Here is a 72,089-nt window from a genome sequence, read left to right as displayed (position 1 = left end):
CTTTTGCTGTTATTACCTTTATTGAAGGTTCCATTCATTTGCCACAAAATATAGGAACTCCACCCACTTTCCCACATCCCCATCATCCAGTAGTAAAATATAAAGTGATCTAACAGCTACAAGCCTTGTCCGAAAAATGAAGTAAGGTTAATCAGAAGAAGCTTTGTCCAAAACAGACTATTCCAGACTATGTTCTTTTTTTCTCTCTAGGATTCCTACCTGTAATCCCTGCTTCCTTTTCTAAATGGTTAATAATCAAACCCTTAATAACATATTATAGAACTTTGCCAGGAATTGAAGTCAAACTCAGTTACCTATAGTTCTTAAGCTTATTCTCCTCCCTCTATAGACACAGGAAAAAATAAAGACAAAAGGCACATGATGTCTGGGGGAAATGAAAGGAAGGGTGATATAAAAAGGGAAGGAAAGAGCGCTTGGATGAGATATGGTAGGAATAGAGTAGGAAAGGGAGAGAAGAGAGGACATTTAAATGAACCACCTATTTCATACTTTTCCCAAGACTAAATTGGCCCTGTGTGTCAGTTGACAAACATTTATCCATTAATATTAGATTTAAGACACTGTTCCAGATACTACTGGGAGAAGGGGGGAGGAAGATTCAGTTAAGACACAGTTCCTAACCTCAAAGTGTTTATTGGCAGGAGATGAGTTGACAATAAGCATCACTCTATGAACAAGGATATGAAACATCATATGATAAAGGCAAAAATGTAGTTATGTGAGTTCTTATGAGACATTACTTACAATGGGGTGACCAGGGAAGGCTTCAAGAAGGGGGTTGTATTTGAGAAAAACCTGAAATGACAGATAGGATTTTGAAAAGCAGAGTTTTAGGAGAGGGTAAATACATTTGTTCTTGCACCCACTGATCTCCACTCTTTTTTGATTCTGTCCTATCAGCAAAATATTTTTTAGCATTTCCAGTATATTTATAAATTTATTCATATTAATTAATTAATTAAGTTGCCGAAGCAAGAAAATATAACGCAGATTTGGGGAATGACAAGTATTTATATTTGAAAACACTTTTGTGGAAACTTTCTATCATCTCATTAGATTCCCTGGCAGTTAGTATTATCCTGACTTATTTTGCAGGTTAAGTAGCATATTTAAGGTTATATAGTAAGCAATGGAATTGGAACCCTGGTTAAATGATTCTCCCGGTTCTGTGGCTTTGGGTCATTGTTAGTCATGAACAAGTGGGCAAGGGGAGTGCAGAGGATAGAAATCCAAGGAAAATCCTGGATCTTCATCTTAGCCACAACTTTTAGGTCCTTTTCATACCAAACATAGAGTGGCTGCTCGCAGGTCCCAAAGAGTCTGAATTTTACTTCTGTCTCTGATTGCATACTCTGGTAGCAGTGAAATAGTTCAAATGGAAGCTCTAGAGAGGAAGACAGAAATGAAAGTGTTTAGATAATGGAGAACTGCCTGTAAATACATTCATCCTTCAACCCAGTGACCTCCACACTTTTAAAATTCTGTCCAATCAAAAAAATATTTCTTAGCGCCCCAAAGTGTTTACAAATTTATTCTTGTCTAGTTATAAATTATATGCTTATACTCATATTACATGAATTATAAAATGTACACAAAAGATAACTTTAAAAGAAATAAAGATTGAATAAATAGTAATTTTTAATTCTGTTATTAACAATGTAAAACCCGTTTCAGCCTCACTCAAATATACATATGTATATTTTAATGAGTAGTATGAGATTGTTAGATTATTTTTGAAAATGTCAGTTTAATATCCATTTTGAGATCTGATTCTAAGATCAGTTTAGTTTGATAACTTGGTTTCAAACGGCTTTCATAGCTGAAGAAAATACCTCATAAAAATATGTAGATTCAAATGGAAGAAGTACTTCATTGGCCATGCTTACTAAATCACCATATTCATTTTTCATTTCCTTCCTCCAATTATGCAAAAGTTGTTTTTTTGTTGGTAGAATTCAGCTAGTCAATTTCCACCTTCCCTTACATGGGTATGTGAGGAGTGAAGATAATTTCTGGAGGTCAGGTCTCAGGTCTGAAAGGGGAGGCTGTTCCAGGTCAAGAGAAGGGAACAGAGGCTTGGAGACAGAATAATGGCAGCTCAGGTTGGCCTTGTGTTCCTGGTGATATATAGCTTTCTTCACGTAAGTCAATCTCCCATCTCTGTGCTTTTTGGACAAGCTGTCCCTCATAGTGTCTTCTCCTCATTTTGACCATTTGGAATCCTGCTTCCTTTAAATCTAGCTCCAGCAACATTTTCTACATGAAGTCTTTCCAAGCTTTGAGCGTTTTTCTTGTAGTAGTGTATTTATTTTGTATATTTTTGTATAGATTTATATACATACATTACCTCCTTCTTTGAAATATTAAGTTCTTTGAGAGAAAGGCTCTTTTATTTTTCTCTTTGTAATCAGAACTTAGCACTGTGCTTGGTTGTTAATTAATTGATTAAATGAGTGAATTTATTCACAGTCATGAGATTTAGAGTGCTCCTCCCAGTTAATGTTATATGTTAGCATGTGTGTGGAGACCAAGCCCCTTTCTTTGCTGTATAACCCAAAGGAGTGACTCCAGTGGGGGGATTTCAGACCAGATAGGGCAACACAACAACAGGGTGTGAGATGAAAATAGTTTGAGTCCAAGCAATGATCCTTTAGATTAAATTAATATTGGTAGCACTTTAGTTTACCTCTTCAGAGGACTGACTTCCACTCTTGGCTTCCTCTCCAGCTGAAGACAGCCCAGAGCTAAAAACAAAACAAAAAATAGCAATAGCTGTCACTTGCTGGAAAGTCATTCCTGATTTGTTCACTTAGTTAATATACATTTATGTGATGCCTACTGTGGTGATTGCTCTCCAACAGTAGTGACAAAGGATTTTTGGTCAGAGCTAGATCCCAAAGCCATAATGTGAAGTTAATGAAGTTATCTGCAGTGATCCTACTTCTAGAATTCTTAAGGACCTCATTCCCTAAGCAAAGTCTGCCACTCCCACCCCCGACACACACCCCATCTCTTTCATTGTACCACAGATAAAAGTCTGGCAAAGTCAGTCATTTGTCCTGAGGTTTACTGTATGATTTATTTTTATCTTATAGATTTATACACGTTTTTATTTTATATAATTATAGTATTATTTCTGTATTATCATGAGAGCTATGAGAAATTTAAGAGATTTCTTAGCCCATCCCTTTTACACTACACATGAGGAAACTGAGAACCAGGGAAGATAAGAGACATCCAAGGTCATCTAGATAGTAAATATTGGGGGTCGGGGTTTGACCTCTGGCTCCAGAACCTATAACCTTTTTAATTATGCTTTGTTGCTTCCCTAGGAACTTATTAATCCTCCCCAGGAGGAGAATTTGCATTTTTCAATGGATCTTGCAAAGAGCAATGCTTACCAGGTGTGGGGAACCTGCAGCCTATGTGACCTCTAGGTCCTTAAGTGTGTCCCTTTGACTGAATCAGATTGAATCAGGGCCACACTTGAGGGTCTAGAGGGCCACATATGGCCCCGAGGCCACAGGTTCCTCATCCCTGGGTCTTAACTCCCTAATAAGAGCCTTGACACCTTGACAGTCCAGTGGAGGAGATGAGATAATTTATTTTGAGAGAATGGCTTTCTCAGAGTCCTTCGCATCACCTCTAGTAGTAGTTTGTCTGATCTGCCCACTTGGAATGCTGGCCTTACCCTAACATGAGAGTTGTAAAGGTAAAATATCTTTTGTCCTCCTAGCAAGAAATCAATATTAAGAATGAATATGCCTGCTCCAACGTAAAGGTCAATATGACAACTGATTTCTTAGCTGCTATCTTCTGACCTATACCCACCTTTGGAAGGAGGAATTTCAATCAGATTGGAGAGAAATATAGGAAGAGACTGTGTTTAGAGCATGGAGGTTATCACTAGGTTTGACATCTTGGATGGTTGGACCTGTGTGGGACCAACCCTGAAAGCTGGCTTTGAAGAAAACATGACCAGGACAGCAATGCTAAGTATGCCTCAGTCATAGGCTGGGGTAAAGATGGGTGTATCTGTGGGTATATGTGGAGGTAATGTGTGCACATCTGCATATGGAGGCAAGCATGAATCTCTACATCTGATTGTGTTCTTGCATGACGGATGTGCCCCTCCTGGTGTGTGTATGTGGATTTATATATGTGTGTGTGTGTATGTGTGTGTGTATTCATAATATGTATGTATATTCATAAATCCACACACATGTGTGTATATATGCATGACCATTCAGAGAGTCAGAGGATCATAGACTGAGGGCCAGAAGAGACCTCAGAGTCCATCTTATTTTTTTTATTTTAAATTAATTAATTTATTCTTAGTTTTCAGCATTCCCTTCCATACGATTTTGAATTTTTTTCCTCTCCTCTCCCCTCCACCAAGACAGTGTACAATCTGATATAGGCTCTACTTATGCATTCATATTAAACATACTTTCACATTAATCATGAGATCATTTCATGTTAAAGAAAGAGGTTAAAAACTAGAAAAACTAAGTAACTTTCCCAAGTAGTAAGCATCAGAGGCAGGATTTAAACTCAGGTCCTACAACTTTAGAGCCTGTGTTCTTTGCACTGTCTATGGATGTCTGTTTTGATGTGTGTACCTTTGCATAATACAGTCTTGCCTCTTGTACTTAGTAGCTGTGTGACCATAGGCAAGTCATTTCCAAACTTCAGTTTCCTCATCTGTAAAATAGAGATTATAATAACTGTAACATAAGTACATCTGTATTTGTGCATATGCATGTGTGTATATGTCTATAGACATATATATATGTATATATGTATCTGTGAATCTTTGGAATAGTGGGCTGGGAAGGAGTAGGGAGAGAGAGAGTTCTGCCTGTCTTCCTGAAAAACCCTCTATTCATCTTATGAGATTGCAATAATAACTGACAAATACAGAATGGCTTTTAAAGTTTGCCAAGCCCTTTATATATGTATCTGTATATGTAACATGTATATCAATATACATGTTGTATTGTATGTGTATATGGAATATAAAGCTATAATTATAAATATATGCATGCATAGTATACATATGTATTATATAGAATGTAGCATGTGTTATATGATATATACATCATATTGCATGCATGTATTGTACACATGACCATAAAATATAGTGTGTACACCCATATGATGTATATGTGCACTCATCTATACATGCATGTATTTTATTGTATAGACATGTGCAATATATGCATATGCACAAAATGTAGATAATATGCATGTATATGTATGTAATGTAGACCTTGCATATATGCATGTGCTTATACAGTTCTGGTCCTTTGACTTTAGAGCCTGTGTTCTTTGCACTATCTATGGATGATCTATGGATGTCATGTATACACATACACATATGCACGCACACACATATATGCACATATCATGCACACACACATACATATATGACTTTACAAACTTTAAAGCCTACTCTGGTCATCAGTCTTTATCACTATCACAGAAGCTGATGTTGGGTTTTGGTGGGAAGGCAGGCAGAACACTCTCTTGTCACCCCTTCCCTGTCCCCATTCCAGAGACCCCTTTCCATTCAGCCATGCATTCAATACACATTAAGTGTCTAGTGTGTGCCAGGTTCCGCCATCTAACTGACCTTCCCCAGAGAAGTGAGCTGAAGTGAGGTTGGGAAGGAGGGTTGAGCAATAGGGCTCTGTAGGATGGAGGAGCTGGCCAGCCTGCTAACTGTTCCTCAGTGTGTCTTCAGTGTGGCGTCACTACAGGCAAAGCCTCCTTTAAAAAAAAATGCAATATATCAAAATTCACACTTGTAAAACAATTATCTTTTTGGAAAGGGTGATGGGGGGTGGGGTGGGGAGAGGCCCAGTTTTGATGAAAAACAGACACATAAAACTGGAAGAAATCTGTAGCCCAACTTTGTACGATGGGCATTTCCCAGCACTCTGGGAAGGCTGAAGGGTCCTGCACCCACACACGTGTGCACCTGTTTCCTTTCTATGAATAGGGTACTGATCTCATGAGTCTGGCAGGCCCCATCTGTCCACTGCCAGGACTCAATTTGGTGCCCATTCACTCTCCTTTGTCTCCCTCCCTTTCTGATCAGCTCACATCTCTGTGTGCACGTGTGTGTGTATGTGTGTGTGTATGTGTGTGTGTGTGTGTGTGTGTGCTTATGCAAACACTTAATCTTCTCAGTCTTTCCAAAGATACTCCCTCTTTCCAGTCTTCCACTCACCATCTCCTTCAGGACCCTGCCTGACTGTGACCTTGGAGGAGTGGGGAGGGCTCCAGCATCTCTGAAGTCAAGGCCTGCAATTGTTCAGTGAAGGGAGGTCTGGGACCAGAGGCACAGATTCTGTCAGCAGCTAAGTTAGCTGGGGGCACACACTTTTTGGCCTTGTGCCCCCCTGGGGGACATTGGGAGAAAGAGAGGTAGAGGACCAGGAGGTTGCTTGTGTGCCTGCAAGGGGCTTGTCTCTGAGCTAGCCTCTAATGACCTTGTATTTATTTTTAATATTTTAAAATGTGTTGTGTTGTCTCCCCTGATGGAATGGAAGCTCCCTGAGAGCAGAGAGTGTTTCATTTTTATCTTTTTATCCCTAGTGCCCAATATGTGATTGACAATTAATAAATGCTTGTTGATTGATTGGCTAGAAGCTGTAGAAAAAAACAAAACAAAACTGTGAACCAGGAAGAACAGCATAGAATTCTGGACTGGGAGACAGGAGACCTGGATTTCATTCCTGCTTGGCACTAACTCTGTGATCTTGAGGAAGACAGGAGACTCTTACCCTCTCTGATTTCAATTTCTTCACCTGTAAAATGGAGGAGTTGGATGAAATCATCACCAAAGGTCCCATCCGTCTCTGAAGTGCTGTGATCTCAGGTGGGTATCCTTTATCAGGGTGGGGAATCTGCAGCTTTAAGGCCACATGTGGCCCTCTAGGTCCTCAAGTGCAGCCCTTTGACTGAATGGATTCAGTCCTGCTTTAGCTGCCTCTAAACAAAATGATCAAGTAGTCTTAAAACTCCTCAAGAGATCAATTGATCCAGTCCCCCAGCCTTCAGGATAGTAAGGAACTATTACCACCATGTTACAGATGAGACAACTGAGGCACAAAGATCAGGACAAGGTCACATAACAACTGAATTTCTAGGGTTAAGGTGGTCGATTAATAGTAACAACGTGTTATAGAAAAGCACCAGACTTTGAGTTAGAAAACATGACCTCAGGCAAGTTATCTTACCTCACCAGTCCTCAGTTTCCTTATCTCTAACAATAGCAATATATAATAAAATAACAATAACAAACATTTATATAGTGTTTTAAGGTGTACAAAGTACTTGATAAATATTATCTCATTTTGTCCTCACAACAACCCTCGGAGGTAGTTGCTATAATTTCTATAATAAAGGGGCTGAACTAAATGATGCCTAAAATGTCTTTCAGCTTCAACTTGTATAGCCCGTAACAACAAACATCTATTGATCCAAATTACCATGTGGCACCTAGGTGGTACAGTAGATAGAGCACTGTGCCTAAAGTCAGGAAGATCTGAATTCAAATCTGACCCCAGACACTTACTAGCTGTATGACCTTGGGCAAGTCACTTAACCCTATTTGCCTCAGTTTACTCACTTACAAAATGAACTGGAGAAGGAAATGGCAAACCACTCCAATATCTTTGCCAAGAAAACCCCAAATGGACTGACAAAGAGTCAGACAAAACTGTACAACAAGAAGAAACCATACGGCCAGTTCTTTGCTAGGTATTGTGGGGCATATCACAAATAAGGTGGAAGTGGGGAAAACAGGATATGCATGTAGAGAGAAAAACAACAATAAAGTATAATATATGCTAAATGGGAAATACAAATGGAAAGGAATGAGACACGATGGAAAGACTTCCTGTAAATGGAACTTGAGATGGACATTGAATGATGGATATAAATTTAGATTTGAAATTGAATCTAAATTTACTTTAATTCTGCAACCATTTATTAAATACCTAATATTCCCAAGGCATGATGCTAGGACTACAAAAGTGGGAAAATAAAGACACAGTTTCTGCTTTCAAGGGGCTTGCAATCAAATTAGGTGTGTGTATTTAATGGCTAGTACACAAATAAGTTTAATACAAGGCAGAATGCATAAGGGCAAAGAGGAGCTCTAAATCTAGTACTATAAGAACATTTGAGGACAGAAAAGTTGACATGTTGGGGATCAAAGAAGGGTTCATGAAGGAGGTCTTCCCTGAACTGACTCTGGAAGAAATAAGTTGAATTCATGGAGCAGGGAGATTAAACATTCCTCACATGGAAACAAAAGAGCACAACATGGGACTGGGGAACAGCTATGGGTCCAATCTGGTTGAAACATGGAGTATGTGAAGAAAAGAATGAAAAACAAGCAAACAAATCCTTTAAGCACAGACTGGAGCTATACTGCTAAGGGTATTTAATGTCAGGCCAAAGAGTTTGATATATAGGCAATGAGGAGCCAATAAAAGTTGGTGAGCCAGAAGTGACATGGGGAATTGTGCAGATTATATTGATAACTGTGTGTAGGAAGGATTGGAAAACAGAGAGACTGGAAGCAAGGAATTACTTAGGGGGCTCTTGTAAATAGTCCAGATGACAATGAATGAAGAGGTGAAACACAGTTGTGGAGAAGGAATGGAGAGGAGGAAATTTGGATGGTGATATTGATGGGACGTTGATCCAATCTGCAGATGACACAAAGCTGGGATCTCATACCTTGGATGGTAGATCCAAGATCTCCAAAAGATCCAACAGGCTAAAAAAACCCAGTTAAGATGAAAATGAATAGGAATACTTATAATGTACTGTATTAGTTTAAAAGAAAACTAAATGCAAGATGGATTAAGATGTGACTAGGAAACAGTCCATGCATGAGAAGTAGAGGGTTTTAGTAGAAAAGGAAGAACTAGTCCCATTCTCCTTGGCTACAGAAGGCAGAACTAGGACATAGGTGGGAGCTACAGAGAGGTGGATTTAGACTTGTGAACAATTAAAGTCAACTTTAATAAACACTGTTTTAAAAACCTCTCCACAAGAGAAGTTCACAGTTTGACAATGACACCCCCCCTTTTCCTCTTTGTATATTGAAATATTCATGTTTGTGCAGTTCATAATAAAATAGAAGTTAAAAAACCTGAAGTCTTCCAAGGAGAAGAATGGACTACTTCAAGGGGTAATGAACTCCCCATCACTAGAGGTCATGAAGTAGAGGCCAGATGGCCACTTACTGGAGATGTCATTGAGGGGATCCTTATGCAGGCATGGTCTAAACTAAGTAAATGAGGTCTTTGATTCTTCTCAGCACTGAGTTTCTCTAGTTCTGTAATGCCTTGAGATATTCTGGACTCAGGAGATTTTTGTTATTGTTGTTGGATTGTTTTTCAGTTGTGTGCAACTTTCCATGTTCCCATATGGGGTTTTCTTGGCAAAGATACTGGAATGGTTTTCCATCTCCTTCTCCATTTCACTTTACAGATGAGGAAACTGAGGCAAAAAGGGCTAATTTACTTGCCCAGGTGCACACAGCTAGTAAGTGTCTGAGGCTCAATATGAGCTCAGGAAGATGAGGCTTCCTAACTCCAGGTCCAGGGCTCTGTGCACTATCGCACCACCTAGTTGCCCATTCTGGAGGTAGAAGGTACAAATTAAAGGGAAAGGAAGGAATGGGTTAGGGATGACATTGTTTACGCAGAGTACTTGGCATAGGAGAGGAGGGGATCAGGGTGAAAGATGAGTCAAGAAGACGCCTTGCTTTTGAGCCTTGGTCCCTGGCACCTAGTTCTGGCATTAAGTATATGGCCTTGAGAAAATTGCTTTTCCTCCTTGGTCCTCAGTTTCCTCATCTATAGAAGGAGAGCTTTGAACTAGACAATCTCCAAGGTCCTCTCCATTATCACTGTGATTCTTTAATGGAATAACCACTGAAACAGCAGGAAAGTAATAGTTTCTGACATCCACCAGACACTTAGATGTAAAACCAGATAACATCAATAAAAATTAAATGCAGGGGACTCCACCTGGGCCAGACCAATGTTACCAGTCAGGAATTCATAAGTTAAGGGTCCCTGAGTGGCCTAAATAAACCCATGCTTTGCATCATTGTTTGGGCAGGTCATAGATAGGGTACTGTACTGTGAGAGTATCCAATTTTTAGGTGTGTATACTATATATTTCTATGAGTCACCGCACAGAGGCTGAAGATCTAAAAGGAAAACCAGCTAATATCAAGGGGAGAGAAGAACAATTATAAAACAATTTAATTTGACAAGTACATATTGACTGTCTGCTGTTCAATTTGCTTCAGTAAACACTTATTCAACACCTACTATGGGTTGTCCACTATTAGAGATGCTGGAGATAAGCAATCCCAAGCCCTGAGTAGCTTCATTCTTTTTTAAAAAATTGATTTAGTATTTTCTTTTTCTTCAGTTACATGGTATAACTTCATTCTAGTGGGGCTTAAAATCTCTTTGGGTTTACATGTTGCTTCCTATTTAATCAATTCAAACTCACATTTCCTGAGTGCTTACTATGTGCAAGGCCCTGTGCAAGGAGTAAGAGGGAGGATAGGGAAATACAAAGAGGTGTGTGACACCATCTTTGTCATCAAAGAACTTACCATGTATTTGGGGAGATAGAAAATGTGCACAAATAACTGCTAGCAAAAAATAAAGAATGTGTGAATGATATACAGGAGAGATGGGTCTATCAGCTGCCCACTATGTGCCCATCCTGTGATAAATGCTAGGTACTATGAGAATAATCAGCTTGAAACAGATAGAAATAATGGTGCATATGCTGAGGTACTCAGTAGGATATATATCATGAAGCACACAATTAGTTCAGTGACCTGTGATGAAGAAAACATTGTTGGATGGAGTTAGAGATGCTTCATAATTGAGTCATGACTGGAAATGGGCCTTGAAGCATGGCTAGGGTTTAGATAAGCAGGAATGTTGGGCAAAAGGACTTCTTAGTAGGGAGCAGAGCCTTAAAAAGAGGAGACATGGGAGTTTAAATTTTGATGGGCCTCTAAGTGTGGTTTATATTTGTGGAGGAGATGTAAAGAGGAACAGGGAGTATTCCAGAAAGGGGCAACTGTGCATAAAGGACCAACGGCAAGAATGAGCATGGGATATGCAAGGAAGTTAGTGTCGTAGAATCTCGGAACTGGAAGCCAAGTTACAATCCTTTAGCCTAACCACTAACTGAAGCAGTCATTCCCCCTATATATCCTTGATGCAGGACCATTCAGACTTTTTTGGAATACCTCCAGGTATGGGGATCTCACTACTATAGGAAGTGGCACATTCCATTTTTGTACAGCTTTATTCATTAGGAAGTTCTGTATATTAGGATAAAATCTATCTTTCTCAAACGTCTATCCATTGCTACTAGTTCTGTTCTCTTATTACCAACCATACTAAATCTAATCTCTCTTTAACACCACAGTCCTTCAGCAATCATGAAGTCAGTGACCATTGTCCCTCAAGAAAGAAAGCATTCTTTCTCATTCTCTCCTGAAGACTAACCATCTCCAGTTCCTTAAACTTTATAGTAATCTTCCACTGGACACCCTCCAGGATTTCAATTTGTTAAAAAATATGGTGCACAGCACCAAATATATTTCTGTAGACGTGGTCCTACCAGGGCAGGGTACAATGAGATTCACCTTGCTGATGTGAGATACTATATGAACATCCATGCAAAATAAAGGCATTTTAGTTATTTTGACAGCTGATCCCTCATACCATGAACTCTTCTAGAACTTGCCACTAAAAGTTCCAAGTTTTTTTTTTCACATGAACTACTGTGTGGTCATAGATCCATCTCACGCCAGCAGATTGGCTTTACTGTAACTAAGAGGCATGTTAGGAGGCTTAAGAGGAGAAACCACTTTGAAGGGAAAATGTTAAAAACTTCCCACATCCCTTAAATGAGGTCAAGACTAAAAGGGGTTTTACTCTGGAGGGTGCGGGTGGGTATTTCTGATACTCTAGCAGCAACTATGGGCTATCTCTGACTCATTAGGCCACACTGGAAAAAAAACAACATAACTCAGGCTTTCTCTTGATTTCTGCTACCCACAGTTCTCGGTGGTGTACACACAATTTTAAAACAATTAAAACAGCTGGTCGGAAACTTGAACAGCAGTAGAGGGCATATAAGTGGTGAGACTGTTATTTAAGTCTGCAAACCATTCATCCTGTCAGAGGCAAGTCCTGCCTCAGATAATCCTCCCAGACTATTATTTGTTGAACACTTTACACTTTGCAATGCTTATTTACACCCACTATCTCATGTGATTCTCCCAGAAGTCTTGTAAGGTAGAAAGGGTAGGCATCATTCAATTCAGTTTAATAAACAGTTATTAATCACTGACTGTGTGCAAAACTCTGATTTCTTCAGATACTTTCACCACTGATGCAAACTGCAACCCTCGTGTGACTTCTTATCCTTTGGGATTTGTCTATGTTTTCCCAATTAAAATCTATTAGAAAACACTTAATAAAGCCCTATTGTACATGAGGACTTCTGTTAGGCACTGGGAACTAAAAGACAAAAGTGGAATAAATTCCTGCCCTCGAGGAGCTCACCTTCTACTGGAGGGAAGAAAGGAGAAAGAGAGACAGCAGGGACTTTCTGTATGTAGACCTCTGATTTCAGGGGTATTAGAAACTCTCAGTGGTGAAGCTTCCTCTCCCAATGCAAACCAACATCTTCTCTGTCATTTACTATCTTAGAGGACTGTTTGGGTCACAGAGGTTAGATGATTTGCCCCAAGTCACACAATTAGTATGTGTCAGAGGTGGGTCTTGAACTCAGGTCTTCAGCGTGTAGTAGGTATTTAATGAATGCTCAATCACAAATAACTAGTCAAGTCAGTAAGCACTTATAAAATGCCTACTATGTGTTAGGCACTGTGCTAAGCACTAGGGATATAAAGGAAGAAAAAATATTCCTTTCCTTGATGTACAAAAGATAATCACAGAATAAATTGCACAAAATCAACAGAAGGAAGGCTACTAGCAATAAAGGGGGTTGGGAAAAGCTTCTTTAGAAGGTGGAAATTTAGCCAAGATTTGGTGGAAGTCAAGAAGCTAGAAGGAGGAGGAGGAGATGGGGAAGAGTAAGAGAGGCCCAGGCATGGAGGAAAGCTAGTATAAATACGTGGAATCAAAAGTTGGAGGAGGAATTTCTTGTTCAAGGATCAGGAGTGGCCTCGAGATTGCAAGTTCTCCACCCCTAAGCATGGCAGTGTTCCTGAATGGCAGAGTTCATGGAGGGGGCTGAGGTATATAGGAAGAATGGAAAAGTAGTAAAGAGCCGAGATGCAAAGATCTTTAAAAGTCGAACAGAGGACTTAATATATTTGATTTTCTGTTTGATCTTGGAGTTAACAGGGAGTCTCAGAAATTTATTGATTGGTGAGAGGGTGGCATGGTGAGATTTCTGTTTCAGGAAGGTAGCTGAGTGGAGAATATGGATTAGAGTGGGGAAATCCTTAGGCAGAGAGACCAACCAACAGGGTATTGAAATAATCTAAGTGTGAGGGGATAAGGTCCTGGATCACGATGGTTGTATGTCATGAGAGAAAAGAGCATGTATGTGAAAAATGTTGCAAAGTTAGAATCAAGAGAATTTGGCAAGGTTATGTGAGGAAGGAGAGAGTACTGAAAACTAGCTGACTTGGGGAAGATGCCTTCTTAAAGTTTGTGTGTGGGAGAGTAAAACTGAGCTAAGCTCTAGAGATTCAGGTAAACCCAAGCTGAACGGGGACCCAGGTAGCTGGGTAACTCAGCTTACTCTCTCCCTCTTCCTCTCCTTCTCCTCTCCAAAGGAAATTAAATTTTTATGGCCAGAAGCTGCCCAGTTAATTTGGGGTTTACTGGGTAGATCATTTTCTTTCTTCCTCCCTCCCTCCCTCCTTCCTTCCTTCCTTCCTTCCTTCTTTCCTTCCTTCCTTCCTTCCTTCCTTCCTTCTTTCCTTCCTTCCTTCCTTCCTTCCTTCCTTCCTTCCTTCCTTCCTTCCTTCCTTCCTTCCTTCCTTCCTTCCTTCCTTCCTTCCTTCCTTCCTTCCTTCCTTCTTTCCTTCCTCTCTCTCTCTCTTTCTTTCTCCCTCTCCTTCCAAAAAACAAACCCAGTTCACTCTGAAGCCCATAGATTGGACCACAATAGGTCCCTGCCTAAGCTCCACTTAATGGCTGTAATTTGGGCCCTCCTGGTTTAGAGTGAATGTCAATGGCAGCTCTTTCTCTTTGGAACAGAAACCCTGAGGGTCTTCCCCTCCCAGCTTGATTTTTTTGCTAATTAAAGGGGCCATTCCTTGACTCACTTTTTTGGGGGAGTTCTACACATACACATCTTATTAAACATATTTCACATTAGTCATGTTGCATAGAACAATTAAAAAGAATGGGAGAAACCATGAGAGTAACCAAAACGAAATGAAACATAAAACAAGACAAAATAGTCTGCTTCATTCTGCGTTCCAATTCCATAGTTTTTTCTCTGGATGTGGATGGCATTTTGCCTCAAGAGTCCTTTGGGAATGTTTCAGGTACTTATATTACTGTGAAAGGCTAAGTCTATCAGAAATAGTCCTCACACACTGTGACTGCTACTGTGTATGATGTTCTCCTGGTTCTGCTCAATTCACTCATTGTCAGTTCATATAAGTCTTTTCAGGCCTCTCTGAAGTCCTCCTGTTCATCATTTCTTATAGCACAATAGTATTCCATTACATCCATATACCATAGTTTATTCAGTCATTCCACAATTGATGGGCATTCCCTTGATTTCCAGTTCTTGGTCACCACAAAGAGAACTGCTATAAATATTTTTGTACATGTAGAACCTTTTCCCATTTTTATGATCTCTTTGGGATACAGTCCTAGAAGCAGTATTGTGGAGTCAAAGGGTATGAGCATTTTTGTAGCCCTTTTGGCATACTTCCAAACTGCTCTCCAGAATGGTTGTATCAGTTCACAGCTCCACCAACAATGAATTAGTGTTCCTACTCTCCCACATCGTCTCCAATATTTATCATCTTCCTGTTTTGTCATGTTAGCCAATCTGATAGGTGTGTGATGTGGTACCTCAGAGATATTTTGATTTGCATCTCTCTAATCAATAGTGATTTAGAACATTTTTTCATGACTATAGATAGCTTTAATTTCTTCCTCTGAAAACTGCCTTTTCATATACTTTGACCCATTTATCAATTGGGGAATGACTTGTATTCTTGTAAATTTGACTCAGCTCTCTATATATTTTAGAAATGAGGACTTTATCACAGACACTAGTCGCAAAAATTCTTTCCTAATTTTCTGTTTCCCTACTAATCTTGGTGGCATTGGGTTTCTTTGTGCAAAACCTTTTTAATTTAATGTAATCAAAATTATCTATTTTGCATTTCATAATGTTCTCTTGTTTGGTCTTAAATATCTCCATTCTCCACAAATCTGACAAATACACTATTCCTTGCTCCACCAATTTGTTTATAGTATCAGCCTTTGTACCTAAATCATGGATCCATTTGGACTTGATTCTTGTGTATGGTGTCAGGCATTGGTCTATGTCCAGTTTCCACCACACCGTTATCCAGTTTTCCCAACTGTTTTTGTGAAACAGTGAGTTCTTATTTCAGAGGTTGGGGTCCTTGGGTTTATCGAACAGTAGACTGCTATATTCATTGACTACTGTGTCTTGAGTACTTAACCTATTTCACTGGTCTACCCCTCTGTTTCTTAGCCAGTACCAAGTGGTTCTGATGATTATTGCTTTATAATACAATTTGAGATCTCGTAGGACTGGGTCACCTTCCCTTGTATTTCTTTTCATTGATATTCTGGACCTTTTGTTCTTCTGGGTGAATTTTATTTGTATGAAAAAGTGTTTTGTAATTGTGTTCATAAAGTCCCTGGGTTTGTTTTGGCAGATAGACTCCCAGATATTTTATAGTGTCTACCTTAGCTTTAAATGGGATTTCTCTTTCTATCTCTTACTGTTGGGCTTTGTTAGTAATATATAGAAATGCAGATGATTTATCTGGGTTTATTTTGTAACCAGCAACTTTGCCAAAGTTGTTTATTATTTCAAGTAGTATTTTATTTGATTCTCTGGGATTCTCTGAGTATATCATCATAGCATCTGCAAAGAAATTTAGTTTCTTCTTTGCCCGTTCTAATTCCTCCAATTTCTTTTTTTCTCTTATTGCTAAAGCTTACATTTCCAGTACCATATTGAATAACAGTGGTGATAATGGACATCCTTGTTTCACCCCTGATCTTATTGGAAATGCATCTAGCTTATCCTCATTGCATATAATGCTGGCTGAAGGTTTTAGGTAGCTACTGCTTATTGCTTTATGGAAAGTTCCATTTATTCCTATGTTCTCCAGTGTTTTCAATACTGAATCCAGATGACTCTGGAGGAGAAAGCGAGGCTGGTAACCTTGCACAGCCTTTCCTCACTCAAATCAAAGTCAACTGCAAGTCATGTCATCATTTCCCTGATGTCATGGTCCTCTTCAAAAATGAAGGACAAACACAAGTCGAAGTACATTTGAGGTGTTCAGAGGGGGATGAGAAACTGACGAATCTGGAGAACAGCCATTGAGTCCATTTGGCTGGAATGGAGAATGTATGAAGAGGAATATTACAAAACAAATCAGGAAAGGTCAGTGGGAACCCTTTAAATGCCAAGATAAGGCATTTGTATTTTATCCCAGAGGCACTAGGGGGACTACTGAAGAATTTTGAGCAGAAGAGTCTTATAGTCAGAGTTGTGTTTTGGGGATATAATTTTTCAATAGTGAGGAAGATGGATTAGTGAGAGGAGAGAATAGATATGGGAAGACCAATTAGGAAATAATTATAATAGTCTAGATGAGATGTGATGAGGGTCTAAGCCATGGTGGCAGCCCTGTGAATGGAGTGATAGATTCAGATCATTGAGTTGAGATAGAAAGCATAAGACTTGGCAACTGATTACATAAAGGGAGTGAAGAAGAGGGAAGGGTCAAGGATGATTTTTGAGGTTGTAAAACACAATAACTAGATAGGTAAAAGGCAGCTAGGTAGTGCAGTGGTTAAAGTGCCAGGCCTGGAGTCAGGGAGATGAGCTCAAATCCAGTTCAAATCTAGAAACTTACTAGCTGTGTGACCCTGAACAAGTTACTTAACCCTGTTGGACTCAGTTTTCTCATTCTATAATGGGCTGGAGAAAGAAATGGTAAATGACTCCAGTATCTTTGCCAAGAAAACCATAAATGGGATCACAGAAAGTTGTCCATGACTGAAATGATTCAGCTACAAGAACAACAGAAAGATAAAAGGTCCCTTTGATGAAAATTGGGAAGTTTGTGAGAGAGGTACACTTAGTTATGAAGATAATGAGTTCTGTTTGGGTCAGACACTGCTAGGGGTTACTCAAGAACTATCTCTAGTGCCACTGTCATAAAGGAACTCAATCTTGAACTCAAGTATTTTAGTTGATAAGAGATTTGCTCAAGAGTTACCTGATTCAACTTCACATCTTCTTGATAGTAACTACTATGTGCTTAGCTATCATGAGAGGCACTCAGGGAGATACAGAAGCATAGGACAAGTATTTGTTTACCCTGCCCCAACGAGTTTGACCTCCAAAGTCAATTAGAGTTCAATACAGTATAAATTATTATAAATATGTAACATTGACTACCCTGGCCCCCACTGCCTGGAGGCCAGGCATATTATATCTCATCCCTCCCTCCAGGGTTCTCCTGTACTCATAAAAATGTTTGGAGCAGTTTGATCTCCATTGACTCCAACCCCCACCAATCATGTTTAGCTAGGTTTAGGGATCTCTTGCAACCCAATTCCATTTAACCACTTTCCATTTCACTTTCTGTAAAGATGTAAGAATCCTCATCTAAAACATAGAATCATAGTATTTTCAATTTAGAGTTAGAAGGCATCTTTCTTGTATACATCCAATAATGGGGAGCTCACCACTTTATGAAAGGTCTGGAAACTGTTCCATGTGGATCAGTTGAAGAAACAGAATATACTTAGTCTGGAGAAGAAAAGACATAAGGGAACCCCAGTAGCTGTCTACAAACATGAAGTTCATTTTACTATTACATAAATATTATTTAAAAGTTGTTTCTTAGTTTTACATAGAGTCTGTCTTCCTATACCTTCTGCTCATGGATCTCAGCTATACCATTTGGAGCTACCCAGTCAGATAGACATTCTTGCAGGATAACCCTTTAAATATTCGAGGACAGAGCCACAGTGCGGAGAAGAAAATCTCCAGAATCTTCCCTCATTGTTAAGCAGAAAGCTTAGAACAACATGGAACTATGCGCAATTAGACATAACAGTGGCTTACTTCTTCACTGATACTGTGTCCTGTCATCTATATTGGTCCTGGGGTAGATTCCTTAAGAAAGAAGAGTAGAGTTTTCCTGACAGGTGAGGATTTTGGGTATAAAACCATTTTGTGGTTTTTTACTAGATTAAATAAAATTTGTCCTATATTTAATGTTTTATTATGAGTATTTACAGGGGAACTGAGGTCCTATCTTGGGAGAGCAAAATAAACTAGATAGTTATGTTCCCAAGGATTTTCCTTCAGTGGAGGCACAAGCCCCCATTTTAACTGTTCCCTAGATTCATCATTTTTGTTACTATTGTTCAGTCATTTTTTCAGTTGTGTTCAACTCTTTGTGAACCCATTTGGGGTTTTCTTGACAAAGATGCTGGAGTGGTTTACCATTTCTTTCTTTAGCTCATTTTACAAATGCAGAAACTGAGGCAAACAAGGTTAAATTACTTATCCAGAATCACCCAGCTAGTAAGTGTCTAAGGTCAGATTTGAACTCAAGAAGATGAGTCTTCCTGATTCCAGGCTTGGCAGTCTCCATCATGGCCCCCCTAGCTGCCCCCAGGTCCATTATATCAATGGCTAAATGATTCAGAAACTGTGTTGGCAAGAGGAGTGAGGGCCCAGCACAAAGGGGACGAATATACGTTTATGACTGGGTACGTGAATATGTGTGCATGTAAATCTGCTTATATGACTATGGGTGAGTATGAGTGTGTGAATGTGAGGATGTATATATGTGCATATGACAGCACTCTGAAGCTGAATACAAATGATTTTTGGATTATCCTTTGTTTTAAAGGATACCCTCCATTAGCACAGATAATGGTAGTTGACTATATTTGCAAATGAAGGTTTTTACTCCTGTGATAGATGTAGGTCCCAAGTACATTCAAAACTGTTCTCTTTGAACTCCTTTCCAGATAGTACTTTGCACTGATTAATTTCAATTCAATTTAACAAGTCTGTATTGAGTACCTACTATGTGCTTAGCTATCATGAGAGGCACTTGGGGAGATACAGAAGCATAGGACAAGTATTTGCTTACCCTGCCCAAACGAGTTTGACCTCCAAAGCCAATTAGAGTTCAGTCCAATACAGTATAAATTATTATAAATATGTAACATTGACTACCCTGGCCCCCACTGCCTGGAGATCAGGTATATTACATCTCATGCCTCCCTCCAGTATTCTCCTATACTCATAAAAATGTTTGGAGCAGTTTGATCTCCATTGACTCCAACCCCCACCAATCATGTTTAGCTAATTTTAGCGATCTCTTGTAACCCATCCCTCTTCTAAACTTCTCTATTTCCACTGAGTAAATCATGATTTTTGCGATCTCTTAGGTTCCTAACCTCCTTTTATCCTTGGTGTTTTACTCAACTGAAATTATACTCTCCAAAAATTAGTGTAATGATAATGGGATGTGTTGGGGGGATGCTAATTCATTACTAAAAAAACAAGAAAAATGTGAATGTCTGGGGGTCATGTAGCTTACTCATTACCAATGCCAGGAATACAGAAGCTACTGTAGCTGCTGTGGGTGTCTGGATCAGGTTAGGTTATATCCTTTCTTGAGAGGTCCACACATGGAGTATCCACAAAGAAGGCCAGTGGTGGAAGTGTCAGTGGGAGAATTTGGAAAGTAGTGCAATAGTTGTGTTGGATACAAACCCAGGATTGGCTGGGGAAAGAAGATGCCACCTGTCTTCCTACCTTTTAACTAGCTGATTATATTCTCCTGGAGGGTGATTTAATGATAATGAGATTTAAGATCTTCCCTGCCCATCTAATAGGTCTCATGTGGAGCCATTAAGGGAAGCTTGCTTAGGGGAGGCTTGCTTATAGGAAGGCTTTCACATCTTTTGCTAATTCCTAATTAGGCACTGAGTCACAAAGGTTGTGATGTCTTCTGTCTCTGAGAAGTGTATATATTCTCTGAGGTGAGGTTTTGCTTTGGGGGCTCACTTATGAGAAGGATCTTGTGATTTTCTGGTTATGACTCTGAGTAGTCCTATGTTCAGACTCCCCCTTCCTCTTCCTCCTCTCCCCAACCCCCCACCCCACCCCAACCACTACTCATGATGGAAAGGCTTTCTCTATCCAGGGATGTATGTAAAGTGTATAGCAATATTGCTTTGATTCAGGAAGTAGAATTCTATCTGTTGGTCTTTATTTCTCTATTTATATTTTCTGTTTGTATTTTCTCTGAAGTTCGGGGTGCTGTCTTTTCCCCTGAACTAATGAATGTGGTTAAAGAAGGTTGTCGACCCCTTAAACACCTATGTTTCTTAGTAAAACAGATCTAAGAACCTGTGCCAGCAGGTCATCCTGGGTATGCTAGGGTGCTTTCTGTTAGAATACCAGTGATTTTTAATGGCCATACCAGATGGTCTTTTCCCAATCTTCATCCTCCTCTACTTTTCTTGATAATCTGGCATGGCTGCTCCCCTTCTCCTCTCTGTGATGCCATGATATTTCTTTCTCTATTGGTGCTCCTCCTACTCATTTGGCCACATTTTTTTTCAGTCTCCTTTGCTAAAACATCATCAAATATCCCAGTGCTGGTGCTTCTTTCCTAATGTCTCTAAGGCCTCTCATTTAGTGATTTCCATAGCCCTTAGGGTTTAATGAGATGACTTCAATATCTATGACTCTATATCTAGCTTTAATCTCCCTCCCAAACTCTAGTTCTACACTGACAATTGCCTATTGGACATTTCAAGCTTGATGCCCCATATGGCATCTCAAAATCAATACATCCAAAACAGAATTCATTACCTTTCTCCCCAAACCTGCTCCTCTTCTGAACTTTTCATTATATCTTATGTACATCACTATCTTTCTAGTTATTTAGGATTGTAAACTTGCTGTTATCTTTGACTCACTCTTGCTCATACTCCCTCATCCCACATGGTCAATCAGTTGCCAAATATTATAGTTTCTACCTCTACAACATCTCTCACATCCATCCCCTTCTCATTACTCTCATAACTATCTCCCCCAGTTTATAACATCATTGCCTATTGCAGTAACTTCCCAATTGGTCTTTTTGTCTCGTGTCTCTCCCTTTTCCATTCTGTCTTCTATTGGTGTAGTTCAGTCCTCTAGCTGTGTACAACTCCATGTGACCCCATGAATGAGTCTGCAGGATTTTCTTGGCAAAGGTACTGGAATAGTTTGCCATTTCCTTCTCCATGTGTTCTCATTTTATAGATGAAGAACTGAGGCAGAGGTAAATAACTAATAAGTGCCCGAGGCTGGATTTGAACTTGGCTCTTCCTGACTCCAGGGTCAGGGTTCTATCCATTGTGCCATTCAGCTGCACCCTCCTCCTACCCATCCTCCATATAGCTGCCAATGTGTGATTTTCCTAAAGTAAAGATCTAACCCTGTCAGTCCCCTACTCAATAAATCTGAATGGACTGGGATCTAATGTTATTTTGTCTTTCATTTCTATTTTTACATCAGTTTTATAATACATGAAATTTCTAGTATGGTAATATTTTAATATAGTTAATAATTCATATATTATATTATTATATATTGTAATTTTAGTGTAATGTAGCTAATAATTTAATATAATTAAAATATAAGATTTTAATATTTACGGTCATTTTCAGTACATATGTCTACACATATGTAACATGTCAAAATTTGGATAGATAGACATTGAGGGCACATGCTAACTTTTTTTTACTTATAGGAGTGTAGGATCAAAAAAGTTTAGAGACTGCATCTCTAGAGAATCCAACAACAGCCCCTCAGCTTGTGGAAGGTGAAGGACAGAGGAGAGGTGTCTGACAGGCCTCAATATTCCCTTATTTCCAGGTTTCTAGGCCTCTTCACCCACCTGGGGTGATAAGAATCAGCTTCAGAACAGGAAGGGGCTGCTGACAGCTCTTTCTGACTTTTTTCACCTATCTTTTCAAGGCCCTGAAAGGGAAGAGGAGATTAAAAAAAAAATGAAGCAAAGAGGCTTCTTGCAAAACCCAAACTGTATGGCTCAGAAAAGGATAAATGACTTTTCCCTGCCAGGCCACCACTGTTACATAACTTGTCTGTGTTGGTTTGAGACCTAAGTGATCTCCCTCTAATTGAAATCACTTTACCTTGACCTCCCTGGTAAGCTGGGAGCTTATTGCTCTCCCTGCCAACAAAGGGGCAGTCATAGGTCGGAGGAAATCCCGATTGGAAACCTGAGCTGTATGTGGGCACCATTTATCTTCCCGTCAGCTGCCCAGGCCAGCCTTTTGTGACTGGTTCTGGTTTGCTTCAGTCAAGAAGAGGGGCATCTGGAGGACTGACTCATTAGTCCTGTTTTCATCACACTTCCCTACCAAGGCCTCGTTGTGTAAGCTAAAAGTCAAAGCCTCCCCATGGCTTAATTTGATAAGATCATGAGATTTAGAGTTAGAAGAGACCTTCAACCCCTTCATTTTATAGCTTAAGAAACTGAGGCCCAGAGAGAGGAACCAACCTGTTCAAGTCACATAGGTAGCAAATGTAAGGACCCTGAGGTAGACATCAAATTTAGGAAATAACAAGGAGGATAGCTTGGCCAAAATAAAAAACATGTAAAGGAAAAATGATATGAGTTAATTCTAGAAGGAGGCTAGAACCCAGTTGTGAAAGACTTTATATTCAAAGTTGAGAGGAATCTGCCTGGAGACAGGAGGGAGCCACTGAAGATTATAAAATGAAGAGGTGACATGGTCAGATCAAAAGAGTAACTTTAGAGGAAATTAGTTATAGGGCTGGGCAAGTCCCTTCCCCTTTGGTTATTAAAGAGTTTGAAGACTGAATGCCAAATGTGAAAATATGTTTTATATGAATGTATAGATAGAGCGTGTAAGATTACACGCTGTCTTGGGGAGGGGGAGAAAATTTAAAACTCAAAAGCTTGTGGAAGTGAATGATGAAAACTAAAAAGAAATAAATAAGTGAATGCCATCTTTTTTTTCTTTTTAAGTGAGAGATTGAAGTATCACAGGTGACTTAGTAAAAATGGTCTTCCTTTTCTTATCCCGTGCCTAGTGATTATTGGGCTAAAGTAGAGATCAACACATGTTGGCAACCAACTAAACGTAACTTTCGCCTTTCTCTGGTGTATTCATGTCATAATTCCTATTGAAACAGACTCCTCTTACCTCTTTAGCTTAGTCACATGCACCACAAAAATTCAAATGAGTACAGCTCTTTAAAGTAAAAAGTGAAACACTTTCCTAGTAGATTGTCAGCACAGACTCCTGTTGCTTAGGAGTCTGTATTGAAAGCTGTATTGAGGATGGGTTGGAAAGAGGATGCAATAATTATAATAGTCCAGATGAGGGATAATGACGTTCTGGACTAAGAAAGTTGTTTCACACCAGTCAAGTTCAAGTTCAGGACTAGAATACAATGACATGCAAGGAAGTTTTATTACTTATAATATAGAAAGGTTATTCAGTAAGATTATATCATTGATTCATTTGGGCACAGTTTCCCTCCCCTCTGAAATTGCCTTGATCATAGACAGGTGGGTGGAGCTCATGATTCAATTAGACTATTAGCCCCTTGAGGGCAGGGACTGTCTTTTGACTTTCTTTAAATGCCCACCACTTAGAACAGCGTCTGGCACACAGAAAGTGTTTAATAAATGCTTTTTAATTGAATGATTCCTTGTAGTTCAGTAATTACACCCTGAGAAGTCATAACAGTGTTTTGTCTTCTCCTCCCTGGTCAATTAAGTCTTGAGGATAGTTTCAATGCCTTTTAAAGAGAAAAGAAGCCTAGTCTACATGGAGCTGATGTTGCTTTTATGACATACCACCCTTTGGTGGCAAAGTCCGAAGGTCTTCTAGAAAACTTTTCACCACTTAAGTGCCCATAGAGGGATGTGCTGGAGCCATCTCATATGGGCTTCCGACATCCAATTACTAAATTTCTGGAATGAGTATTTGTACTTCAGATACCTAGTCTTAGGAGAATAAGTGACTAATTCTGACCCAAAGACTAAGAAGTCTGACACCCACAACCCCGTAGGAGAAAAGAAAGGCAAAAGTGGAAAGATAGCAAAAAGGCAACAAGGAATGTAATGCCCTCCTCCAAGGAGTGGCAGAATGTGGAAGCAAATGAAGACTAGAATCCCCAGGCTTTATCTCTCCCCTTGAGAATGATCAAGTCCTGGATTTTAAAGAACTGATTGTTGAGGTTGTCAAATCTTTCCAATTCTCTGTAGATCTCCTAATCTAAAGCAGTAACCATGAGCGAGACTGGCACCAGGAACATCAGGGCTACAGCAGATAGGGTCATCTGTACTAAGGTAGCTAAGAAGTCATTATCTTCCTGTATACAACCTGTCCTGATGCCAAGATCAATACCAGAACTCACCCCATACCATTCAATGTTCCTTGGCTTCTCTGACAGGGACACACATAAGCTTGCATTTAGTCTTCTAAAGGAAAGTGATTGCAACATGCTTTGGAGAAGAAAGAGGATGACCAATATGGCTTCTGAAGTTGAATTTCCTAAAAGAGGTGGGTGGTGGAGTGAATAGAGCACTGGGACCATAGTTAGGAATTCTTGACTTCTAATCCAGCCTCGGATGCTCAAAAGCTTGCGACCCTAGATGAGCCATTTAACTTGTCTGCCTCATTTTCCTCAACTGTAAAGTAGGGATCATAAGAGCACCTACTTCTAAAGGTTTCGATAATCAAATGAGAAAATATTTTTAAACTGTTAGGATAATGCTTGGTATCTGTTAGGTGTCCACTAACTGTGTGTTTCTTTCCTTCCCATGGGGTAAAATAAAGGCTGCCCATACCTGATTGAACATACTCTTTTGAGTATTTATAGGGGAACTGGAAATTCCTTTTTTCCATATTCCAAAGAAACCTAGAGTTGAACTATACCTGAGCTTTATTTTGCAGATTTCTTGGTGTAACTACAGGAGAGGGGCAATGAACCAAAGAGACAAACAGACCTGCTGTGATCATTATCCAGCTCTGGACTCCTGTATGCATGAGCCCAGTATGTGGACAGGTCCTGGAGCCATGTGGGTCAAAGAGCCAATCAGAAAAACAAAAGTTTGCCATGCAGCCCCAAGGGCCTAGCTGAGATCAGATAACATAAATCAGTGTTGGACCCAGGCAACCCAACTCAGGGACTTTCTCTAGTTGTATTTAGCAACAGGACTGGAAAAGATAAATGGTGTAGGACATCTAGGGTTGGGATCTGGGAGAGCATAGGACAAGGAGGCAAGAAATGTAAGAGTAGAGGACAATGTATACTTGAACTGGTTGGTGAATAGGGGGTCGAGACCCACAGTTTAAGAAGCACTTAAGGGGTAGAGAGTGAAAGAAATTTAAGAAACCCTGGATTAAAGGTTATCTGCAAAGGAAAGAAAGTGAAGCCAGAACAGGGGAAGGAAGAATGGAGAAGAGAATTAAGAACAGGTTTAAGAGGAGTCAGGAAGGAGGAAAAGGTGAAAGGATAGAAGGCTCTGAACTGAGAAAAGAAGTTCAAATTTCCACATTATGGAGGTAACAGTTATAGGTGAATTAGGGGGGAGATCAAGGGATTGGCATCCCTGTGTGTGGCCAAAGTAAAAGGAAAATGAAGGTCATGGAAGTTGAAGAAGCTGATGAAGTAGGAAGTTGTTTGAGAGGTATCAAACTGTATATCGAAGTCCCCAAGTATGAGGACAGTGAGAGAAATTATTATTAATAATCAATGATTTGGAAAGATCCAGAGTTGCCCCTTTTTCCATAGTCCTCATTTCAAAGTTCAGTTTCTTGGAAGGCATTGGATTAACTATCCTCAAATTCTAATCTAAGGTGAATTCCACTCAATCAGGTTTGGCTGGGTGGAGGTCTGGGTGTAGAAACAGGCTCTCTGTCTGAGAGTGACATAATGTTACTTCCAGCCCCTCATTGGAATGAGCTCACTTCTCTTTGTAAAGTCCACCTCTCACTAATTGTTAACCAGTCAGAGCTGATTGTCATCCTCAGGAACATCCTTCTTCCCAGGGCATATAAGCCATGTGCCCACTGCTATGAGGGTCTTTGGCATTTAAGAGAGCCACTGACCTCTTTTTATTAAAGTATTGGTGATAAAGTATTCTTTCCCAAAAGAATTCCCTTGGACAGTCTCCAAGTTAAGGACAGGCATTTATTGGGGTGGTGGGTCCTGCTCCACATGGAAGGCAGAGCAATTAGCCAGGTTAGGTGTCTTGTTTATATACAGTTTGAAGGGATAGGAGTAGGGGATCAGGAGAAGGGGAGAAAGGGCAAGGGTGGTTTTGGAATACCTGGAGTAGTCCAAAGGTGTCTTTGTCATGCAGATAAACTGCTCCAGAACATCACAAAATTGGGGGGTGCTATGCGAAAGCACAGAGATAAGTCCATAGTGAGGGCATCAATGTGTAGTGTATGGCCGATCATATCCTGCATCTTATGTCATATCTCACATCTTACATCCTGCATCCTGCCAGCCCCTTCTGCCTCAAACACTTTAATCTACCTCATCATTAGCATTATTAATAAAAATTATTAAATTACCCAGGAGTTATGTCTCTTCAACTTTTTAAATGTCACAGCAAGAATTGGGGTGGAGGGGAAAACTGTAAGCTAGGTAGGGAATTCCTTTAGAAAAGGGATAATAATGACTTGCATGCTGATGGCAACAAGGATCTAGATAGAGTCATACTGGCAGATGGGTTGAACCTCAAGGGAAGAGAGATTTCTGAGGGATGGCAACTGAGGGATTTTCTGGAAATGACAATGAGGGTATTGGATATGCCGACTTCACCTCCTGTCTCATGCCCGAGTGAGAAAGAGGACACCCAGTCCTGGAGAGGGTAGCCAGAGATGAAGTGCCTTCTGAGAGGATCCAGATTTCTGTAAGTGTAAGAAGATGAAAGGAGGAGGAGAGGAAGAAGTCCTAGATGAAAGGAAGGAGGTTAAGGATGGATTTAGAGTTTCAGAGAGCACAATTGAAGGAGAGGGCAGAGCAGCACAAGAACTTGGGGCAGAGGTCAGAGCTTAGTGGGGATGAAAAAACAGAGTAATGCCAGGGGGATTTTACTCTGGTTGGTAAGTGGGTCTAATCATAAGGATTTGGAAAAGGGGAGGTAGATATGTGTTAACTCTAGGTCTAGGGAATACTGGTTACTTGGTCTCCCACCCTCTGAGGTTCTATAGTGATGGAAGATGGCAGAGGTTTATTCCCTCTCAAGCACCAGGGCCAAGGGAGATTGAATCAAATATTTGGATAAAAGCTGGTAATTGGATCCCTCAGGCCTGATTAAACTCACATTCTGTACTAGTCCTTTTGGTAAACTCCAAATTTGAGGGCAGGAAGGGGAGAGGACCAAATGATGCCTGGGCAGAAGATAGCTGGCGTGCAGAATATGTGTTCTGCTAATGGTTACCCTGGATTCTGAGGCTCAGATCTAGGACTTCAGAAGACAGGAAGATCAGCATGGGCTCGGCTGGCCAGGGAAGGCTTCATGGAGGACATAGGACTTGGCTTAGCTTAGGATCCTTGGAGAGGGAGAGGAGGGGGGGCAGACCCCAAACTTGAAGAAATAGTGCAGTATTAGAGCGCAGTCATAAACGTAACACATTAACATGTAATTCCCTTATGCTTTTGAAAAATTACTTCATAAACACAAAGTAAAATATTTTTCCCCCTTTTTATTACCTGACAATTACATATTAAGAATTTCTTTTTATGTTTAAAAACATATGCAATCCGAGGAAGGCAGATGCCGAAATGTAATTGCTTTCCTTCTATAAGAATCAGATGTCATTTTCTCCCAACTCAGCTTTGAAAAGAGTTAGGGAGAAGCAAATTGTTGTATACATTAAATTTGGAAACATCTGATAGCTTTCCTCAATTAAACTATTTAAATGGAAAAAGATTGCTGTACAGCTCTATCATATCCCACTGAATAAAACCTCCGCTGAAGCAAATTGGCAGTGGCAGGTACCAAATGCATTGGCAATAATGAGATTGGACAACCCAGTGGAGGTCATTGGTAATTGTTATTATATGCAATATTGCACTGTTGGGGGTGGGGGGAAAACCATCAGTGGTGAGCATTGCTCAAGGCAAAGGCTAAGTTCACCAGCTCAAGGAATTGGGCACCGTCTATATGATGTGGTGTAAGGGATACTGGGAAAGCCCATCTCTGCCCCATATTATCTCCAGTATTGCTACTCCTGGTGTCTTGAATTCTACCAGTAGAGACTTACTTGGATTTATAAGACTTTTATGCCTTAAAAAGCAAAGCTTCTTAATCTGGGGTTCACGAACCTGAATGGGAAAAATAAAATTAACATTGTTATTTTCCCTGACCTCTAACTGAAGCATTTTCTTTCATCATGAATGTAAATGGAACATTATTCTGAAAAGTGGTCAGTTAGCTTTCCCAGATTGCCAAAGAGGGCCATGACTCATGCATCAGAGATGGAGAATGTCTGCCTTAAAGAGCATCCTTTTTGAAGTGTGAATACCACACTAGCACTGGAGGAGACCTTAGAAACCAACAAGTTCATTCCTTTCTTTTTTCAGAAGAGGAAGATGAACCCAAAGGATTTGAAGTGACTGGCTCAAGGTCATGCAGTGAGTTAATGGCAGACTGACTTCCAGACAGTGCCTTGACTAGAGTAGGTATTAATAAATGTTGAATTAATTCAAATAGAATACCAGTCTGTGTAGTTTCATGAGATATTTTGATCATCAGGGTTGATCCTCAGCAAATTAAAACATTGGTGACATTTTCCATCCTGGTCCTCTTCCTTGATTCTTACTGTGCTGGTGAACTCTGCCTGAAAAGAAGGCTTGTTCTGGCTTTGAGCATTTTGGGGACTCTGCTATTTACCACTTAGGTTTCCTCAGATGAATCACTTATATTCTCTGAGCCTCAGTTTCCTCATCTGTAAAAGGATGGGATTAGACTAGATGACCTTTATTCCCTTCTAGCTGTACATTGTATCATATTACCTATCATGTGTGGCCTTATAATATGTCTCACTGCGTCAACACCCATATCTTCTCTCAGACTCTGCTGACTTTTTAGGGTTTTGAGATTCAAGGTCTCTTGACTTGTATCTCCTTGCCTCATTCCTTCACCTGAAGTGTAGGATCCTAAAATTAAACATCTTAAGGTTAGAAGGGATTTCCAAAAGTTATCTTACCAATTCCTTCAGGATGCCAAGGTATCATCAGCCCATTTTACAGATGATGTAAATGAGACCCTGGAAAATTATTCATTGTTTATATAGAAAGATTGATCTCCACTCTGCATCTTTCTCTGCCTGGTCTTAACAAGATACTCCTCCACTATGCTGACTGACACCATCTCCCTCAGTCTCCTCTCCACTCTGATTGGAGAGCTGAAGGGTGGAATACCAGTTTTCTCCCACTGCCTGCCTTCATTGAGGGCGGAAACGGAACTTCTGGCTCACTCTGCTCTATACCTGCTGCTCCTGCTGGTTTCAATTCCAAGAACAAGAGGCTCCAGCTCTCTAGTCTCTGTGCCCCTCCCCCTTTTCCTGCCTCCTTTTGTGTGTGGTCTTTCCACCTCTCTCCCCCAAGGAGATTGTAAGGTCCTTGAGGGCAAGGAATATCTTTCTTTTTATTAAGTGCATCCCAGCACTTAGCACAGTGCCTGCCACCACTTAATAAATATTGATTGGATTGGATTGATTGATCTGAAGATAGCTTTATTATCCCTTTGTATGGATATAACTGACAGCTGTACTTTCCTTCGTTGCCTTTCATTCTCTCATCTCGTTGCCAATTTATTAAGACATTTCCAGAGCCCTTATTCCATGTATAAATAAGAGTAATTAATACATGTGAAACATCTAAGTAACAGTAAGGCTGGAAGAAAAAAGGGCTGAATGCATATGCATAAAACACTGCATTAGGTACAGTGGGAAAGGGGATGTAGAATATGAGAGAAATACCAGACAAAATCCTTGCCCTTCAGGAGTTAAAATATACTTGGAGAGAGAAGAGAGAAAAGAGATGGATGTGAACAAAACAGTTAAAAATATAAAGGAGGATCACTACCACTCATTATAATTGCAAAAATAAATATACATCTATATCTTTTGTGGTTTCTATTTTTGTTGTTGTTGAAGCAGTTGGGGTTAAGTGACTTGCCCAGAGTCACACAGCTAATAAGTAGCTGAGGCTGCATTTGAACTCAGGTCCTCCTGACTCTTGGGCCTGTGCTCTCTCTAATGTGCCACCTAACTGTATATGTAATTTGTTGAGGACTATTTTGTACCTAGCACTGTACTAGACATCAAGGGTATAGTTTTTGTTGAGACTTGCATATGTGAAAATATGCTTTGCCTGTGGAGTGGTATAGACAGTGAGCACCGCAGTAGGTCAGAGCGAGAAGGGGTCTTTGTGGTCCAGGGCATTAAGGAAAACAGATAAGGACAAGGTGAGACATGAAATTGGCCTTAAAGAATCAGGAGATGGGGTGTGGAGTTTGAATTCATAGAGAGGAAGCTGTCAGACTGTCTAGGAAAGGAAAACAGCTTGAGTAAATGCTCTGAGGTAGAAGTTAGAGAGGATTATTGGAGGGGGCAGTGAACAGGCCAGTCTTACTAGACTGTTTGGGGAATCATGGGAGCTAAATAATTTAGGGTCATATTGTGGAGAGGCCTAGAATGTAAGATTAAATAGTTTGTAGTTTGTCTTATAGGTAATGGGGAAGTTAAGAAAGATTTGGGGCATGACTAAAACAGTGCTTTGGGAAGACTGATCAGGCAATGGTTTAATAAGTAGACTGGAAGCGGGGATTGGAAGGCAGAAGATAGGAGGTCTTAACTTGGGGTCCATGAATTTGGTTTTTTTGAATATTTTGATTAGTTTACATGTTTGGTTTTTTTAAAATGGTATTTTATTTTTCCACTCACATGTAAAGATGATTTTTTAAATTCATTTTTAAAACCTTTTGAGTTTCAAATTTTTCTCCTTCCCTTTTTTCCTTCCCCCCCAAACAGGAAGCTATTTGATATAGGTTATATATGTGCGATCATGTAAAACATACTTCCATATTGGTCATATTGTAAAAGAAGAAACAGACTAAAAAGAAAAAAACATGAAGAAAATGAAATGACTCTCAATCTGCATTCAGACTCCCTCAGGTCTTTCACATCTTCCATCATGAGTCTTTTGGAATTGTCTTGGATCGTTGTATTACTGCTAAGTCTGTCATAGCTGGTCATTTCACAATGTTACTGTTACTGCGTACAATGTTCTCCTGGTTCTACTCACTTTACTTTGCATCAGTTCGTACATAGTCTACATATTTCCATATGGATTGTTTCACTTGTAATCCTACATATTTTATTTTATGCATTTAAGAATGTTATTCTGAAGAAGGGGGGTGATTGCTAGCCCCCATTACCAAACTTCCAACCAATCATGTTGTTTCCTCAGCCTCAGCTCTGTAGCAATCATGTTGCCCCCAAATTCCATGGCATCTACCCTGTTCTGTTCTTTGTTCTGTACTCCCCAAAACCTATATATGGGGAACAGTCCTTTTGCTTGGAGTCTTTGGCATTAATGGAGACAAATCACTGATCCATTTATTGGCAAGCAGCATGCCCCTGTTAATAAATGTTATCTTGCACAAAGGAAAAAAAAAAAAGAATGTTATTCTGAGAAGGAGCCCATGGATTTCTGAACCTGACGCAGGGAGAACAGCTGGTTCTTTGCCATCAAAGAAGCTCTTTGGCAGGTACTCCGCAGCCCATTGCCTTCTAGTCCCTTGTTTCTTTGTATCTTAGATAGCGTAGATAGACTTGTTGCCCAGAAGCATATAGTTGTGTTCTCTGCTTGTACTTGGGCCTCAGGTCATGGAAATCATAGTCAATGTCTTTGAATGGACTCATATGGGAGAGTGTGATTCAATGGAAAGAGTGCTGGACTCCCAGTCAGGAGACTTGGGAAGTTTTCCTCCCAGCTACGTCGCTTACTGAACTGTCTGATCTTGAGCAAGTCAATGACTCTCTCCAAGCCTTAGTCTGTAAAATGACACCTTATGAAGTGTGAGGAAAGAGCTGTGTACCCAGCTTCCTCTGATTAGTTAGTTTCTTTCTAGAACCTCCATTTTAAGGAAAGTGTCCAGACCAACCATGTTCACTCCTTCCTTCCTCTCTGGGTTTTGTTCCTGATTCTCTGCATTTCTTCCTCCATCATTCTCCCTTGCAGTTTCCCTCTCCCCCTACTCCTCCTCCACTTTTCAGCTTCCTTTCATGTATTGTCTTCCCCCATTAGAGTATAAGCACCTTAGGGGTAAGTAGGTGGTGAAATGGATTGAGCATCAGCCTTGGAGTCAGGAGGACCTGACTTCAAATCTGGCCTCAGACCCTTACTAGTTGTGTGACCGTGGGAAAGTCACTTAACCCCAATTGCCTCAAAAAAAAGGAAAAAGAAAAGTACCTTAAGGACAGGGAATATTTTTTATTTTACTTGTATCTTTAATCTCCGGTGTTTGTAGAGTGTTCAGGGAGGACTAGCACCTCTATCAAAAGGAAAGAACTCACATGGTGTTCAAAAGAAGTGGTACAAGGACACTCTCAAGGTCTCTTCAAAGAACTTTAGTATCAATTATAAGACATGGGAGATGCTGGTACAAGAATATCCAGCATGATAGAAGTCTCTGAATTCCATGAACAACCCAGAATCACAGTAGCTCAAAGGCAACATGAGCTGGGCATATCCTAAGACATCTCTATTCCCAATGTTCTAATGAACCACTTGTGCCAGATCTGTAGTAGAGCCCTCCAAATTCATATTGGACTGATCAGTCACAACTGAACATGCTGTACCCTGGCCCCAACATCGTGATATCATTGATCTTCTTTGAAAATGAATGATCAACAACAACAAAAATTTTTAATCTCAGTACTTAGTATAGTGCCTGACACATAGTAAGCCCTTGACAAATGCCAGTTGATTTGACTTGACATCCTTGGGTTGATTCATCTTGACTTGACTTAGCAGTAGCAAGGAGCAGCTATGTGGCCCAGTGGATGGTGGATTGTTGGATTTAGGGTCAGGAAGACCTGCCTTTACATCCTGATCCAAATGCTAGCTGGGTGACCCTGATTAAACTGCTCAATATCTCTCACCCTTGGTTTCTTCTTTGGTAAAATAGCTCTTGCTCTATACAGTTGATGTGAAGACAAAACAAGATGATCTCTAAGTAAAGCTTTTTATATTCCTCAAAGCACTACATAAATAGTATTATTGTTATTTAGCTTAAGATATTTATAGAAATGTGAGTAAATAGAAAAATAAAATATAAAAATCTGAGAAAAGGTAATCATCATAATAATAGTGTCCCTCAGGTATAAGGAACCCTGTAGACTGTACTTGGTGATTGACCTTCAGCCTGTTGTAGGGAAAGAGCCTTAGCCAATGAGTCAGGAGGCCTGGGCTCTGCTTTAACCCTTCTGTTCTGCCCCCCCACCCCCACAATAATTCGTTTATTGGCTTGATGCTCCCAGCAGCAGCAGTGCATATGAAGTTCATTAAAGTGGTACTTTTAAAGACTCCTAGCAATTAAACAAAGGAAAGGATCAGGCTCAACTTATTATTTTTCCTGCTATCAATTCATATGGTGACTAGAGTTGCAAGTTAAAGAAATAAGCCACAATGACAGAGTGTTGACACAGGCATAGTCTATTGTTTTGTCGATTATTTGTGAATGTTATAAATTTAAAACTATGGAACTCTAGGCACACATGAGCTTGCACACTCATACACTCATACACACACACACACAATATCACTCCTGTCCTTGAGGATGTGTGCTGTGAAGCTACCCTAGCGGAGAAACCACCCTTTCTGGGTATTTTTGGTACTCATATAAAACTAGATCTAATAGACTCCACTCTCCCTCAGTGTTATAAAGAAAGGCCAGTTGAGAGTGATACCCCAATTAACAAATCCCTAGGGAACAAAATGCTTTTATACAACATCAACTCTTTAATCATTCAGCATCTATTAAGTGCCTCTTGTGTGCTAGATGGTCAGGAGACCAATAGTATCAGAGACTTACAGTTACAAGGAGTCTTGAAGGTCATTCAGTCCAATGTCCTCATTTTACAGATGAGGAAACTGAGGTCCAGAGCAATTAACTGGCATACTTTAGCAGCTTAGTTGGCATAGTGGATAGAGCCCTGGATATGGAATCAAGAAGACCCAAGTTCAAAGTCAGCCGCAGATGCTTATTAACTTTGTGACCAAGTCCTTTAACTTCTATATGCCTGTTTTCTCATCTGTAAAATAAGGAATATAGCACTTACTTTTCAGTTGTTAGGAAGATAAAATGAGTTAATATTTATATCAAAATACATTGTGAACCTTAAAGTGCCATATAAATGCTAGTTATTCTTATTATGTTATTATCATTACATAGAACCATAGACCTAGAACTAGAAAGCATCTCAAATGCTATCTAGTCCAAGCCTTTCATTTTAACTGATGAGGAAACTGAGGCAGAGAGAAGTTAAGTGACTTGTTCAGAGCCACATAGATAGAAACAGAGTTAGACATCAAACCCAGGTGATAATGGTAAGGAGGAAGGAAGAAAGGAAGGAAGGGAGGAAGGAAGGAAGGAAGGAAGGAGGAAGAAAGAAGAGGGAAGAAAGGAAGGAAGGAAAGAAGAGGGAAGAAAGAAGAGAGAAGAAAGGAAGAAGGAAGGAAGGAAGAGGGAAGAAAGGAAGAAGGAAAGAGATAAGAAGGAAGGAAGGGAATACAGAGTTAATGAAATATTTTTACAATGTAGAGAAAAGAACACAAGGATATAATTTTTAAAACTACATAATAGAAGGTCACAATTTCGTATATAACCCTTTTTCTTTTCTTTTTTTTTGTGTTGTAATATTTATATTTGTTGACATTTGTTAAGTTTGTAATAAGAAAGAAGGAATGAGTAGGAATACAACAGGCATTATAGGGTAAGGAAGGCTCTCCAGACATAGGAGAATCTCATTAGCAAAGGCAAAGAAGCAGAAAGGCATAGAATATGTCCAAAGGTCAGAACATATTCAGTGTGCTGAAGTATGGAGAATTTTTGGGAAAGTAATGTGAAATAAAAGCTCTAAGAGTAAAGTAAGGGAATGCCCAAGTAAGGAAAACCTCAAATGCCAAGTAAAAGACTTTTAGCTTTGCCTGGTAGGTGAAAGTCAATGAATATTTTTGAGCAAAGGAATGACATAAGAAAGATAATTTTGTCATCAGATTGGAGAGTGGAGGCGGGAAGACCTATCAGGAGCCTAAAGTAATAAATATTATGTCTTCTAGACACTGGACATGTGAGTCCAACACTTGGAATAGAGTCCAAGATAAAGCATAAAGATTTAGGCATCATGTTCATAGGGATGGGAAAGTTGTTAGGACTGGGGAGACCTGAACATGTCTGCAGACAGATGGAAGGTAGTAAGCAGAAAAGGAGGGATAAAAGATACATGCAACAGAGGAGATGACTTCTGGAGCTTGGCCCTAGAGAAGATAGAAAGGAATGTGATTGAAGGCTCGAGAGAGAGATTTGCTTTTGATATGAGTAGGATTATCTCTTCTCTTGTGACAAGAGGTAAAGAGGAGAGGGGGTGATGATGCTGATAAGTTATGACTCATGGGATGAGGGGGAGGCTGAGAGAGCTCCATTTGGTTGACCTTAATATAATAATAATAGTTTACATCAACTGCTATAGGTGTGGAGAGTGGCGATGAAATGGAAACTGAGAGGATGGAAAGGAAAATCTTAAATAATTATGTGGGACAAGATAGAGAATCTGTACAAGTAAAGTTGAATTGTCAAGAAACATGGAGAATTCAGCTTCGGAAATTAACCTGCCATAAATTTCACGAGTGAAATCAGTTCAATTAAATTATTTTTCTCCAAAGAATCAGCAACCCTGATGCAGAAATATGGACATTAGATGGTCCATTAGATGGTTATAGTCACTCAGGTATGAGTATTGACTGTTTGGGAAAGATAGATCAGGAGATGAAGGGATTCTCTGGTAGGAGCTAGAGAAACAATAAAGCAGCTAGTCACAAGTCAACACTGGCTATGAAAGCAAATGAAACCAGAGTGAAGAAGATGAATGAAAGAATAAGAAAAGGCTGTGGCACTAGAGGTAAAGATAAATATAAAGTGCGGGGTGATGCGAGAGAGAGGTGGAAGAATCACAGCATTCCTTTTGTAGAGATGGGTGAGATGTCAGAGGTCCAGAGAGGTCAAATGACTTGTCCACATTCACACAGTCTAAAAGAAGCACGATTTAAATTTTGGCTCTGGTTCTAAATTCAATGGCCTTTTCCACTATACCAGTAGAAGTAGAATTTCAAAATTCTGGATCTTGGAGCTGGTTCCAGAAATATAGTAGTAAAAGTAAAGCTTCCAAAAAACAGTCAAACTTCAGAACGTCATTACTATTAGCTCCAACTCTGTTGACGAGAAATGGAGGCAGCCTTTGACAAAAGTGGGAAACTTGTCATCTGTGCCCCTGACCTTGTCATTCTGTCCCCTTCTCTCTACTTCATGGTGACCTTTCCATTTTGGGAGCTTACTGGGTGATTTCTCTCTTGCCCCTTTTATCCCATCAAATATGGAAGCATTTGAAATTACTCACAGAATCACAGAGTTTCCAAGTTAGAAGAAACTTTTGAGACTGTCTAGCCTAGTTCAAGATGTATTTGAAAAAGAATTCACTCTTCACAGTACTCATTAAGTGATGATCTCAACTTTGAAGACATCAAGTGAGGGAGAATGTAACATCTCTCAAGATAATCCATTCTACTTTTGGAGAATTCTAAATTTTAGGAATGTTTTCCTTTTTTTAAATCTGACTGAAATTTCATTTTAATCCTTCCTTCCCCCGAGTGAGGTTCATTGGTATTTGAAAAAAAATTACCTAACTTTGTCATAGCAAAGAACTGAAAACAAAGGGATTGTTCATTAAATGCAGAAGGACTGAATGAATTAGGGTATAAATATAAAGAAATATTATTGTCCCATTAAGAATGATGAGGGAGATTGTTTCAAAGAAACCTGAGAAGACTCGTTTGAACTATTGCAGAGTGAAGTGAGCAGAACAGTTTATAATGAAATCCACCTGTGACAGACAACCGTTCTGAACAACAGCTAACAACCACTCCAGAGGGCTGATGGGGAAGCATGCTTTCCTCCTCCTAGCAAAGCTCTTCTAGCCTCCAGGTTCATGTTGAGACATACGTTTTTAGATATGGCATACGTATTTCTTTTGCATTACTATATTTATTTGCTACAAGGATTGTGTTTTTCCTCTAAAAATGTGTTGGGGAGGCCTGAGGGAAGTAATGGGAGTTAAGATACAATTGCTTAAAAAAAAAAAAGAAAGATAAATAAAGCACTCTTTTAAATACAAAAAAGGAGAATTGAAGGAAGTTAAGAAGGAAATAGAGAAGCAGGAAGTAACATGTTGAATTTATCATACATTTGAAAAAATGAAAAGCAATCATACATAATAGAGATTTATGTTCTCATATTCTTTTTCTATTTTATGTTATATATGGAAATATGATATCTTGATGTTCATTAAATTCAAATTCAAAAAATTTAAAGTAAAAGATTTGCCTAACTATACTGGTAAAACAAAGTAGATGAAAAACTTAGCATCAACCCAATTATTTTCTGCATTTGAATGGACAGTCCATTGAGTTAGTACCTACATCTAGGGCTAGAGATGGAGAATGAACTGGCACATATTTGGTTTAGCACAGCTGAATAAGAGAAGATCAGACCAGGTCAAATGTGGGGAATTGCCCAGTGTTTTCAATCATATTAAGCTGCTTACTGACTTTTTTAAAAAATGTAACTCAATTCAGGAACTTAAGTGCCTGTTCTGTGCAAGGCACTGTACTCAGGGACACGTTGGGACAAAAACAGTCTTTGCCCTTGAGCTCTACATTCTACAGGGGAAAAAGGAGATAAATAAACAACATGAATGTGGACAAGTAAATATGGAGTACATACAAAGGAATTGGGAGGGAGTCCAGTCACAGGGGAGATCAGGAAATGACTTGTGTAGGAGGTTGCTTGTGAACTGAGGCTTTAAGGAAGCTAGAGATCACAAGAGGCAAAAGTGAGGAGGATGAGCATTTCAGGCACAAGGATAAGGTCTTTTTAGCATTAATATTCTCAGGGACATTGTATAGTTGTGGATCATAGCAGATCAGATCAGAGAAGAATCAGAATTACATGAGTCAAAGCGCATTGCAGAGGCATGTGATCGCCACACTTTTAGCATGTTACCCACAATGCCTTGCATTCAAGGGATGGCTTAAAAAAACATTATCAAGGAAATGGATATGGCTTTTCACATAGTGATAGCGAAGGATAACAGATGGCCAACCTGTGCTGGTAACCATGGAATATTAAAAAAAAAAAGTGGAGATCCCTTAGCATAGAGGAAAGGGGACAGGGATATGGAAGGACAGGAGCAAGGGCAAGAAAGCATGGCTGAGTTGTGGCTGCACCAGGACAAGAAAAACCTAAATCAATAAGATCATGGGTCAATATAAGTAGAAAAGGAATTTTTAGTTTTATCATCAAATGGGTTGAAGAACTTTCTAATACACCTGGAAATCCCACTAGATTGGGTGTTTTGGAGGGAAGCATTAATTAAATTAATTGTTAATTAATGTGCCAGATAGTGTGCTAAACACTCTACAACTATAATCTCATTTGATCCTCATAACAACCCTGGAAGGTGGGCACTACTATCATCCTCATTTTACAGTTGAGGAAACTGAGGCAGACACACAACTAGACTGTATGATTGTATTTGAACTTAGGTCTTTCAGACTACAGGCCAGTGATCTCTCTACTCTACTACCTAACTAATACTAGACCTTGTTTGATGACCCTGAAAGTAAACCTGATTAAGCCACAGAATCATAGATTTCAAGCTAAATGGAACTTCTGAGGAGTATGAGAGAAGGGGGTTATTGGGACATAAGGCCAAGTCTGATAATTCCTTCCTCCTTTCCCTGGTTGTTCTGGGGGCAGGGCAAAATTAAATGAATGAGGCTGCTGAAGGGAGTTCTAGGAGTTTCTTGGGGCCTTCAACACCCTTAAGCTGTTTTTTTTTTTAATTTTGTAATGGAGGTCTGGAGTACCCCAATGGCATCTTTCCAAGTTGAGGTAGCTGGTATCTTTGAGAGTGGTGATGATCCTGATTGCAGGTATGCTATAGAGAGGCATTTGGGGGCATTCTTTAATTGGGAATGGTGGTCAATTAACCACCTGACAAAAGAGGCGGTTTTTTACTGCTGTAAAGATATTGAAAAGAGCCAGTTGACCTCAGCCAGAACCTTTTTGCAATACACTTGTAAGAGAACTTGTCTTTGCTCACAGCAACCAGTGAAGGGAGTAGATCCTCTGACCTTCAGAGTCCAGAGAACACCTTGGTATTTCAGTGTTTGGGTTTGCACCCAGTGTACTATCAATGCCCTGAAAAACAAGGAGTGACCTTTGGGAGTGACTGTGACCAGTGATATCCAAGAAAGGACTCGTCTAGCTGTGATGCTGAGCTGGGACTAATGCTATGTAGGAAGTAAATTAAGTGGACCCTATTTGCCCCCAAGACTGAAATGGTGTTTGGAAGAAGAAACTCTGAAATATTGAGGGAGATGTTCATATTTTTGTTCTTGTCATAAATTTAAAATAAATATCCTGTTATAAAAGCTTGTTGATATTAAGTGGCTCAGCAGAATCAGGGTACTAGTCTCTGGCCTCTAACAATGGGAAAAACATAGCTTCTGGAGACTCAAGCCAATAGCAGTAGAGAAGAAATACTCCATGAATCCCTCAGAGTACCCTAAATCCTGATGTAGCAAGCCTGGTGTAGGAGTGTGAGTCAGAGCAGAGTTGCTACACTTTGGGGTGGGAGTGGAGTAATGAAAGAAATATTTCAATATTTAAAAAAATGAATGAGAAACAGGTTTGTCCAAGAAACTGTGGACTTCCATGAAAGGTTTACTTGTCTTCAAGAAGTATGGATTAGCTTCCTTCTGGACCACACCCTCCCGGAATAGAGATACCACCAAAGAGCAAGTCCCCTTGTTAATCACCAGTGTATACCTACTTCTTGATCTCCACCTCTATCACCTATTCTAACCTCAATCCAGAGAAGAATTTGTGTACATATATATGCATGTATGTGTTTAACACGGTCAATATAAGAATTTATTTTGGGTTTTGATTTTCTTTTCCAATGGGTGTGGGTGGAAGGGAGAGAAAACTGATTTTTGTTCACCAAAAACTGTATATGTATATGTGTGTATGTACATTACATACATATATATGTAAATTTACACATACATAGATATTCACACACATACTTATTATTGTTGCTGGAGTTCTTGGCAAAGATAATGTGGTGATTTGCCCTTTCCTTCTCCGGTACATATGCATATATCTAAGTACACATATGCTTAGACATATGTATGTATAGACTAGGTGTCTCAGTCTTATCCAGATTACAATTAAAGTGCCCACTCATGGGCCTGATCCCACCACTGCTCAGCATGAGAGTTTTGATTTGCTCTATTTATACCCTAGACCAGTTTTCCTTAGGCAGCTTGGTAGTCCCCCTGATTTAAAAGGTTCACCACATTGGTGCCAGACACCAGGCTTAGTCCATTGCAGATCATAACGTCCTAGCTCAAGTAGTGTACCACCCTCAGCCTTTTCCAGTAAAGGGATCATAGACCTGTGACACAATTCTCAACTGAAAAAAAAAATAATTAAAAAATAAAGATTCTTTAAAAAAGCATTCTATCCCATTTCCTCCCAAATACATATTTTATACCTTCTGGCACATTTGATATTATTTAAATTACTCTTGATGATTTTTTTAATACCTTGGTTCCTTATAGCCTACAACTCATCTCTCCTTATGCCTCTTAGATGATTTCTGTCTTTTGCAATGGAGTTTGGAACAAAGAAATATGCCATTGAGATATATCCTCTTTGTTAGCAAGGGATTTCTGAACCCCAGAGTCTAAATTCAGTAAAGCAATATTTTGAGAATCTGACCCATTGTCAGAACAAGTGATGGCAAAGGAGACCCCCTTGGAGATAAGGGAGACTGTTTACTCTAGGTAGAGGGAGAGGGGAAATGTATTACTCTTGACTTTCTGGGTATATGCATATATTTCTGGGTATATATAAGTGATTCTCAAAAGCAGAGATGGCATGGCATGGGTGATACAGTAAGACCTTGGAGACCAGGGCTCAAAACCTTCTTTGGATATTAGTTATATAACCTTGAGTGCATCACTTAGATTCTCAGAGCCTCAGTTTCTTTAACTGCAAAATAGGGATGATAATAATAGCAGCCACCTTCTAGAGTGGTTATGAGGAACAAATGAGATAATGGATATGAAGCACTTTGTAAAACCCTGCAGCACTATATAAATGGGAGCTATTCTTATCATCATTGCTTATATTTCTATGGTGAATGAGCTTTAGTTATGAACTGCTTCCACATCCATTATCTCATCTGGTCCTCTTTCAAAGCTTCTCTGTGAGACAGCATTCAATATTACTGTTGTTGCTCAGTCATTTTTCACTCATGTCCGACTCTTCATGACCCATTTGGGGTTTCCTTGGCAGAGACACTGGAGCAATTTGCCATTTCCTTCTCCAGCTCATTTTACAGAGGAAGAAACTGAGGCAAACAGGGTTAAGTGACTTGTCCAAGGTCACACAGCTAGCAAGTGTTTGAGGACAGATTTGAACTCAGAAAATGAATCTTAAGGTCTACTGCTCTACCCACTGAGCTACCTAACTGCAACTTTGACCAAAGCCTTATATAGATGGTAGCATTTGAGGTGAGAATGCTTTGTGTTGTTTCATATAGTCTTGGTTTTCTAGACCAAAGCCATAGTGTTTGATGATTTAAAGCAACTATGTTCCATAATGTTCCCTAGACAAAAGCTTTTGTATTCTCTGTGGTGTGCATGTGTGTCTGCATGGTCAAGAATTTGCATGGAGTTTTTGGTATCTTATCTGGGTAACACTGATGCCGAGATATGTCAGTAAACTGGCAATTTATTTTCTCCAAATGTGTCTGTAGAAGAAAGAGTTAAACCTGGAAAAGTAACCAGGAGAAGCAACTTATGCTAAGCTATGGGACCACTCTTAGCTCAGGTAGATTGGTTCAGAAGTCTTCTTTTCCAGTCCCCATATTTGAGAGCTGCCTGAAAAGGAATGAGCAGAAAAGTACTTTCTCTACTTGAAGGGGTCAGCATTATCTTTTTTCTTGCTTGGCCTGCAGCTGACACACTCACAAAAAAGGTGTAATTACAATGTGACGTGCTGTCGATGGGGCTGCTGTGGGAGAATCTGTACCACTCACTCCACTCAGAATACATTTCAATTTGATGCTGTGAATTTTACATTGAAATGAGCTTTTTCTTTAAAACCCTAGAGAAAACAGCCCCTGCACAGGAGCATTAACAAATTGCTTTGTAAATCTAGGCTAAAGTGAACATTCAATTTGAGGAGGTCAGATCAAGCACTGATGGGTGAGACAAATGGGGAAACCAGAAGAGAGCTCTCCAGCGACTGGGGCCCAAGTGGTTACCTTGTTATTAGGGAAGGATTCACCTCCAATGGCTCCTTTTGGTCCAACTTTCCTGGGGCTTTTTTCAGGTACTATTTTTTTTCATAGTTTGAGATGGGAACCTGGCAAGGCCAGATATCCTCTGATGAAGGAGTCTTTCCTGAGTGATTCTTTAACCTGGCTGGGGAAGAAATATGGTGACTTCAGCTTTGTCAGACTCAGTGTTATCATGTATAGACTGATTGTAGAGATTCCCAATTCTATTAGACCTTGGGATGTAAAATAAATTGCTTAGTCTCAGGAACTCAAGGAATATTATTTCTTAAGGGTTTTTCTTTTATTGATTGGCTAAGTTTGTGGAATACCCTGAAAACTGGGGAGTCCAAAGTGGGGAGAGTTCATATTCAGGTATCTCCATCACGGTCATAACCAGGAATGCCTGGTTATGGTGCTGAAATAAATTCACTTGGAGTGGGGTGAGTAGTGTTGGAGGGGTAGCAATTCAGAAGACAGCTCAGACGAGGAAACAATGCTTGTTGAATGAGTTAATATGGTCATGCTCGGAGGAGGTGCTGACTTATTTCCAGAGACCCCAGCCTACATACCTGTGGAATAACAATTGTCCTTGACTCCCTAATCTTCCTGAGGAGACAGGACCCAGTAGAGGAGTAGTCCAAGGTGAAGGAGAGGGAGTAATTGTGTTTCCCTCAGGATTTGCAGAGAACTGAGAAGTGAGGAACGCTTCTTGTGTATGCACCCTTGAGCAAAGTACTCTTCACCTTACCCTAGTTACAGTTTCATTCTCTATAGGTATTAACCCATGAGTAAATTCTCTAAATGGTATATTATCCAGAACACATTTTAAATCAGAGACACAATGAATGTTAGGGCTGAGAATGTAGCACAGAGATAGTTATGGAACCCTAAGCACAAGAATTTGGACCTAGGAGAGAATTTGGTGGCACCTTAATCCAACCCTGACATTTTACAGATAAAAAAAACTAAAGTCCACAAAACAAAAAAGTTAAATGACTTGCCCAAGGTCGTACAGGTTACACAGTAGAGCTGGAGTTCAAACCCAGGTCCAAAGATCCAAAACATGGTGTTCCTCCCACTCCAATGTTTTCCAGCTCTCCTGTTTTACAGATGATAAACTTTAGGTGCAGAACGGCCAAGTGACTAACCCAAGGTCAGGTAGCTACTTAATGATAAACCCGAGATTAGAATACCCAGGCCACCTGCCTCCTAGACCTTTATATCAAACCAAGGTCTTGGTAACTATTCTGTCAACTCTGTTATTATGCATGGTTCACAGAAGAACACAGATTCCCAGAATGGAAGGGACACTGTTGCATGAATGGAATCTTGGGCATCATCTTAATTCAACCTCATTTCTAGATGAGAAGATGGGCCTAGAGAGAGATGAAGTGACTTGTCCAATGTCACAAAGCTAGGAACCAGAAAGGACAAGACTCAGACATAGCTTTTTAGGATTCAAGCCAAAGATGCTCTTCCCATTTCCCTGTAAGATTTTGAATTTCATAGAAAAGATGACAGCTCAATTTAATTCTATTTTCACCTATTAGGACTAGGAACAAAGTATTGGGCTTGGCTTAGACTTTGGTGGTAGAGCTTCTATGCTTCATAGTTTCTGGGCTTTAAATTGGAGTAGCCAAGTATAACCAACCTGGTGACCCCTGGGGGAACCTGGTTGCCTCTGGTGGGTCCTGGAAAGATATGGAGAAAGTTTACTCACAGGAACCAAAGGCGACATCTCGATGCCTGCATTATAACATTGTAGAATGCCAAAATTGGAAGGACTTTAAAAGCTCTTTACACAACCTTCCATGCAGTGCAGGAAAGGTGGGTTTATTTCTAGCCAAGCCCTTCTAGGGCATGCCCCAAAATCACTCTCTAGGGCCCTTCTCATGGAGCTACAGGGCATCCCAGGAGCAGGGACTAAAGTGATACATTTTCAATTTGGCTTTAAACGAATTCACCAAATCGGCATCTCTGATGTCAAGTGGAAGTGAATTCCACAAATCTCAATTTATTTTATGGGGAAGCGTTATTGATTTTCTTCCTTTTTTTATTGTCTGACTCTCTCTCATCCCCCCCACCCTTCCCCTGCTGCCAACCTTCTTCTACCTGGATTGAATCATTTGATTTAAGAGAGGTCATTCACAGAGACAGAGAAGGAGGAAGAGAGAGAACCCCCCTTTTCCTTCCTTCCTTCCCTCCTTCCTTTCTTCCTCTGTGACAAGAATTCGAAAGATCTCTCACCCTCTATTCCACAATTTCCCAGCAGGCACTTTATAATCCATCAAAGGCAGATAAAGCCACCTCTTGCTAATATCAGGATCAATGGAACAGAGATGGACTCCTCTAAAAAAGATGTCCCCTTTGGGGATGTAAAGTTATCAATGGCTCAAATGCCCCTATTTGAGAGCCATTCTCCCTACCTCTTAGTCAGCCATAGTGTTCCATCATTTTATTTACCCCAGTTTAATGATTTTCTGTCAAAAACTCTCAAGTCATTGCCTTGGGTTGGGTCACTTCCCACCATCCACCATATCAAGGCCAAATTCCTTAGCCTGATGGTTGAGACTTTCCACTTGGCCTATTGAATTTCATCTCCTACTCCATCTTCCCAAAAGAGCGAGTTCACGCTCTGTCCCTTTCTATGCTTCGCTCATTGCAGCCTCTCTGCCTTTACTCACTCTGTTCCCTGCCTTGAAGGTCAATCTGCTTATCCTCTGTTTAAATCCTCCTATTCCTTCAAGGTCATCTCTTCCCCCAAATCCTCCCCCTCTCTTCCAGCCCTCAGCTTCCTTAGACCTCCCAGAGCAATCGAAAGTCAATAACAACTCACAGGGTGGCTTTTCCGTGTGCCGAGTGCTTTCTTTCCCTAACACCCATATTTCCCACAGTCAATACTATATATTTGAAAAATCTCATATTGTTTTTCATGTGTGTTTTTGTCTTCCCAGTTAGACTGTAAGGTCCTTGAAGGTAGGGACTGTGGCATTTTCTTTCTTTGTATTCTCCATGGCACCCAGCAGGGAGCTAAACACATATTGTTGTGGTTCTCTTTTCACTTGTGGCCAATTCTTGGTCATCCCATTTGGGATTTTCTTGGCAAAGATACCAGAGTGAATTGCCATTTCCTTCTCCAGCTCATTTTACAGAGGAGGAAACTGAGGCCAATTTGTTCAGGGTCACATAGCTAGCAAGTGTCTGAGGCCAGATTTGAACTTGGATCTACCTGATTCCAGAGTCTACAGTCTCTCCACTGCAAAGGCCACCTAAATGCCCACAAATACCTATTAGGTTCTCAAAAAACACCTGTTGATCCCTTGCTTCTGTACCTGAACCCAACCCTATCACAGTATAAACTCTTTGAGGACAAGAACTGGGACCCCTTCTCTTATTTCTCTGATAGCACCTAGTATCAAGCTGTGCATATAGTAGGGATGGAATAAATGTTGAATGGACTGAGGCACAGAAAAACACTAGCAGTATCTGTATGTGAAACTTTTAAAGCTTTTTATTTTTAAATAAGCCTATGATGAAAAAAGGGCAGGTGCTGTTATCCCCACTTTTAGAGAATTTTAGAGAATCCTAGGTCTAGAACTGGAAGGAAGCTTGGAAGTCACCTAGAACAACCTTTCCATTTTACAGATGTGGAAATTGAGGCCCAGAGAAGTTAGTGACCTGCCTGAGGCCACATAGATAATCTGTTGGGAGGAGGATTTGAACTCACTTTCCATAGTTCCATCTTGCTTTGGCAGATAGAGAAACCAAAACATAGAGAGGTTAAATGACTTGCCAATGATTGCAGAGATAATTAATGATATAACCAGAGCAATTTCCTCCTCCCTCTCCCCGCAGACATCCTAGAGCAACAGCCCATTTTATAGGTACAAAGCTTTTAGCAAGTGAACTGAACAGAGGAAGTTCTGTGGTTTGGAGTACTCTGGGCACTTGTATATCAAATTGTTTTTCTTTCTTTGTTCCTTCCATTTAGTTAGTCATTCATTCAGCAAGCATCTACACAGTGTATCCCCCATTCACAGCCCTTTGCTCAGTGAAGAGGGGGATATAAGAGGGGAAGACTAATAGCCATTAGGAGCATTCACAGAAAAATCATGGAACTTAAGAGGAGTGTGGTCCATGGAACCCCAAGAGCCCCCAAGTCCTTTTCAGGAGGTTCACAAAATCAAGAATATTTTTATAATAATGTTATGACATTTTAATTTCCGATGTGGTAAATAATGATAAATATAATATATACAAATGAAAAAACTTTTGAAGGGCGGAAGTCCTCAATAATTTTTAAGAGTGGCGAAGGGTCCAAGAGACTAGTTTCTCAGACTAAAAAGTTTGAGAATTGTTATTTTGGACAACCTGTTATTTTTATAGATGAAGAAAATGAGACCTAGGGAGAGAGGAAATGATATCTGCACTGTAGACTCTAGGCTAAAGTGGATAATAACAGTACCTAACTTGCAGAATTGTTGTGAGGATAAAATGAGATAATATTTGTAAGGCACCTGGCACATAGTAGGCAATACATAAATGTTTATTCCCACCCCCACCAACCCATCCCAAACTGTGGAACAAAAGGCTTGGTTGCTGAAGATAGGAATCTTAGGTTTCCACAAGCAAGTAGAAGAATTATCTGGAGCAGAGGATGACCTACCCAAGGCCTCTAAAAGCATACTATACGTACTATATGTTTAACTGCCTATGCTGCCTCTCTGTTAAGACATTCCTATTTGAAGGGTTGTAAAAGCAAGTACCCTGAAATACAGAGGGGGGCCTGCTGTATAGATTCTTTGATCTGCTTTTCCAAAAGGAAAGCAAATTTTGAGGGATCAGCAAACACTTCAGTCAAGCACATGTATTATTCACTTAGTTCAGGGGAAAAATTCAGCACCTTGAACTTCAGAAAAAATACAGAGAAATCAAATACAGGGCTTCCAACTGTCTGACATAAGCAATACATACATCATAGATCAACAGACAGATCCAACTATCTGTCCATTACATACATACATAGTTATCAGAGAGAGAAGCACCAATATCTGGGTTTTCAAAGCTGGGGGCTCCTTAGTGGCTACCCAGAGTCTCATCTGGCCAAACAAATACCACCAAAGAGTAAGCCCCAAACTAAAACCTCACCTCAGAGTATTTATGCATTTTCCAGAGCCAGAGGGCATCACAGCCCTTGAGAACCAGTGCCTCATTAACCGAAGGTGTGGGCCTTCCTACAAATCTTCCCAGGCTCATTAATGCATGGGGAAGCTCTTCTCATTAAGAAACAAAATTATATTAACAATTAGCAAAAATTCATTATGAATATAAGGGCTTTGTCAAGCCAAGAGTAAATGCAAGAGGAAGTCTGTGAGCCTGAGGTAAGTAGCCTTCAAAATGGAGTTGGTTTGAGTCAAGAAGAGCTCATTTTGAATCCCACCTCTGATTCACAGTGGTTGTACGATTATGGGCAAATAACTTAACCTCTCTAGGCTTCAGTCGCTTCATCTATATAATGGGAAGGATTATACCTCTACTATATGCTTCCCAGGGTTGTGATGAAGATCAGATAACCAAATCTATGTAAATGACCTTGCAAACCTTAAAGCATTATGCAGGTACCTATTTTTATCCTTCCTCTCACTATATAAATATCAGATCTTAGTCTTTCCAACCCATCCCTTCAAGAGACAAAGATGAATCCACTGGAATTTCTATTAAAGTAGTCCGCCAACATGCTTATGTATATATATATATATATATATATATATATATATATATATATATATATATATATATATATATATATATATATATATATATATATATATATATATATAATATACATATGTATTCATGTGGTGCTTTAAACTTTACAGATCAATTTATATATGCTATCTCATTTGATTCTCAGAACAACCTTATAAGGTAGGTGTGATTGCTACCATCTCCATTTTACAGATGAAGACACTGAGACTGACAGGCAAATTCTAACTCAGGTCTTTCTGTATCTGCCCAATGGCCACCTACCTGGTGCTTAGCTGTGTTACTATAGTCAACCCACTAACCCCTCTGGTTCTAAATTTCTTCTTCATCAAAAAAGGAAGTTGAATTAGATCACTTTCAAGCATCAGTCTATGACATTATCATAAAAATAAAGCTAAGGCAGAATGTCAAAGTATCTACAAGGGCCAATACCTTACTAACACCAGAATAAGAAACTACAACTTCTTCTAGAAGGACAATGTCTGAATCATTCCCATTCTAAGTTTAATAAACAGGAGCTCAAGAAATATTGTGAAGGGGCAGTTAGGTAGTACAGTGGATAGAGCACTAGCCCTTGAGTCAGAAGGATCTGAGTTCAAATCTGGCCTTACTCACTTACTAGTTATGTGATCCTAGGTAAGTCACTTAACCTGATTGTCTCAAAAAGAAAGAAAGAAAAAAACGAAGAAAGAAAGAGAAAGAAAGAAATATTGTGTCATGAATGTGATAATGCTATCTAGTCTTTAAGGTGTGAGAAGTCCACAAGTTGGGAACCCATGGTATAGTGGAAAAGATCCTGAGCCAGTACCAAAGAGTCTTAGCTTCTAATCCTAGCTAAGCCACCAATTTGTGATGTAACCTTTGACATGTGACTTGATCTCTCTGTGGCTTAGTTTCCTTCTCTTTGAAATGAGAGAATTGGACATTCTAATAGATTTATGCAATGTCTGCACTGGCAAGTTCGTTCTTAGAGACCATATAACCAAATTCTTTCATTTTCTGGAGGAGGAAGTAGTTATCCATAGAATGGAAATGACTTGCACAAGGTCATATGGTGAGTGAGGGGCAGAATTAAGACTTTAATCTAGATCTGCCTCTCAGCCCAGTGTTCACATCACTATCAGATTTCCTTCCAAGGTACCTCCCAGCTCTTATCCCATGATTCTATTTTTTTAAATCATTCTCAGAATGCCTAGCAGAGCACTTGTATTTAATGTATTATGCTTAGCAAAACTGCTGTTGCTGCAGATGGAACATTATTCACTTATTAATTTATTGAGTGCCTCTGATGTCTTCAACTTGGTGCTAGATGATGTAGGAGATCCAAGAATTCAGTTTAACAAGCATTTATTCTGTGCCACGTACTATGGTAGGCACCTATGCTCCATTAGAAGCATAGAATTTTAATGTTGGGAGTGATCTCAGGGGGACAACCAACTGAACCATCCTGGTGGAATTCAGTACAAGAATTTTCCCCTGCACAATCACTAAGAAACATGGGGCATGACCATGGTGTCATGGAAAGAGCACTGAATTTGGTGGACCTGAGTTCTAATATTGTCTCTGACACCTAGTGCCAAAGGACATTTGGGCAGGACACAACCTCCCTGTGCTCCAGTTTTCTCAACTATAAAAGGTAGTGACATGGCACAATAGACGGAGTACTGGATATAAAATGAATAAGTTGTTGTGCAGTCATTTTCAGTAGTGTCCAGTGCTTCATGAGTTGAACTTGGCAGAGATACTGGAGTGGTTTGCCATTTCCTTCTCCAGTTAATTTTACAGATGAGAAAACTGAGGCAAACAGGGTTAAGTGACTTTCCCAGGGTCACACAGCTAGCAAGTGTCTGAACTTGGGTCTCCCTGACTCCAGACCCAGTACTCTGAGCACTATGAGGCCACCTAGCTGCCCTGAATGACTAAGACCTAAGTCCACCAATCTCAGATATTTATTAGCTATGTGACCCTAGGAAAATTACTTAACTTCTTTGCTCTTCACTTTCCCCTTCTGTGAAAATGAGATAATAATAATAGACTCCCCTAAAGTTGCTGTGAAAATAAAATTAAATGACATCTATAAATGCGATTATTACTATAAAATGAGGTGGTTGAACTAGAGAGCCTGCCAAGTCCTTCCTAGCTCTCATGTTGGCTCCTTACCTTTGTATAAGCTGTCCCTCACACCTACAATGCAGGGCTTCCTTCAAGGCTGAGGTCAGAGGTCAACTATAATGGTGAGTCTCTCCTAGTTTCCCTAGTAGATAGTGCCCTCTCCTTCCTAAAAACATAATAAAACAAAACCAGAAGACACATGCACCTACTTCTCTGTTTGAAGGTTGTATCCCTGCTATGTCAGTTTGTCCAGGGCAGGGACAGTTCTACCTCCATTTTTATATCCATGGCATTGAACACAAGTGTATACAATAAGTACTTAATGGATTGTTGCTCATCCGTTTCAGTTGTGTCCAACCCTTTGTGACCCTATTTTGGGGTTTTCTTGGCAAAGATATTAGAGTGGTTTGCCATTTCCTCCTCCAGCTTATTTTACAGAAAAGTAAAGCAAAGTAAAGGAGGTCATGTGACCTGCCCCAGGGTCACACAGACCCTGAAGCCAGATTTGAACTCAGGTACTCCTGACTCCATTCTCAGCACTCTGTCCACTGAACTACTTGCTACACAGAGGCTTAGCAACTGAGTTCTTGATTTTATTTTCTCATTCCTTTCTGCATTCAGCTAGTCAGGCTTTGATTTGAGTGAGAGATGGCTGTGTAAGGTCACCAGCCTCACTTTCTCCTCCAGATACATCTGGGTTCAGTGGCCAGATATTGATCAAGGTGACTGGAGATGGCCAAAGACCTTAGCCTAAAAGGGCCAGGGTCTCTTATTGCATTCTGGGCCATCTCCAGTCCTCTTGATGAATATCTGGCCACTGGACCCAAATGGCTCTGGAGGAGAAAATGAGGCTGGTGACCTTGCACAGCTCCCCCTCACTCAAATCAAAGTTAACTGCAAGTCATGTCATAATCTCCCTGATGTCATGATCCTCTTAGAGAACGAAGGATAAGCACAACCAGGTAGTCAGGCTCTGATTTATCCTCAAGACATCCCCAAGAGTTCTAGCTTTTGCCTACTATAACTTGGCAGAATCAACTCTCTGAGCTCTCCCTTGTTTGTTCACCCAGGAAACATTTACTGTGCACTTAATATATACTAGGAATCTATGTTCTAGGTGATAAAAATAGTATCACCCTTACCCAGCTCTTTTTTCCCATGCGAGACATGAGAATCCTATCATTGGACCACCAATTAAGCCAGGGCAACCTCAAGTTACCAAGATCTGCCTCTGGGTAAGGCTTTGAGGGTGTGCGCACTCTGGAAGGCAGCCCTCTGATTATTTTCAACAATATGCTCAACTTTGGGGGTTTGTTACTATATAAGGAGTCTGTTTTGGATGTCGTACCTCTCCTACCCATGAAGGTGGTATCAGTGAAGTAAAAATTCTAGAAGAATTTGTTCAGTCAGGTTTCAGTCGTTTCAGCTTCATGACCCCATTTGGGGTTTTCTTGGCAAAGATACTCGAGTGGTTTGCCATCTTCTTCTCCAGTCCATTTTACAGATGAGGAAACTGAGGCAAACCAGGTTAAGTGACTTGCCCAGGGTCACATAGCCAGCAACCATCTGAGGCCAGATCTGAACTCAGGAAGATGAGTCTAGAAGGTTCTACCATCCTAGAAGGACTACAAGTACTGTCACATCCACAGACCTAGTCTATGGCTTGAAGGTCACCAGGCTCATCTCCAAGGGGTTTGCACTAGCAGATGATTCTTTGACCCTGAAAGAAACAATTCTCTCTTTTTAAAAAATTGCCCCCAGCTTTGTGTACCCTCTTCCACTTCTGCAGTGACGGCAAAGTGGAACAAAAAGGAGCAGATACTGCTAAGAAGCACACTAAATCTTCCCTTAATTGTGAGATCTTTCTCCAGTGATCAATGGGCAATAAATTGTCCCCTCAAAAAATCAAATTAAAGTTGTGGGTAACTAAAAGGGCATAGGAGAGGGGTATGGTGGGGGGCAGCTCTTTCTGGTGATGGTTTGCATGCAAGAAGTGCTCTAAGACAGAGATGTCAAATGAGCAAAGGGCCAGCTCCTGAATGAGGCCTGAACCAGATTAAAATTGAATTGGGAAATATTTAATAAAATAAATAAAAATTCAATAAAACCTTAGATAATGTTAATTCATGGTTTTCTAAGTCAGTGTGTAGCCTTCAGGGATCCTTAATGGCCCCTGTTTCTATTCTAGTTTGACATCACTGGTCATTCAGCAAAGGAAAGGAGGCCAGCAGTGGCTATGGAGCATGTCTAAAATTGATCCCATAAAATATGACAAGACCTAAAGGAAGTCTTGAACATGTTGGGTGAACCTTCTATGGAGCATCTTTGGGAGAATACGGCAGAGAATTGTACAGTATGAAAGCTTGTAGATGAGTTTCCTTTTTTAGGAAGTACCTACATCAATGAGATCACACAGTTCCACTGACATGTTAAAACAGTGAAGTGTTACTTAGCCTCTTGGGGACTCAGTTTCCTTCTCTATACACTGAGAGCATTGGACTAGATGTTGCTCATGATTTTATCAGCTCTAAACATCCTGTGATCCTGTAAATTTTTCTCTCCCAAATTATGCATTGGCTTGACAAGATCTACTGTGTGGCTAATGCTTTATGCTCATCCAAGCACCTTCACACACATCCTCACATTTGCTCTCTACAACAGTGCTGGGACAGCCAATATCATCTTCACCATTTTGCATATGAGGAAATTGAGTCATGGAGAGGCTGATACAGACATCATGTGGCTTTTTAATAATAGAACTAAGGACTGAGTTTAAATCCACTTTCCTGCCCAGAGTCACCTCAAGATGTCAGATAAAAGGTCTGCTTCATTACGTCCCATTCCTGGGGGTGAGATTTATGCCCCAGTAAGTATCTCTGGAATTATTCTCAATAACTCCTCCAAACCCCATGAAATGTTGTTTTGAAGAACAAAGGCTAGAGCCCCAAGGAGGCTTTTCTGCCCCTGTGATAAAGTTATCAGAAATAACAAGAAAATAGGGTGGGGGGGAGCATCTAAGGGAAGCACATTCCCAAGCCTGGAAAGACTGTGTGATTGGCCTGCCAGGGCTTAAAGAGGAACATCTCATACCTTCTCTCTGCTCTGCCAAAAGCATCCTGCAAAGCCTTTCCCCCTTCCCCCTCAGCAAGCATCTGCCAAGAATACACCCGACATAATAATTTCTTTGACCTCCACCACACGAGTTTCTGAAAAGAACAAAACAGCGTCATTCCTTGGCATTTACAGTTTAAACCTTTCCTATTCAAGTTTCTAACAAAAAAAGCCACCAGCCCATTCTGGCCGTGATTAAAATTCATAGGCTTGCTGCAGAGAACAGATGCAGAAGCAATTTTAGGCCAGTCATATCCCAGGTCTGCAAAATTAATTTGACAGGTTTGCATTAGAGCCCTGATCAATATCCACTTTAGAGCAGCACAGGCTAACTGAGAAAAAATAAGTGACCGGAGTGTTACCAGACGAGGAAAAATGAATCTTTGAGACTTTTTCCCTCTAAGCTTGCACCTACATCAGGAGTCCTGACCTCAATCCATTGATCGGCTGCAGTTAACATGACAAAAGGCCTAGCGGATAGACCAGAGCTCTACCTAGCAAGGAACAATCACCCCTGATACACTAAATGTTTGACAGAGTGACTGGACTGCTGAATTAGGATTTGCTTTCTGAGGTCTGCCATGCAACCCAACCTTCTTCCTGTATCCTTTCCCTGCTTCCCTAAGCAGACACCTAACTTTCCTTAAACTTCCTTGATGGGGTAGAAGGGCAGCTGTGGGCATCTCCACTCAACCCTCAAGAAAAGGGGCAGAAGAAGGTAGTTAGGAGACAATTCTTTTTTCCTGACCTGTCCTTTTAAATGTCCTAAGGTATCCTAGGCTCCTCAAAAGTGACTTGGGTCAAGAGAGGTAGTCTCTAAAGGAAGCAAAAGACTTAGGTATGTGCTTATTACCTGAGAGTCTAAAATAGGCATGACTGAGATGCAGCAAGGGTTTGAAGATTGCTCCCCAGGATATCTATCTGCAAGACCTCTGTGTCTCCACTGGAGTGCATGAAAAAAGTGCATACACTTTGGCTACTTAATGTAATTGTTTTGGGTCCTCTCTCTTCTGGGGCAGATAACTACCACTTCATTCTTCAGGAGTTACAGTGGTCAAAAAATGTTCATTTCCAAGCAGCTATGCCTGGGGACAAGCCTTCCTAACTTTGGCCAGGCTTGGTCTTCAGATAACCATCTGAATTTGGTCTGGTTGGTCTGAATTTGAAGTCTTTCCAATTTAGCAGGACCTGCTAAATTTCACGTTCTGCTGATGGGGTCTTGGACAGCCCATGCTCACCCCTACACTAGGATGATGGCTTGGAATGGGACTTCAGTGGACTAATACCTTTAACTTATCACAAAATAAATACCTGCATGCCATGGAAAGTGGGATTCTCTGGAAAAACAAAATGTGAATTTATAATAAAGAATGTTTAATTGCATCTTCATCATTTCCCTCATGATGTGCTTTGTTCTAGGCAGTTGCCTACCTGAGCCCCATTTCCAGCTCTGATCACTTGTGGTAGTCAGGTATTGATAGAGGTTTTTTCCTAGTAGTGGAATAGAAGTGTCTAAAATTCAGAGCACCAAAGCCAGTGACTTTTCTTTGTATCCTCCCTAGTCTGGCACATTCTCTCCATTCCTCTCTACCCATCCAAGTCTGACCTGTCCCTTCAATGAAACATTCCCTCACTGAACTGCACGTACCCTTTGGCTCAGAGTTATCATTCTTAGGACTGCACTCCAAAGAGATCAAAGAAAGAGGAAAAAGACCCATGTGTAGAAATATATCTATAGCAGCTCTTTTTGTAGAGGTGAAGAACTGAAGGCTAAGGAGATGCTCATCAGTCGGAGAATATCTAAAGAAAGCATTGGGCAGCTTGGTGGTGCAGAATTGAGTACTGGGCCTGGAGTCAGAAAGATTCATCTTCCAGAGTTTAAATCTGGCTTTAGCTACTTCCTAGCTGTGTGACCCTGGGCAAGTCACAGCCTTATTTGCTTCCATTTCCCCATATGTAAAGTGAGCTGGAGAAGGAAACGACAAACCACTCCCAAATGGGTCATGAACAACAGCAACAACAAAAACAAATTATGATCTATAAATACACTATTGTGCTGTAAGAAATTATGAATGGGGACAGACGGGAGGATGTTTTAGAGAAAGCTGGAAAGATTTGTATGAACTGACAAGGAATAAAATGAGCAGAACCAGGAGAACAATTTATACAATAACATCACTAAAAAAAAGACAACTTTAAAAGACTGTGCAATGACCAACCACATGTCACCAGAAGCTTGCTACCCACCTCTTGATAGAGAAATAATATACTTAAGGTATAAAGTAAGGCATGTGTTTTTGAATATAGCCAACTGTGGGAATGTGTTCTGCTTGTTGTTACAAGAGATTTGTTTCTTGCAGATGGTTGGGGAGGAGGAGTGGAAAGGAGAGCAAGTCTAGGGATTGGGTAACCAAAAAATAAATAAAAGAAAGAAAAGAGGAACATTGAAGATTTTTAAATGGAAGGAAGAGAACAGAATGAAAATCAGAAAGAACCATAGACCAGTGGAGGGTTCCATATTGATTAGATCACAGGTTCAATGAAGTATTGAAGTCAAATGTGATATGCAGACTCAATTAGACTGGGCTAGAAAATGATAAGGAAATAGAGGTAGCAAATGTATATTACCCTTTCTTGATATAGGATTGATTAGAATAAACTAAAGAATAGTGGATGATGAGACAGTCAAGATAGTAAGTACAGATTAATCTTCTTGGAATGGAATAGATCAGAATTGAATATAACAGAATATTTCATAATATTAAAATGCCTAAAGGAAGGCCTCCTAGGGGTTGGATATATTCTCCATGGAGGATCTGTGGGAGGACATGAACAAGAATCATAGAGGATGAGAAGGATCCATGGTGAAAAGCACCAGTGAAGGAAATGACAATATGGAGATGATGGAGAAATTGATATTTAGAAGTATCACAAGAGACAGGCCCCAGAGTTGTGAGTTCTACTCCTAGCTATGTCTGGCTTAGTGACCCAACTTCCTGAGCCTCCTTGACAATTCTGAAATAACTCAGACTATGGATTAACTTGTGAAAGCTGACTAGAAACTAGCTAGCAAAAACTGAGGACTCTGGAGTGACTCAGTCTGCTCATTATAATTAATGAAGTGTGGGTTTAGATAGAACTTAGGTGGGTAAAATAAAAATAAGCATGATGACATGGCCCAGCTTTCCCTTTATGGAACTTCCCTAGGCTCCCTGCAATTAGGTAGCAATGACTCAGCTCTTATCTGGGATATTAATCTGAGCCTATTAAAAGGACACCATTAAGCACTAATAAAACACATTTAATGCTCTTACTTCTATCCTAGATCTCTAGGGAAAACTCAGAGAGAAGCTTTATTAGATGGAGGGAGACACATTGGCATGATTTGGTGGAAAGAATGCTGGCCTGGGAACCTAATGCATTGGCTCTGGCATGAGTTGGGTGCCCTTGAGCAAAAACTTTCACTGCTTATGACCTCAGTTTCCCTATCTGTAAAATGGGGATAATAATCCTGTCCTGCCTGACCCTTAGGGGAAGGTTATGATGAATGAATGAAGTAACAATTTGGAAAGCAAACTTTGGAAAACAAAAGGGTTTTATGAAAGAATGACATGAAATGAAATATTAACATCTCCTTGTAAACTAAAGCTCTGTATAAATGTAGAGGCCAGATAGGATTAAGGAGTACAAAGCGATAGGTTTCATTATGTCCACACAAAAGATGGGTGGAAGGGGATTCCTCTTACTCAGACAGGAGACCCCAACTAATCCGACTCTGTGAGGCAGAGTGACGGCTGCTTATTCTGATCCATCATGTCAGAGAGGCAATGCAGACAGAAGATGGCTCCGGTGGGAGCAGAAGGGGACTCAGCTACTACCACCTCTGCTTACTGTTTGTGTGACCTTGAGCAAATCAATGATCCTCCTTGGGCCTCAGTTTCTTTAGTCTTAAAATGGGCTAGATAACATCTGAGGCTCTGTTTCCCTCCAGATCTGCCCCTCTAGAAGCTCAATCCAGAAACACAAAGGCTCCAAATACAAGGCAGCACCTAAACCTCACAGGACTCCCAGATAAGGAGAGGGTGGAGGGGTTTCCTCTCTCTACCTTTGGTCTTGGCCCCCCTATCCCAATCTAATTTAGCAGATTTAGAATGAATGGTCTATTCCTTCATCCTCAATAGCAAGCAGCTAAGTGGCATGGGGAGGGGGGTGGAGGCGAGGGGCAGTGAGGGGGCTGGAGTAAGGAAGACCTAAATTTGAACCCTGCCTCAGTCACTTACTGCCTCAGGCAAGTTATTTCACTGCTCTTAGCCTCAGTTTCCTCATCTGTAAAAAAAGATAATAATAGCTAGCATGGGGGTCAAATAAGATAAAGTAAGCATTTTGCAAACCCTAAAAAGGTTTATAAATATTAATGTTAGGTATAACTATTATTACTCCTATCTGATACATGTTTTTAAGCAGGGCCTGTCCCAAGTTCCTTTCCAACGTCCCCCCAGCATTCTTTTGTGGGATCTTCTTTGCCTGTTTTTATAGCTCTCCTCCCTCTCCCATCAGGTGCTCACTGCCAGCCAGGCACCTCACACCCCACTGGCTGCATCCCAGAGGACCAGGACACCCATTGCAGGACACTCCTGTACAACACTGGGCTCATCCAGAACTCATCTAGTTGACTGTGAATGTTTTGGTAAGTTCAACAAGCATTTAGTGTGCCCAGGCTAACTAGGGGATACAAGATTCACCCAGTCCCTATAGAACCCACAATTTATTTTTGGGAGGTAGGACTAATTCACATGAGCCAGTGTTCAACATACAGCAGATCCTGGTGTTCAGTTGTGCAGCATAGGCAGTCTACAATTTTGGGGAGGCAATTTGGGTTAAGTGACTTGCCCAGGGTCACACATCTAGTAAGTATCTGAGGCTGGATTTGAACTCAGATCCTCCTGACTCCAGTGCTGGTGCTCTAGCCACCTACAATGTCTGTATCAGGGGAGCTTCCTAGAGGATGTGGGACAGCTCACCATTGGTGGATTTAGGATAGAAGGAAGGAATAATGAGGGCATGGGCAGAGTCAAAGACTGCCAAACTCAGAGTCAGGAGGACATAGGCTCACATTTCTAATGCTCACTAGCCATGTGACCATGGACAATTCAATAATATCTCTGAGCCTCAGTTTTCCATTTGTATAATGGGAATAATACTAGCATCTATCTCACAAGGTTATGGTGAGGCTGGAATGAGGAAATGCATGTAAAGCATTTTGCAATCCAGTGTTAGCTATTCTTATTATCCACTTGTTCTCATCTTTTGTTGTTGGTGATGAAGCAAGGAAGCGCTAACATATTACATTTTTGGAACAGCAAATAGAATGGTCGGTCTTTCACCCAATGTCTTCAGAACGTATCATGCCTTAGTCCAATGCTATGACTCTAATTGGGAGATTAAGGGGCATTGGAAGGAGAGATATTTTGGTGCTGGACTGTCTTTCAAAGTCTTTCAAATCACATTGCATAGAAAGTCATCCCCACTGGGAATTCATGGTAATTGAGCATTGATGGTGTTTTCAGTCCTACATTCCTGTACACATCGTACGCAGGAGCTCTGATTTTCATCAATGTCCAAACACGAGTTAAATGCTTAGAGGATCAGATTTACTTTTTGTGGTCAAAGAAGCATTTTCTACTGTCTTTCATATATATATCAATAATGTGCAATATCTGTAAAGCACTTAGCACAGTGTCTGGCATTTAGTAAGCACTATGTAAATGCTAGTTGCTATAATAATAATAATGACTATTATTAATAATATATTATATAATCTATATTATTAATATTATTAACAATAGTTTGAGTTATTTATCATATTACAGGGATGATTTTGCAATGAGCCATCCACATCCTCTCCACAGTTTCCCTTATGACCAAGTGCATTATCCATTTGTAAGATGACTCACTGGGGTTTGGAGCCACCTTGTTCTTTGCGCATTTATTTTGTATTTGTGAGATGCTCATTTTCGATTGTTTTATGATAGCCGTTCTTTTCATTTATACTGTTGTACTCATGGTATCTGTTATTTTCTTGGTTCTGCTTACTTTAACTCCCTTCTTTTTTCCCCCCATTGGTGGCTTTTCCAACAGAGAAACAGTTATGGTTCTATCGTGGTGAATCTTGGGGTTCAAGTCTGGCGCTTGGTCTTGTTAGCGCTGTTTACCCACCGGCCACTGATATTACCTGACAGAAAGTGAGTGCAATCTGGGAGGCATACTGCCCCTTTGACTGGAGTGGTCTTGCCTAGCTGAGGACTGTCTCCGTACTCCAGCTGAACAACACAGTACAGCAAACATTGATTTGTTCAATTTAATTCTACAAATACTTATTGCCGACTATATTCCAGGCACTATTAATATAGACTCCAGGGAAACAATGACAAAAACTATCCAGTTGCTACATTCATAGTGTTTACTTTCTACTGGGGGTGTGGGAGTGTGTACACAGATAATTTGAGAATAAGGAGAACACAGACAGCCAGGATGTTTGGGAAATGCATTGATTAGGAGATTCTTACTGAGATATGTCTGGAAGAAAGTTAGGAATTTTTGAAAGCAGAGATGAGGAAAAATGCATGCCAGGTAGTAGGGACAGTCTGTTCGAAGGCATGGAGAAAGGAGAATATTAAACTCAGGTAAAAAATACTGGGCTTGTTTGGCTGAAACAAGGTGAAGAATAATATGTAGTAAGTCAGAAAAGGTAGGTAGGTGTCAGCCAGAGTATAGGGAATTTTACATGCTAAGGTGGGCAGTTTGTACTATATCTTAGAGAAAATAATAGCTACAACTATTGGCTAATGTTTATATGAGTAGCTAAGTGATACAGCACTGCACAGAGTGCAGCACCTGGAGTCAGAAGACTCCTTTTCTTGAGTTCCAATCTGGCCTCAGACACCTACTAGCTGGGTGACCCTGGGTAAGTCACTTAACCCTGTTTGCATCCGTCTCTTTATATGTAAAATGAACTGGACAAACCCCTCCAGTATCTTTGCCAAGAAAACCCCAAATGGGGTCAAGAAGAGTTGGCTGTAACTGAAAATGACTGAGCAATGAGAAGTTTATATGGTGCTTTAAGATTTGCAAAGTATATTTCATGTTACACACCTTCTCTCTCTCCCTCTCTCTTTCCCCCCGTCTCTCTCTCTCCCTCTCTCTGTCTCCCTCTCTGTCTCTCCCTTTCTCTTTCTCTTTCTCTGTCTCTCTCTCTGTCTCTCTGCCTTTCTCTCTCTCTGTCTCTGTATCCCTCTCTGCCTCCCTCTCTCTCTCCCTCTCTCCCATCTCTCTCTCCAGTCTCTCTCTCCCTCCCTCTCTCCCTTCCTCTCTCCCTCGCTCTCTCTTTCTCGCTCTCTTTCTCCATCTCTGTCTCCCTCGCTCTCGCCCCCTCTCCCTCCCTCTCTCCCTCCCTCTCTTTGTCTCTCTCTTTGTCTCTCTGTCGCTCTCTCTCCCTCTCTCTCTCTCTCTCCCTCTCTCTCTCCCCCTCTCTCCCGTCTCTCTCTCTCCCGTCTTTCTTTCTCCCTTTCTCCCTCCCTCTCTCCCTCCTTCTCTCCATCTGTCTCTCTTTCTATCTCTCTCTCTGTCGCTCTCTATCTCTCTCTGTCTCTGTCTCCCTCTCTCTCCCCCCTCTCTCCTGTCTCTCTCTCTCCCATGTCTCTCTCTCCCGTCTCTGTCTCTGTCTCTGTCCTCTCTCTCTCTCCCGTGTCTCTCTCTCCTTCTCTCTCTCTGTCTCCCTCTCTCTCTCTCCCCCTCTCTCCCCCCTCTCCCCCATCTTCCCCCGTCTCTCTCCCCCCGTCTCTCCCCCCTTTCTCCCCCGCTCTCTCCCCCCCCTCCCCCCTCCCCCCTCTCTCCTTCCCTCTCTCTTTGTCTCTCTCTGTCTCTGTCTGCCTGTCTCTCTCCCTCTCTCCCCCCTCTCTCTTTCTGTCTCTCTCTCTGTCTCTCTCTGTCTCTCTGTCTCTGTCTGTCTGTCTCTCTCCCTCTCTCTCTGTCTCTCTTTCTCCCTCTCTCTTTCTCCCTCCTCTTTCTCTCTCCCTCTCTCTCTCCCTCTCTCTCTTTCTCTCTCCCTCTCTCTCTCCCTCTCTCTCTTTCTCTCTCCCTCTCTCTCTCTCCCTCTCTCTCTCTCCCTCTCTTCCTCTTCTCTTCCTCTTCTCTCCCTCTTCTCTCCCTCTCCCCCCCATCTTAGTCTTTCTCTCTTAGTCATGATTTTCATTTTCCCAATTATTAGCACTGCTCTCTCTTGAAACTAATTTGTATTACACATACGTACATACACACAAACAGCATATACTTACTTGTATAAGTGCTGTCTCCCTTAGTACAAAGCAAACTCCTTGAGGACAGCAGCAGTTTAATTTTTAATTTTATATCCCCAATAGCTAGCATAGTGGTCTACATACTAGGTGCTTAAGAAATGTTTGCTGAATAAAATTAGAGTCAATTCTCAACATTTGCCATAGATGGGTTCTATTTAAAGTCACTTTGAACACAGAATCAGGGAACATGTAACCATTGCTCCTAGAGGAAATGCAAGGTTGGGTTCCCATAAGCCTCTAGTCGCAGATTTTACTTTAGCACTTTCCAGGGTGGCTTGGCCTATAGATCAGTAAATTTCCTCAATGTATCACATTACTGATTCATTAACATTGAACTCTAGGCCAACAGTAGTACAACTGATGCCTGAATGGAGTTTATCTAAGATGTGCGTTTTCTCTGTAAGCATATTTCAGACTTCTCAGGCTTAGGAACAGCAGACTGCTGTTCAGCACTATACACAGGTGTCATTTTAAATAGCAAAATCACCAACAAAAAGCACAAAAATGCAAAAAAAAAATGCGGCAGTAAATAGACCATGAAAAGTGTACTTGTTCCGGAATGAGAGCTGAAACAAGATGGCGTACATCATCTTGTTTGACCTCATCTGCTGGGTTTTTCTAATTTTTCTCCATTCTGCGCATGTCCTCAAGTAACCAATAGAGTAGGAGTAATGATCTGGGGGTTAGAAATAAGTTTTAGCAAGTAAGTGAATTTGTAAATATGGAATCTATGAATAATGAAGATCAATTGTATATAGTTAAGTGCCCATTGTACACCTAGTATATGCAGAACACCATGCTAGGTGCCTAGCTTAGTTAAAATATACCTTGCCTCAAGGAGTATCAAATATAGTAAGATGTACAAAAGAAAGTGATAATTCAGGTCTGAGTGGAAAAAGAAAAACTTTACAACAGGGATCAAGAAAAGTCTCATGAAGGAGGTGGCATTTGAATTCAATTTTAAGGGATGGGTGGGAATTAAAGAGGGGGAAGAAGGGCATTGTAAGGATAAGGATCAACAGGAACAAATATATGGAGGCTGCAAAGCATAATAAATTTTTAGAGGACAGAAAGTAAGTCCTTTTAGTCGGAACACAGAGTAGTGCAGCAAGAAGTAGCAGGAAATAAGGCTAGAAAGGTAGGGTCAATTTCCATTGCAAGGACTCTGAATACCAAGCAAAAGCATTTGAAATGTAATCTGGAGGGAATTGGGAACCATTAAAGATCCTGAGTAGAGATGTGACAAGACCAAATCTGTAGAGAACGAAGATTTGGTCACCAGTCATATGAAAGACAAATCAAGTGTGAGCAAGGGAGTAAGGGCAGGAATAACATGGTTCCAAAACCAAGAATCTCTATACTTTTTTGATCATGCACCCTACCTGAAAAATAATTTTAAGCATGTTCCCTTAATGTGTGTATATTTATTTACAAATTATATATATATGTATGTATATATAACATATATCTACCACTGTACTAATCATCATGTAAATTATAAGACTTTTACAAAAATAAAAATTAAAAGGAAGAAATAAAACTGAAATAATGTTTTGAGAATAATGTCATTTCAATGTTTCTCATAGTCAAAAAAAATGTCTCACAACGAGAGTAGATCCAATGAAAGAAATGCATTATTGGCTGGACTTACTTAATCATGATACTCAGTTTCCAATCCTATTCACCAATTGTGCAAAAGATTTTTGTTGAAATCTAGCTAGTACTAGAAGAACAAAAGATCAGGAATTTCAAAGAAACCATGGGGAAAAGGTAAAGGATTCATCAGTATTTGCTTAAACTATTGCTGAAGTGTAAAAATGTAAAAATTTTGATTATTTTAAATTAAAATTTTTTTGTACAAATAAAACCTATGCAGCCAGGAATTGAAAGAATGTGGAAAACTGGAAAAAATTTTCACAAAATCTTTGTCAGATAGAATGTGATTGGGTTGGAATATTGTTGTGGTGTAGCAAGTGATGAGCTAGTTGATTTAGAAAAACAAGGAGAGACTTGGACTTGTGAAGGAAGTAGCTATCCACCTTCAGAAAAACAGATGACAGGAGGAAATAAGCATAGTATATGATCTCACATATATGTGTATGAGTGTCTATGTATATGTGTTTTTTGGTGTATGCTTATAGATATCTACATATATGTGTATATATGCATACGTATACATGCACATGTATATCTACATATATATGTATGTATGTATATGTGTATATATATCTCTGTGTGTATATATATTTCTGTGTGTGTGTGCACGCGTGTGTGTGTATATATATATATATATATATATACTTCATTGTATCCTTCTCTAGGCAGGGATGGGGGTGGGATGAGGTAAGAAAGGAGGGGAAAAATAAAAACGTGCACAGCAGAGAACAAAAGAAAACCTATAAGAAGACAAAGAAAAGCTGGCTAGCTTTGAAAAAAAATGTGTAATATTTATTACAAAGGCTTTCTTGAAATGGAAATTTATTGTTTTGTATTGAATCCTCTGAGTTCTGCTGTGTACATGACAATTCTTTTTTTCATTTTCTATTTTAATTTAAAATAAATCTAAAAGAGTAAAAAAAGAAATTCAGTTAGTAAATGTCCATCTTTCTTGATGGCAATCACCCGTTCTTGCAATTTAATCAGAATGTTATAAATTTCTATTTTTAGCAAATAGATTCAAAATTCACTGAAGTTCTTAGAAAGGTTTTTTTTTTTTAAAAAAAAAAAAGGTTGGAAAATTCTGTTTCCAATATTTGGTTTCTTAAGGTGGTTGGATATGAGAGATTTCCTGGATTGGAAGCTCCGTCATTTTCAGCAACTAAGAGAAGAGAGAATAAGTAGCCAGGAGGAGAAGGTGGACAACAGTGTTAAATGCTGCCGAGAGGTCAAAAGGGATGAGGAATGAGCAAAGGTAGTGTGTTTGACAATTAAGAGGTCACCAGTCACTTTGAAGAGAACAGTGTCAGTTCAGCAGAGTCAAGGATAAAGAAGAGTTTAAGAACCTGGGAGACTGAAATAATAGCAGTAGCCTTGACAGAAATAGGGACTTTGAGTTTTATGCAGATTGATGTAAAATGCAACCCATTCATTTCTGCTCATCCCATTGGTTAAACTCTGTCCTACCAAAATAATTGAAAGAGACGAGGTGGGAGGGCATGTTCTTGATAGCCTCCAGGGTGTGAGTGCTCTGGTGGGGGAGCAGGAGGAGATTTTTCCAACTGATACTTGCATAATTTTCCAGATTGTAGTCCCTAAGGATCCTACACTGGCAGAAGGGAAGAGCTCCAGAGCTTGCACAATCATATGAAGCCAACTGGAGAAGGGAGCTAGAGGCAAGTTGAACACAACCCCCACAACTGACTTATCACAGGGAGTTGTGATTAGGCCTATATTGTCATTCTCCAGTTAGTTACCTTTTGGGGTCAAGCTATAGCCCTTTGGGACTACGCCACATCCCACTGGGAATGTATGGCTTAATTTGGGGACTACTGATCTAGGCAGATAGTAAATGGGGCCTTTACTAGGGTGGGAATACCAAGAGAATGAATGTAATTGATAAGACTTCCTAACTGATCAGCTCTTTCCTGATCCCCCCAGGTGCTAATGCCTCATCTCCTAAATTTACCTTGTAATTATTTCATGCATCTTTTCTATAAACCTAGCTATGTACATTTTCTCTCCCCTGAAAATCCAAGAGCTCCCTGAGGGTAAGAAATGTTTTAATTTTGTCTTTGTATCCCAGTACCTAGTACAATGCCTGGCATAGGAATAATTGATCAGTACAAGTGAGGGACAGAATAGAGTCAAAGATAATGCCAATGTTTCCTTGGCATTAAATCATCCTGTAAGCTGACAAGAATTTGAGTGATAATACTGTACCCAGGAGGAGAATGGTGTCCCATATTCTGGCCCAAAGCCCAATACCATGTGAGCCTAAGCAGCCAACCTCATTTTTAATGAGAACAGGAATTCCTTAGCTGCCCTCCATCCCTGGAAGCCGGCCCACCTGTCATGATTTCCTCATTTGTCCAGTGATGCAATTGGCAGGGCAGTGTCATTAAAATTCTTATTATTTAATATTCCAATGGCTCTACCAATTCAATTATTCCTTGTTCCTTTCTTAAATGTAGTCACACTTCCCTTAGCCTTTGGAGGGGGGAAAGGGGGGTGCTAATCTCCCGGTGCTTAAAGACAAGTGAAATGAAAGTGTGTCAATAACCGGGTCAGGCTGGGAATGCATATCCCTATTAACCTTGTGTCTGGGGAAGCACACAGCCGTGCCCAAGGTACAGGGCCAGCCCCACCACCTGTCACTATTAATATTGTCACCAGCACAAGGGGGCTGTTGCTCACTTGAACTTCTTCAATGACAACATCTTTATTGCTCAAGCCTTGGAGACAAACAAATAAGCCGCAGAATAGGGCAGGGGTGATGGTGAGATTTGTTAGTGTAGAGTGGTTGAGGAGGGGATGAGAGTGAGACCTGGGTAAATTTGATGTGGTGGAATAGAGAGATGGCACCCTTACATGGAGGGATTTGAGAGACACTAGAAAGGTTCTCACCCAAGCTCCAAAAGCAAACGTGTTTAAAATTCTCAACATTAGATATTCATTTCTTTGGATTTTTTGCCGAGAAGCACATTTTTATTTCATTTCTAGATATATAATATCTTATATTAATATGATGCAATGAGATATGATATATTAATATCATATATGTATTTTATTTTATCTAATATTGGAAATTAATCTTTGGAATTATAATTCTATAATCCTATTAACAAGAAGAATTAAAAATTGGAAGGAAGATCCTCTTCCTTTTAAGAGAGGACCAGAGTATCGCTAATCCCTGGGAGGCACTAATCCCTGGGAGGCAGTGAGAAATGGGGCATTAAAAATGGGATAACGCCTAAAGAAAGGAGAAAGAAGGAAATTGAAGACAAAATTCCCCAATCGAGCTAACATAAAGTATGAAACAAGGATCGCAACAATGAAAAATGTCTTGAAGAGTCTCATCTCTGGCTAGGCAGATATTAGGGGGGAAAAGTGGGTTCAGGAAAGAGAAATTCTGGCAGTTTTGCATTAAGGCACTGAAGTATGGACTCAAATTCCACCTTACAGATGGAGTCAGTAAGAACACATTGAAGGAGTGTTGGAGTAGGAAGCAAAAGATGAGAGTTGTAGTTCTGATTGTGCCACTTATTTTTTGTGTGTTCTTGGGAATTTTACTTTTGCCTGGGCTTCTATTTTCTCATAAGTCTGATATGAGATTGGGCCTAGTGGTCTTGGGAACACCATGAACAGTTTCACCTTAAAGGAGACTGTAGCTTATAGAATCTATGCAGGGAAACAACTTGTTATAAGATTAAGCCTAATGATCTTGATGATATCTTAATGATAAATGGCCATAAATTTATAGGGCATATTCATAGAAAAATACTGATAATAATATTTTTCTAAGGTTAATACAACTCTGTGCCCCAAAATAATATCTTGCCAACTCCAGTTTGTTTTTCTCTCTGCTATGTAAACCCCCAAGTTCCCTGTGTGCCAGATTCAGAGGGGCCTCCCAAAATCAAAGAATGAGAATCTTGATCTCAGAAGGGCACTTTGGAGTGTGCTGAATGCATCCCTGTCTTTGTGCTTCCTAACACAGAACCACCTTATGTGAATTATATACTAGGGTGTATGCCTGACTTGCATATCCTATCCTCTTTTCTCTCTCTCTTTCCTCCTCTTCCCATCGTTTCCAATAAAACTTTGCATCGAACTGATTCCTATTGTTTTACATGTTATTCTCAGCATCCAGACTCATTAAGGGGTTGTTTTCCTTGTGTGTCTGGTTGGCTGATGGACCATTGTAAACTAGACAAGGACTTACTCTGCTGATAAACACACCTATGCTGAGGGAGCATGGTACTGTCAGCCTAGGCATAGAAAGCAAGAACCAATACTAGAGCCCTGCATCCTTCCAGGAGGACTCCCTCATACCAGAAGACTTTCACAAAACAATGTCAAATGGGGTTAATGATATGTAAACAATGTACTCATTGGGGCTAGTGTTTCTGCGGGGATTCTGGGACAATCTCCAATCGAATCAAGATAAAAAATTTAAAGCTTGTAGGGACCTTACTGGTGTTCTAGTCCAACTACCTCATTTTTACAGATGAGGAAACTGAGGCCCAAATATCTTGGCTTGCCTGTGACTTGCCCAGGGTCACACAGGTAAAAAGTGATAGAGTCAGGCCTTGAATCTAGAACCTCTGACTTTAAGTCAAACATTCTATCCACTGAACCATCTTGGCTTATTGCCAGCATAGCCCAGATTAATTAGCCTGTGAGAATGGCACTGGGTATAGAAATAACCTATGCATATTCAAGGGAACGAGAGAGAGAGAAAGAGAGAGAGAGAGAGAGAGAGAGAGAGAGAGAGAGAGAGAAATGGTGGGTTGAGACTGACATGCAGCTATTCATGTCCTTCAGCTGTTGTCTGTATTAGCTTTGTGATAGTCAAGGGACATCCTAAGGACTTTTGAGATATTTGAACAGTGTTCCTTTTTGATTCTAGAGCTGCAAGGACAGTGTCATGAGCCAGACCACAGGAGAAAGTTCCCAGAATGCCCTGTGTTTAGTTGTGACCATGGCCATCACCAAAAACTTTTATAGCACTCTTCAAAACTGATCACAGTTAATAACAATTGCAAATATTTGTATGGCACTTTAAGGTTTGCAAGGTGCTTTACAAATATTTTCTCATTTTGTCTTCCAACAATCTTGGGAGGTAGGTGCTATTATTAGTCTCATTTTAGAGGTAGCAGAGGATAAATGACTTGTCTCGGGTCATACAGATAGCAAATGTCTAAAGCTAGATTTGAACTGAGGGTTTCCTAACTCTAGGTCCAGTTCTCAATTTACTATACCACCTAGCTGTCCTGATGAAAACATCTTGCCTTGGGTTAATCACCCCTCTCCCCATCTTGATATATAGGGATACAGGAGGTCAACTTCAAGGTCAGTTCTCACAGCTCAGAAGAGTAGGGAGAATGAAAACAAACATTATTAATAGGAACGGAACATACATTGGAAGTTTGGAGCCAGGAAGTGTTTGGGATGCTCCAGAAAGTGTTTTTCCTTTGGCAAAAGTCCTCCTATTATAGATTGCTGGCTGATAAGGCCAGACAGAATGACATTGCTGAATCCTTCTCTTAATAGTCTGTAATCTATTGGTTTAAAGAACTGGAGTCTTTATGAGTCCAAGATCCTGTTTCCATGAAAGTCTTTGATAAAAGTATCTAGTGGTTTCTTGTTTTATTTTTTTTAATATGGTTTCATTAATTGAATTAAACTGATGTTTAACTATAATCACAAAGGCATGAGTTATTGAAAGTATTCTGAAAGCAAAAGGAATGAGAGGGGCCAGGTGGTAAGAGCATGAGGGACAAGTCACAATATAGAGATATTCATAGACAAAGAACTGAGGACGTGACCATCAAGGGTAGAATGCTGAGTGACTTATGGTCATCCTGACTGCTTACAAGGTAAACCTATTAATGATCATTGTACTCTCTGCCTCATTGGAGTGAGGTTCATATGAGACTGTTTGCAGAGTCCCTATCGCAGTTTCCATATATCCTGGGTCAGCATAAGAAATTAAATGGAAATTTTGGGGGAATTTTATGGAAGCTGCAGACAACAACGCAGAGACCAGCAGATGACACAGAAAAGATTTAGAAATTCAGAAATTCATAAAATATTTGCATAGTGTTGTATAATATAGCCTATGACCAAATACTCAAATTTTACAATAAGGTAATGTAAACACACCATAAAAGAAAAACAATTCAGACTGATTTGGTACAAAGGGAGGGCCAAAAACTTTTACATGGATTTTCTAAATTGCAGAAACACCACATTCCTGCCTCCTGCGATGTGGAAGGGATAATTGGACCTAGACAGAAGGCAGAATAATGTAAATGGGAGAGCATGAACCAGAGGATCAGTAGAAAGTCCCACCTCAGGCACCTACTAGTTGTTCTAGAGATTCTAGCTGGACAGTTTTATATATATATATATAACAGTCCCTGTTATCAGTTGGTTGATACATATTTATTAAGCATCTACTGCATGCCAGGCATTATGCTAAGCATGGGGAATGCAAATATAAGGAAGGAAAGCAGACCCTATCCTCAAGGACCTTACAGTCTGGTGGAGGAAGGCAACACATAAAAGAAAGTTGAAAAGGCAGATCCAGAATCATTAAATCACAGAATTTTAGAGTTGTAGGGGATTCTATTGGCCATCTAGGATGACTAGATGGTAGAATCATAGATAAAGAGTTGAAAGAGGCTTCCATGATAAATAAGTCCTACTCCATCGTTTTATAGATGAGACCGCAGGAGGTGAAGTGACTTCCCTAAAGTCCCAGAAGTCATCCTCAGCATAAATGATTTCTGATCATATCTTAGTCATCTTATAGATGTGAACTTGACTTTCTGAGCCCAGCTGTGATAGGACCAGGGCTCTACACCTCCACCCTACAATTTTCCTACAACACAGATTAGATTTCCTTAAAAGGCAGTAAAGTCATCCTTGGTCCTTGCCTCCCCTGATACAGTTCCCTGGTTGTCTAAGGGCATACAAAATCCTAATGAATAGTGGAGTCAGGATCCTTCCAGCTTGGTGGATGTTTGAAGACTATATAAGTCATGATACCCTGCCTTGCTAACCCGATTTATTTCCACAGTGAGACTGGACAAGGGTGTAGAGGCGCATCTTATAGGAGCTATATGTCACCATATCTTTGCATATCTTTGCAGTGTTAGGGTAAAATAAACCTCCTTTTGGTAAGTGTTCAATGACTTGCAAGTGCATTTTGTTTTGGTATTGAACCTGATCTAACAGGGTACAGGTGTCAGGCCCATCCCTAACACCTGTGTATGATTTTATATTTATCACTATTAAATTTCATCGGAGTACAATTGCTCAGTCCAAGCTTCCACCTGGATCATCCTTTTAAAGAATGGTCAGGGAGCAGTTAGATGGCACAGTGAATAGAGCACTGGCCCTAGAATCAGGAGACTTTGAGTTCAAATCCAGCCTCAGACACTTACTAGCTGTGTGGTACCGGACAAATCACTTAATAATTGCCTCCAAAAAAAGAAAGAATATTCCATGGCTCACTTGCTGTATCCATACAAAAATCTCCCTTATCATCAAGAAATGGTCATCCTGATTCTACTCAAAGAATTCATTATATTTTTAGAGAGCTCTAATTGTTATTAATTTTTTCCTCATGCAGCAATTTTATGATGTGGTAGTTGTTATTCCAATTCCCATTTGCATTGGCAGGTTAGAACCCTAGAGCTCAGATGCTTTTTCTTCTGGGTTCTAGAGGTTACCCTAAGGGATTGGGAGTTTACTACTACTACTACTACTACTACTACTACTACTACTACTACTATTACCACTACTACTACCAATACTACTACTGCTACTACTACTAGTACTACTACCATTACTACTACTGCTACTGCTACTATCATTATTACTACTACTACTACTGCTACTGCTACTACCACAACTACTACCACTATTACCACTACTACCACCACTGTTACTACTACTACCACTACTACTA

Source organism: Notamacropus eugenii, chromosome 4, assembly GCF_028372415.1.
Source record: "Notamacropus eugenii isolate mMacEug1 chromosome 4, mMacEug1.pri_v2, whole genome shotgun sequence".
In the NCBI taxonomy this organism is placed as follows: Eukaryota; Metazoa; Chordata; class Mammalia; order Diprotodontia; family Macropodidae; genus Notamacropus; species Notamacropus eugenii.
The sequence above is the reverse complement of the archived record's forward strand: the minus strand, read 5'-3'. Positions refer to the sequence as shown.